The sequence below is a fragment of the Zingiber officinale genome, chromosome 1B (genome assembly GCF_018446385.1).
Source record: "Zingiber officinale cultivar Zhangliang chromosome 1B, Zo_v1.1, whole genome shotgun sequence".
NCBI lineage: Eukaryota > Viridiplantae > Streptophyta > Magnoliopsida > Zingiberales > Zingiberaceae > Zingiber > Zingiber officinale.
Genome location: NC_055986.1, coordinates 117,655,018 through 117,722,696, shown reverse-complemented (window position 1 = coordinate 117,722,696; position 67,679 = coordinate 117,655,018). Strand labels below are relative to the sequence as shown.

General features: G+C 40.6%; 4 protein-coding genes and 1 long non-coding RNA gene across 5 annotated transcripts; 3 read left to right on the top strand and 2 right to left on the bottom strand.

Moving 5' to 3' along the window:
• Positions 1 to 29,057: 29,057 nt before the first annotated feature.
• On the bottom strand, positions 29,058 to 30,507 carry LOC121975140. Its single transcript, XR_006110275.1, has 2 exons — positions 29,639 to 30,507; positions 29,058 to 29,474 (listed from the first exon to the last, which is right to left on the bottom strand). It is a non-coding gene; the product is annotated as an uncharacterized LOC121975140 (long non-coding RNA).
• A 260-nt stretch (positions 30,508 to 30,767) lies between these two features.
• On the top strand, positions 30,768 to 33,500 carry LOC121975126 (protein UXT homolog). The gene is made up of 6 exons (XM_042526553.1): positions 30,768 to 31,383; positions 31,472 to 31,501; positions 31,587 to 31,688; positions 32,336 to 32,443; positions 33,018 to 33,072; positions 33,328 to 33,500. The coding sequence occupies exons 1-6, from the start codon at positions 31,280 to 31,282 to the stop codon at positions 33,373 to 33,375; spliced, it is 447 nt and encodes a 148-aa protein (XP_042382487.1). The 5' UTR covers positions 30,768 to 31,279; the 3' UTR covers positions 33,376 to 33,500.
• A 633-nt stretch (positions 33,501 to 34,133) lies between these two features.
• On the top strand, positions 34,134 to 34,520 carry LOC122041244 (nodulin-related protein 1-like). Its single transcript, XM_042600873.1, has one exon. It carries the CDS (start codon positions 34,134 to 34,136, stop codon positions 34,518 to 34,520), a length of 387 nt encoding a protein of 128 aa, XP_042456807.1.
• A 328-nt stretch (positions 34,521 to 34,848) lies between these two features.
• LOC121975135 (protein RIK-like) lies at positions 34,849 to 49,009 on the top strand. The gene is made up of 12 exons (XM_042526561.1): positions 34,849 to 35,143; positions 44,315 to 44,549; positions 44,815 to 44,924; positions 45,006 to 45,029; positions 45,110 to 45,194; positions 45,932 to 46,058; positions 46,131 to 46,219; positions 46,483 to 46,576; positions 46,666 to 46,783; positions 46,979 to 47,480; positions 48,029 to 48,357; positions 48,438 to 49,009. The coding sequence occupies exons 1-11, from the start codon at positions 35,085 to 35,087 to the stop codon at positions 48,113 to 48,115; spliced, it is 1,530 nt and encodes a 509-aa protein (XP_042382495.1). The 5' UTR covers positions 34,849 to 35,084; the 3' UTR covers positions 48,116 to 48,357; positions 48,438 to 49,009.
• An 835-nt stretch (positions 49,010 to 49,844) lies between these two features.
• On the bottom strand, positions 49,845 to 51,165 carry LOC121975120 (GDP-mannose transporter GONST3-like). Its single transcript, XM_042526542.1, has one exon. The coding sequence runs from the start codon at positions 51,163 to 51,165 to the stop codon at positions 50,050 to 50,052; it is 1,116 nt and encodes a 371-aa protein (XP_042382476.1). The 3' UTR covers positions 49,845 to 50,049.
• Between the last annotated feature and the right edge of the window lie 16,514 nt (positions 51,166 to 67,679).

The window sequence follows — 67,679 nt, the reverse complement described above, 5'->3', positions numbered from 1 at the left end:
AGCCCCCCGCACGGACTCATCGCCCGAGCAGATTAATCGGCAATTTTCAGAGGCCATTCTAAGAGACCCCCTGCCCAAGCACTATGTGCCTCCGACGATCGGCGAGTACAATGGGACAACCAACCCGGATGATCATCTGGGTAAGTTCGATAACATAGCTACTCTCCATCAATACACAGATGGAGTAAAGTGTCGAGTTCTTCTTACCACTCTCTCGGAATCGGCTCAACGGTGGTTTCTGAGGCTGCCGGACGGATCCATCACCAGCTTCAAAGACTTCTGAACGACCTTCCTCCGCCACTTCGCCAGCAGTCGGCGCTACCAGAAAACTAGCGTTAGTCTGTTCGCCATCAAACAAGAAGCCCGTGAATCGCTTCGAGCTTACATCAAGCGGTTCAACAAAGTGGCCATGGATATTCCAACGGCCACCTCGGAGACCATGATGAATGCCTTCACACAAGGCCTAGTGGATGGGGATTTCTTCCGATCGCTCATCCGAAAGCCGCCCCGGGATTATGATCACATGCTACACCGGGCTAACGAATACATCAATGTGGATGAAGCGCAAGCGGCCAGGAAAAAAGAAACTCCAACCGAGCGGGCTCCTCCTGTCGAGCGGAAACAGCACGCCGCTCATCAGCCGCCCAGAGGATCGAGGGCCGAAACAATCCGATCCCCCCATGCCAGATCCCACGTACAAGAGGTAGCTGCCGCTCGGCTTCCACCGGACGGATACGCACAACACAAGGGATTGTCGAAGTCTTCCCTTCGTGGCTCATCCCGTGCCCCAGAATGGCGGACGACGGTCTCCCTCAGTCGACAGGCGACAGAGAACTCATGAAGCCGATCGGACTCGAACCGAGAAGCGACAGCAACAGATGCCCGATCGGCACCGCTCTCCAAGGCAGGAGAATCGCCGAAAGTCACGAGAACGTTCTCGACCATCCGCTCGGGAAGAAGAGAATAGAAGCAATACTTCACGAGGCGAGATCAACATTATTGCTGGCGGGCCGACCGGAGGAGACTCCAACCGAGCAAGAAAGGCGAGCGTCCGACAGCTCCAGATCCATGCGGTCGGCTGTAGCCGAGAGCGGGCGAGTGGACCCGAAATCAGTTTTGGGCCTGGGGACTTGGAAGGAGTTGAAGTGCCCCACGACGACGCTCTGCTCATCAAAGCGGTAATAGCCAACTACACTATTCACCACATTTTTGTTGACACAGGAAGCTCGGTCAACATAATATTCAAAAAAACGTTCGATCAACTTCAAATTGACCGTGCCGAGCTGCTGCCCATGACAACCCCCCTCTACGGGTTTACGGACAATGAAGTCCTTCCGGTCGGACAAATCCGGATGGCTATTTCATTGGGAGAAGAGCCGCTCATAAGGACGCGTACAGCAAACTTCTTGGTGGTCGACTCTCTCTCCTCATATAACATCATTCTGGGACGACCGGCGCTCAGTGAGTTCCGAGCGGCCATCTCCACCTTCCACCAGAAGATCAAGTTCCCCGTCGAAGACAAAGTGGGAGAAGTACGGGGAGACCAACTGGCGGCTCGGCGATGCTATATCGAGATGGTCCGAGCAGAAGCCAATTCCGCTCGGAAGGCGCCCCGGATCGAGGTAAACGCCATCACTGAAAAGCCACCCTCTTTAATTTATGAAGAAAAAGAGGAAGTGCAGATTCACCCAACCCGATCGGAGGCCACGACCTTTATTGCGTCCGATCTGGAGGCCAACCAGAAGGAGGAAGTGATCAAATGCCTCTAGAGGCCGGTCATATACGAGAAGTGCAGTTCCCGAGCTGGCTGGCTAACGTAGTATTAGTCTCCAAGCCGGGCAACAAGTGGAGAGTATGCATAGATTTCCGGGATCTCAAGAAAGCTTGCCCGAAAGACTTTTATCCTCTGCCCCGGATAGATCAGCTGGTGGACTCTACGGCCGGCTGCGAATTAATATGTATGCTCGACGCTTACCAAGGTTATCATCAAGTGCCGCTCGCCCGTGAAGATCAAGAAAAAGTCAGCTTTGTGACGGCCGACGACACCTATTGCTATAAGGTGATGTCGTTCGGATTGAAAAATGCGGGAGCCACATATCAGCGCTTGATGAACAAAGTGTTCAAAGAGCAGATCGGGCGGAATCTAGAAGTATACGTGGACGACATTCTCATCAAATCCGTCCGAGCGGCCGATCTCTTGGAAGACTTGGAGGAGACTTTCCGAACACTGAGGAGGTATGGCGTTAAACTAAATCCCCAGAAGTGTCTGTTCGGAGCAAAAGGAGGACGATTCTTGGGTTACATAGTGACCGAGCGGGGTATTGAAACAAATCCCAGCAAGGTGAAAGCTCTACAAGACATGCCGCCCCCAAGAAATATGAGGGAAGTGCAGCGTTTGACCGGTCGGATAACTACCCTGTCCAGGTTCATCTCCAAAACTGCCGACCGGAGCCTTCCTTTTTTCAAAATCTTGCGCAAGGCCACTAAGCGACCGGGCGTTCGAAGATTTAAAGGCATATCTGAATTCTCTTCCGGTATTAGCCAAGCCGGTTGCGGGTGAGCCACTTTGTATCTACCTATCCTCAACTGAGCAGGCAATCGGCTCGACACTAGTAAGGGCGAGCGGAGAAGAGCCGGTGTATTTCCTTAGTCATATTTTAAAAGATGCTGAATCTCGCTACACTGGGCTCGAAAAGCTGGCTTTTGCCTTGGTCCTCTCGCGACTCCATACTTCGCGCATACCATCATTGTCAAAACCAATAGCCCGCTCGGAAGAAGCGTCCGGGAGGCTCATCAAATGGACGACGGAGTTAAGTGAATTTGACATCCAATACCAGCCCGCACGACATCAAAGCACAATCCTTGGCCGATTTTGTGAAGGTCCGAGCCGGAAGCTATGTGGAGAATATATGTGCGGGTCATCCACTCGGCTCGGGCGGGATCGGAATACTCTGCTCTCCCCAAGAAGAGAAGATGCACCTATCCGTGGACTATAAAGCTACAAACAATGAGGAGTATGAGGCCCTCATAGCCGGCCAAAGACGCATGTGGAAGCCGATCGGGTAACGCTTCATTCGGATTCCCAGTTGGCCGCTCAGCAGCTCTCTGGTACCTTCGAAATCAACAGTGCTCGGCTCAAGCTCTACGCTGAAGCCTTTGAAAGGCTTAAAGCCGATTTTAGAGAAGTTATTGTCCAGAAGATACCCAGAGCAGAAAATCAAGCGGCCGATGAGTTAGCCAAACTCGCGAGCTCAATAACGACGATCGTCATTCAGCAGCCAATTGAACAAGTGTTGTTGGTGGTGCACGTCGACCGCATGAAAGGCCTTACGTTTCCGAGCGACTGGAGGGCACCCATTACGGAGTTTCTGCGCTCGGGCGCCACACCGTCTGATCAGAATGAAGCCCAGCTGCTAAGGAGGAGAGCCGGTCGGTTCACACTCATCGGCGATCAACTTTACAAGAAGGCTTTCTCACGCCCGCTGTTGAAATGCGTGAGCTCGGAGGACTCGGCTTACATCCTCCAAGAAGTACATCAAGGATCGCTGGCTAAGAAGATCCTGCTGGCCGGGTACTTCTGGCCAACCTTACAAGCAGACGCCGCTCAGACTGTGTCGACGTGCCTTTCGTGCCAGAAGTACCATAACTTCTACCACCGACCGGCAGAGGAAATGAAGGCATACACAGTCTCATGTCCGTTCGATCAATGGGGGATGGATATTGTTGGTCCATTTCCAATGGCGACCGGACAGCGGAAATTTCTGCTAGTGGCAGTCGATTATTTTTCCAAGTGGGTGGAGGCCGAGCCGCTAGCCAGGATCACCGAACAGATGGTCAAAAATTCATCTGGCAACACATCATCTGTCGGTTCGGCATCCCTCGCCGACTGGTTTCCGACAATGGGCGGCAATTCACAGGGAAGTTGCTCGAGGACTGGTGCAAAAGCTATGACATCGAGCAACACTTCATGTCCGTGGCCTATCCCCAATGCAACGGTCAAGCCGAAGTAGCCAATCAGGAGATTCTTCGTATTCTGCGCGCTTGGCTCGACCATTTGGGAGGAAGTTGGGTAGATGAAGTGTCGGGCGTCCTATGGGCCATCCGAACGACTCCAAAGGAAGGGACAGGCGTCACGCCGTTCCACCTGGTGTATGGCGGCGAGGCGGTCATTCCGGTTGAAGTGGGAGTTGAGTCCGCTCGGATCCAAAATTATGATGGGGACAACACCGAGCGGAGGAACCTGGTGCTGGATTTGGTCGAGGAAGAAAGAGCCAAGGCATCCGTCCGGCTGATGGCGTACCGGTAGCGGATGAAGCAAAACTACAACCGCCGCGTAATTCCCAGATCATTCCAGGTCGGCGACCTTGTGTGGAAGAAAGTCAAGCCGGTTGGCGACGTCGGCAAGCTGGAGGCCCCTTGGGCGGGCCCCTTCAAGGTTATTGAAAAGCTCCGCTCGGGCGCTTATTATTTGGAGGATGAAGACGGGCGCCAGTTGGACCGGCCATGGAGCGTGAATCATCTCCAGCCTTATCGAGCTGGGTGAAAGGTGCACTAATGTAACTCATTTTTGCATATATTTTGATCGCCCAATGCCCCTGTAATGCAGGAAGCAAAATTAATTCAAAGGATGGCTAATGTGTTCACCGAGCGGCTGTGTTCAAGTTTGCCTTTAAGGCCGTCGAGCTCCGACGTTAAATATCGAGAGACGAGCCGGCGTCTATAAACGTCCGAGCGGAAGACCGTCGAGCTCCGACGTTAAATATCGAGAGACGAGCCGGCGTCTATAAACGTCCGAGCGGAAGACCGTCGAGCTCCGACGTTAAATATCGAGAGCCGAGCCGTCTATAAACGCTCCGGCGGAAGACCGTTGAGCTCGAGGCGTTAAATATCGAGAGCAGGGCGTCTATAAGCGTCCGGCGGAAGACCGTCGAGCTCGACCGTTAAATATCGAGAGACCGGCGTCTATAAACGTCCGGCGGAAGACCGCCGAGCTCCGGCGTTAAATATCGAGAGACGAGCCGGAGTCTATAAACGTCCGGCGGAAGACCGTCGAGCTCGCGACGTTAAATATCGGGAGACGAGCCGGCGTCTATAAACGTCCGGCGGAAGACCGCCGAGCTCGGCCGTTAAATATCGAGCCGGCGTCTATAAACGTCCGAGCGGAAGACCGTCGAGCTCCGACGTTAAATATCGAGAGACGAGCCGGCGTCTATAAACGTCCGAGCGGAAGACCGTCGAGCTCCGACGTTAAATATCGAGAGACGAGCCGGCGTCTATAAACGTCCGAGCGGAAGACCGTCGAAAGATGACTCGGCGTTTATAAACCCACAGATCGGACAGTAGTCAAGTTCCGACGGTAAAATTCGACAGGCGACCGAAGCCTATAGGGCTGCCGGATGGATGGTTTTCTGCGTAGCCCTCGGTCGGACCCGACGTAATAGCGTAAGGCCGAGCGACTCCTTTATAAAACGTACATAGGGCACAAAAAGCTCAAGACCCAGGGCGAAAAACAAAAATCAGACGCAGGAAGAATGGGCAAATAACAAGACACAGTTCATTCACGCTGACCGGCGGATAGACAAAATTTCTAAAGTTTGCCCTGTTGGAACCCCGAGGTGTTTTGATGTGATCAAACAAGTTAAGTTAGGTCCTGCGTTGTTTAACCCTTGTGTCTAAGTGTGCAGGAACTTAGGAACACAGGAAGTCGAGCGGAAGACGCGGCTAGCGAGAAGGACGACACGGGAGAGAGCCGACGGGCTCGGTGCGTCCGAGGGACGAGGTGTCCGCGGAAGAGTACACCGGTGGACGAGAAGAACGTGCGCGGCGTTCGAGGGACGAGAAACCGGGAAGGAAGGCTGCTCGAGGAGAAGGCCGGAACATGGGTTCGGGTGAGCCCTATTCCGGATGGCCAAGATCACCCAAGCTAGTGGAGCCGGAACAGAAGATCCGGACCGAGACGAGCTGAACCGAAGCAGAGCGACCGGACGGAAAAAGTCAACCAGAGTTGACTTTTGGGGTCCGGGGCGCCCGGAACCATCCGGGGCGCCCGGAATATGGTTTTTGACCAGATCGAGTCAAACTCGATCTGAACGTTGGGGGATAAAGTTTTATCCCCCCAGGGCACTCGGAACCCTTCCAGGCGCCCCGACCAAGGCTATAAATATAGCCTTGGTCCAGAAGCAAATCAATTAATCAGAACGACGAACTTGTAATCAACTTCTGTGTGCTTTACTCTTCTTCTTGTACGTTCAACGCTGTAAGAGGCTACTCCGCCCAGAGGAGAATCAGATAGTGCGCTTTCTTTGCCTTGGATTAACAATCCTCTGATTGCAAACCAAGTAATTCCTCTGTGTCTATTTTCTGTTTTAATTAGTCTCTGCTTTTTTAATTACAAGTTCTTTTAAGTTAGTTGAATATCCGAGAAGGGTTTTTGTTTTATTTTGTAGGGCAATTCACCCCTCCCCTCTTGCCGGCCTCCAAAGGGACCTACGAGTGGTATCAGAGCCAGGACGCTTCAGGAGGACTAACCGCCGATCGAAGCAACAAAGATGGCCGGACCAAGCATCGTTCCACCAAAATTCGAGGGGAACTTCACAGACTGGAAGCGTCGTATGGAGGTATTTCTAAAAACCGAGATTGAAATTTATTTCATTATGAAATACGGTTTTGTAGCTCCAACAAATCAGAACGGTGAAGAAAAAGAAGAAAGCAATTGGACAAAAAAGAGCAGAATGAGTTCGTAGCAAACAGCCGTGCGGAACATCACCTGCTAAGCGTATTACCGCCTCAGGAAGTAAACCGCATCGGAAGCTACTCATCAGCTAAAGAACTTTGGAATAAGTTTCTAGAACTCCACGAAGGCACATCCGAAGCGAAGCTCGCTAGAAGGGACATCCTCCGAAACAAACTAATGAACATCCGCTTGGAGAAAGGTGATAAAGTAGCCGGTCTACATGCAAAGGTAAAAGAACTAGTTACTGGTCTCGAGAACCTCGGTGAAAAGGTAACAAATCGGGACGCCTTACGCTACGCACTCAACGCCTTTCCCAGAACTCCAGAGTGGACGTCAATCATCGACGCCTACTACATCTCAAAGGACCTGGAGGTAAGTACATTAGAGGAATGTTTTTCTACTCTTGAATTACACGAAACTAGATGTGCAGGAACGACAAAGGATACAACCCAGACTATAGCGCTGAACACAACTCAGAAGGATGAACTCGAGTCAGACTCCGAAGACGATCAAGAAGCGCACATGGTAAGAAATTTTAAAAAATTCTTTAGGTCTAATAAATTTAAAATGCAGAATAAAAAGAATCAAAAAGGAGGAAGAAAGGTGCGATGCTACCAGTGTCAGAAGGAGGGACACATAAGAGAAGACTGCCCAGAACTCAAAAAGGACAAAAGGAAGTCTCCCAAGAAACACAACCTAAAAGCAACTTGGGATGACACTTCTTCATCTGAATCAGAAGCTCAAGAATACGCCGGGATAGCACTGATGGCAAGCTACGATGGACAAAGTATATCAGAATCGAGCAACGATGAAGAGGGAGCGACCTCGGATGAAGGCAGCGAAGCAGGGGGAGATTCAGGCTTTAAGTCTGACATGGTAAGTGAGGTATGCCTCTTACCCCCTGATCAACTTTACTCTGGCATTAATGACTAAATCCATGTATAAATTAGAAAAAGAAAATGCCAAATTAAAAAATGAAATTTTGGAAACAAAAGGAATTTTAGCAAAATCATGTCTAATAGAGGATTTTGATAAATTGAAAATTCACAATGAAAAACTAAAAGAAGAAATAGAAAGATTGAAAAAATATAAAAGTTCAAATATTTCTACTTTTAGAAATTATAGAGTTTAAATTGGTATTATAGATTTCATCAAAGTCAAATTAGAAATATATCAAAAATCTATGTACCTAGGAAATACTTGGTTAACCCTGTAGGTAGGAACCTCTACTGGATTCCAAAAACATGTTTAATTTAACTTAGCATTTTCAGCAAGGAAATTAAACGACTAATTTCATTATGAGGCTTTGTCTAAGGAAGTGGTTGTTGCTCCAATAACCAAGAAGGCCTAGTGCCTCGCCACGACCTGGAAGCCAAGTATCGAAATGAAAAGTTTAATTGACTAACTGAAAAAGCATTAATTTAATTTACCTAATGCTTTAAAAGAGTTATTCAATTTATATATTTAAAATTAATTTATAATAATTTTTTTTGAAATTAATTTTTTTTTAATTGACTTAGAAAATTTCTGAAAATTATTGACTTAGAAATTTTCTGAAAATTGACTTAGAAATTCTTTTTGGAAATTGACTTAAATCTTTTTAAATTAACTTAGATATTTTTTTAAACTTAGGAATTTTTCTATGAATACTGTCTTAGACATTTCTCTTTGAAAATTGCCTTAGAAATCTTTTATAAAAATTCACGTTAAATTTTTTGAAACATTGCCTTAGAAATTAATATTAATTGCCTTAAAAAGTTTTATGAAAATTCACTTAAATTTTTTTTACCTTAGACTTGTTTAAAGAACCCCTATTTTTAATGTGATCAAAGGGGGAGAAGAATGTTAAGTCTAGGGGGAGGTATATAAACTTTTTTTATGAAATATCTTTGGACTTAATTACAAATAAATTGTTTTTATTGCATCTGTTTTTCCCTAGCTTAACTTGGGTTGCTCACATCAAAAGGAGATTGTTGGAACCCCGAGGTGTTTTGATGTGATCAAACAAGTTAAGTTAGGTCCTGCGTTGTTTAACCCTTGTGTCTAAGTGTGCAGGAACTTAGGAACACAGGAAGTCGAGCGGAAGACGCGGCTAGCTAGAAGGACGGCACGGGAGAGAGCCGACGGGCTCGGTGCGTCCGAGGGACGAGGTGTCCGCGGAAGAGTACACCGGTGGACGAGAAGAACGTGCGCGGCGTTCGAGGGACGAGAAACCGGGAAGGAAGGCTGCTCGAGGAGAAGGCCGGAACATGGGTTCGGGTGAGCCCTATTCCGGATGGCCGAGATCACCCAAGCTAGTGGAGCCGGAACAGAAGACCCGGACCGAGACGAGCTGAAGCAGAGCGACCAGACGGAAAAAGTCAACCAGAGTTGACTTTTGGGGTCCGGGGCGCCCGGAACCATCCGGGGCGCCAGTTTTTGACCAGATCGAGTCAAACTCGATCTGAACATTGGGGATAAACCCCAGGGCGCCCGGAACCCTTCCAGGCGCCCCGACCAAGGCTATAAATATAGCCTTGGTCCAGAAGCAAATCAATTAATCAGAACGACGAACTTGTAATCAACTTCTGTGTGCTTTACTCTTCTTCTTGTACATTCAACGCTGTAAGAGGCTACTCCGCCCAGAGGAGAATCAGATAGTGCGCTTTCTTTGCCTTGGATTAGCAATCCTCTGATTGCAAACCAAGTAATTCCTCTGTGTCTATTTTCTGTTTTAATTAGTCTCTGCTTTTTTAATTACAAGTTCTTTTAAGTTAGTTGAATATCCGAGAAGGGTTTTTGTTTTATTTTGTAGGGCAATTCACCCCTCCCCTCTTGCCGGCCTCCAAAGGGACCTACATGCCCCGACCGGCACGGATACAGAAAAATTACAAAATAGCCTCACAGATAGATTCTTAGTCATCAAAATTAAAAAGATGGTCAGGGATGGAGCCCATCATGGTCGCCAGGTCTTCGGCAGGGACGGACAGATCGGCAGGAGCATGGCCTTTGTTCTTCATGTATTCCACCGCCACTTTGATTGCCTCCTCAAAAGTCAAGGAGAGCTTGTCGGTAAATTTCTCGCCAAACTCGTCCGAGAGGACGAAGGCTTTGCGTACCTCTGCCGATCGACCGGGCTCTCCATTTTGGTAATCCTTGAGAGCGGTCTGGGAAGCATCCAGGGCAGCCTGAAGATCTTGCAAGGCTTCTTCTGCTTTGGTCCGATCGGCGGAGCGACCCTCCCGCTCGGCAGTTAGTGAGGCGTCTAGCTCCTTCACCCGTTGTTCCAGCCCCCGGTTCTCCACCTTCATCAAGTCCATATCATCAATGGCCTTGAGCTTCCGAGCGATCGCGGTCTTTACTTCTTTATCCCGCTGCTTGAATAAGGCTTCGAGGCGGGCAACCTCGCTTGTCAATCCGGAAGTCTTACCCCGCTCAGCTTCCAGCAACCTTTTGACCTTCTCCAGAGCGGTCGTCGATTGTCTGCTGTCCCCCGCAGCCTTGAGCTTCTTCAGTTCGTCCTCCAGTTCGGCCAGGCGATTGCTTATGGCAATCTGCTCCACCCAGTTCTGCGAACGAATATGAGCAGGTTAGAAGCTCGAGCCGAAATAACCAACAAAGCAAGACAACATACCCCGGTCGCCTGTTGTAGATTGCTGTCGCCGAGCTGACCAGGGGTCATCATGGCGATCTGAAGACGAGCATCCTCCCAAGCTTTGGCGAGGGGAACCGTGAGTGTGATTTGCTGCTCGAGGACGATAGGCCGATCAGCGGCTGCCATGTATTCTTCAGACGGGAGGCGCAAGACGGTCTTTATCAATTTCGGACCGCTCGGATCACCTTTAGAAGCAGTAGCCTTGCCGGACGGCTCACCGGCGGAGGAGGAAGGACGGTCGCCCAATCGCTTAATACGTCGCAGCGTTCTTGGAGGACTGGAGGGCGACACCTCAGAGGTTGCCCTTGGAGAGCCGAGCGGCGTCGGGGTACTCTCAATAGAAACCGTCCCGGACAACACTAGAGCTTCGTCGCCCCGCCCGGATTGCGGTTCATCGGATGGAATCGGTTGAGAGGTTGCCTCCGGCTGTTTGCGCTTCCGAGTTGCCAGAGTAACGTCATCTGCCGAACGGCCCTCTACCTCGGCTTGAGCCGAGGGTTCTATGTCGCCCGTGGCCTCGTCATGAGAAGCAGGGGCGTCTAAAGCTTCGGGGACAGTTGGTGTCCCCTCACCTTCTTCGCTGGCCGGACCAGCTGAAGCCGAGCCCCGCTCGACGACCTCCCTATCCTTTACCGCCTCAATATTGGCGGCCTTCAGCTTGAGCTTTTCGGTAGCCTTGGCGCGCCATATAACTTCAGCTGCAAAAGCAAAAAATAAATCAGTTAGAACAAAATAAACGGGAAGATAAGGGAACTTACTCATGCTGCAAGGCAGATCGGCTGGGGTAGAAGACAAGCCGAATATGTGCATTACTCCCGGAAGGAGCAGCTTGTCAAAATGATAACGCTGACCAACCAGCCGTTCGGCTGCATGAAGGTAGGCCACGTCACCTCTAAATTTGCCGAGCTCCGGTTGCGCTGGCATCGCCGTCTGCCACTTGGTACGGAAGGTTGGCGGCTCGGGAAAACGTACATAGAAAAAATGCTCCTTCCAATGTTTGTTGGAGCTCGGCATGTTATCAAAGAGGACGAAACCTATCCTAGACTGGAAAACAAAGGTGCCCCACTCGGCTTGCTTGGGATAAAAAAAGTAGTGGAAAATCTTAGGGTCGAGGGGGATGTCGTTCAGTTTAAAGAGAACTATCACCCCGCTCAGTAGCCTAATGGAATTAGGGACTACCTGGCCGAGCGGAATGCGAAAATAATTGCAGACTTATAAGAAGAACTTATGGGGTGGAAAGCGTAGCCCGGCCAAAAATTGGTCTCGGAAGAACAGAACAGTGTCGGGCAGTGGTTCGTGTGGCCGGTCGGTGGGGTTAGCTACTACAATGTGGTGGTCGAGCGGCAGATTATAGGTTCGAGTGAGGCGCAAAGCGTCCTCCTCGTCGAACCGACTTTCCATGGTCGAATACCAAAGACCAGGAGCATCGCCGGTCGGCTGTGAGGTACTGGTCATGGTATAGGGTCGGGAATAAACGCGGAATGGATGGAAAAAGAAATAAAACTAGGGAAGATGGCAAGATGATGAAAAAGATACCTAATAGAGAAAAAAAAAAGGAGGCAGCAAGGGAAAGGAAGGCTTACGGGCAAAGGAGATGATCGAAAGGAGTTGTGGAGTCGTCGGAGAGTTGAAACGCAAGGTCGCCGGCGAAAAGAGGAGCAGCGGGATGTCTGGAAATGAGGAGGTCGAAATGCGGCGAAGAGCAGGGGTCGGGAGCTTTATAAGGGCGGCAGCGATCAATTTCCACCGTCCGATCCAGGTCGTCGATAACGAGGTCATCATCCAGCCGTTCCTTTCAAACGGCGGCTGTCCCATCGGATGTGATGCCACCGCCATACCCTGACAAGAGAAAGGCAGCTACGTGTCAACAAGTTATGGGTTAACGCACGTGGTTAACAGAAGCTTCGGCATAAATTCCAAGGCACGGGCGAGATATCGCCGAACGGCTGAGCATCCATTAGCCACCCCGAGCGGACTAAGGTATCGGTCGTCACTCGATCAGATCGACAGTCCAGTTAGTCGGACTTCGCCTCCTTCGACTAGACTCGAGGGGAAGGCAAGTGATCCGGTGGTCAAGGCAGAGGACCCCATTGCGAGGGGTCAACGCCACGTGGAGATCAAAGGGCCGGGGGGTCCACCGGAGAAGGGTGAGCCGACCGGACTTGGGAGAAAAGGATAGACCGATCGGCCAACCGATGAGCATCCAACAGTAAAAGGTGCCCTGACAGGGGTCGGGGTTCCGACGCTCAGTTGAAACAATAGCTAAGAGCCGAGCGGAAGACCTAAGAGAAGGTGACATACTACTAACAGTCCTTACGTAGCACCCGCCCGGAAGTCTCCCCAGCATATCAATGCAAACGACAGGAGGGACGTGATGGGCGTGCCGCCCGACCGGCGCAGGGGATGAGGGCCGTCCGGACGACGCTCTTCGTCCAGCCGGCCGGACGGACGTCCCGGCCGGTGGTGGGTAAAGAAGGACAGGAACATCTTCTGATAGCCGTCAAGTCCTATGGCTAGGCCATACTCCAAGTCTGACAACGAGGTGTTCTGTTGTCCCATCGAAGACATGAGTGGACTGTAGCAGTATGGCGTCAGGTAAGCTTTCTGATAGACACATGCCGAGGTATGGGCTGCGGACACGCACGCGCCTCGGTGGACGTGTAGGAGCTCTTTCACCGCTCTATATAAAGAACCGCATACTTCGCCGGAGGTACGCGTTCAAGACCTCTGGAGCCACTTTCTTCACCGTTTGCTTGCCTGACTTGAGCGTCGGAGGGTCGCCGCCGGGAACCCCTTCCCGGCCCGGCTTCTGTGCAGGTTCGCCGGAGGTTCTTGCAATCAGTCGAAGATCCACGTCAGCAGCCGGGAGCGCCACGTGCCCAGCGTCCGTTGATTCAGCATTCGGACAGGATCAAATATCTTCTCAGTTTTTGAAAATTCGATTCTACTTAGTCTTTGAAAACTAAGCTTTTCAAATATTTTAAATCATGGTTTTGAAATTAGTACGTTAAACTTTGAAAATTTAATTTTGGAAAAAGAATTTTACAAAATTATTTTAAAAACTCCTACTACTTCATTTTGAAACATTATTTTGATTTTAATTCCAAAAATGTGATCTTACTTTACCAAAATTAGTTGTGACAAACTTTGAAAACTAAAAGTAAAGTTCAAAATCGTTTTTCATAATGTTTGAATTCGATTTAACTTCACTTCGTTTTGAAAATAACCCTGAATCAAGTTCTGAAAAATTGGTCGTACTTAATTTTGACAATTTGATTTGACAAAATTAGTTTTGAAAATTACTATCAACTTAGTTTTGAAAATTATTTTAGAAAGTGATTTTTTTTTAAAACTTATGTTTGAAAACTTGAATTTTTAACTTTGCCTTAAAAACTATACTTGAAAAATTAGCTATCTTTCAAAATTACAAAGTTATAAATCAGCTATCTTTCAAGACTTAGTTTTTTTTCAAAGACTTAAGAAATAAAAGTAAAATAATCTATGTTTTAAACTCCCCCAGATTAACTTGACATTATTTCTTACTTTGTCTGAAGTCTGTATTTATACTTACTTAATCCATGCTTACTTTTGATGAATGCCAAAGGGGGAGGGTTAGGTGGTTAAGTTAGCTAAACCAAACTGAAAATACAAACTAACTTAAAAATCACATAAATACACGTTGTTACTTGTTTCTTCTTGCATATGTTTTCACTAACTTAACCAGGTTGTCATTCCATCAAAAAGGGGGAGATTGTTGGTGCGGTTAGCACTAACGATTTAACCCAGGTTTTGATGAATGACAAATAGGTTAAGTTAGGTTTGTCGTTATCTAATGCTTTGATTGAGTATGCAGGCTAAGTCCAGACAGGTCGACGGGCTGACCGGATGTCTGGCACGAAGTCCAAGCGGGTCAACGGGCTGACCAGACGCTTGGTGAGAAGTCCAGCTAGGTCGACGGGCTGACCAGATAGCTGGCACGAAGTCCAAGTGGGTCGACGGGCTGACCGGACGCTTGGCACGAAGTCCAACTAGGTCGACGGGCTGACCGAACGTCTGGCAGGTAAGTAAAGGTAAGTCACTAGAGGAGAGTGACTGTGAGGACGCATCCCAGTTAAGGGACAGTAGACGTCGGTCCAGTTTAGGTCCATTTTGGATCCCTAAATTGAGACCCTGATTAGGTTCTGGTCTCGGGAAGACAGGACCTAACTCATAAATCTATATAAAATGTCTATACATATATTTTTCTAACTCTATTTTGTAGATACAAATGTAGAGCTTCAAATTCTGCACGCGTAGTAACTGACAGAGCTTGATTCCGAGTTCGGAGTCAAAAGTTATGACCTTCGGAAGATGACTATGTCAAACAAGTAGTTGGAGACGACTCGGATCAGCCAGATTCGAACTCTCCTCATATGATCCGAATTTTTGGGATCTGATAAACTCTGGAGACCCCTCCAAAGGGCTATAAAAGGAGGGGGTGAGCAAGCTTCAAAGACACAACTGATAGATCGATAAAGTGCGATAGAGGGGGGGGTGAATATCGCGCTCTTTTAAAAACTTTTCTTTTCGTATTTTAAAGCAATTCGAGTAAGCAGCGGAAACTATAAAGAGACAAGTTCGTTTACTTCATTCGGAGCCTAGCTCGACTCCTACTCGAAGGCTCGCAGTCCTTGACTGCACCGATGAGCAATCCACTAAGATTCTTCTTCCCAAAAACCTCGGAAAGAAGTAATGCGTACAAAATACAATAATATAAGATAGTAACAAGCCTACTATTTTATATGAGTTTAAGTGCAATACAAAAGTAAAGTATACCGACAGTATGTGAAAGTTGAAGCTCGGTCGACACTTGCTTGTGTGTAGAAGAGATGTAGAGCAGTAGCACGAACAATAGCAGCTAGCACAGAGATTGACTTCGAACCCAAACAGTCTGCCTAAGCCCTGGACCTCGAGCTCTCTTTTATAAGAACCTTCGACGTTCGGTCGACCGATCCTTGGGTTCGGTCGACCGAACCCGCTCTATTCCTGATCTTTAATGGTTCGGTCGACCGAACGGTGAATTTCCCTTCTCGCCGAGATTCGCACTTAATGCTCCATTAATGCTTTTATTGGTTCGGTCGACCGAACCTCATTTTTGGTCGACCGATCATGCTGTGATACCATGTTTGTGAACATGAACTATTTTGCCAGATTTGCCTGTTCGGTCGACCGAACCTTTTTTCGGTCGACTGATAAAATGCCTTGATCGGTCGACTGAATCTCCTGTTCAGTCGACTGAACCTCCTGTTCAGTCGACTGAACCCTTGGTAAATTGAAGGTTTTTGAGTGCTGGTCGCGTGGCCGCTGACAGAGCCTGATTCTGAGTTCTGAGTCAAAAGTTATGACCATTTGAAGTCCAAGGGGTCATATGATTCTGCAACACAAAGTTAGTTCGATATAACAATAATATTCCTGCAAAACAAAGTTAGCACAGTTATAATACATGAATAGTAATATGCATGAGTATAACAGTTAGGACTGTCTTGATTGGAAACCTTCTCAGTTTCTTCAGGAACCCGACCTCACTGTCGCTCCTCCAGTTATTTACCTCAACCTACCTGCCAAACGTTAGGTCCTCCAGACTTGTTTGGACTTTACTATCTGGCCATGACTAGGGCTTTCCTGGTTGAGTAAATAACTTGCACACTTAGCCAAATCATCAGATCATAACAAGACTTAACTTGAACCTTTGACAACATCAAAACTCAGGTTTGATTCTGGTGCACCTTGCACCAACAATCTCCCCCTTTTTGATGTTTGGCAACCAAGGTTCTTAGTTAAGTTTAAAACATGCAGAGTTAATTAAACAAACATTTAACTCTCCCCCTGAGTTCAATAACTCCTCCTAAATTTACTATCTCTCCCCCTTTGACACACATCAAAAATAAGGGTAATACCAAACAACATGTTTGAAGTAGTTTAAGAGAAAAACTAAGTTTGAGTTAGAAAACTCATTTGAAAATTTTTGAAATCAAGGTTTTCTAAATATAAGTTAGAAGTTATTCGTTTGAAAATAATAGTAAAAAAAGGTTTTTTTAAAAAAACAAATTCCGTAAAATATCTGAGATTTGAATTATTAAGTTAAAACTATTTGAAAATGTATTTTTGAAAAGTTATCGAAGAAAAACGTTGGAAGTTAGAAAATTTTTTAAGAGAAAATAGTGAACTAAGTTTTTAAATTAGTCTTTAGATTTTTTTTTTTTTTTAAAATCTAAGTCAAATTTTGAAGAAGAAATTTTGAAGCAAAAAAAATATTTTTAATCAAGAACATTTATACTTTTTAGGAAAATAAGTATATAATTTTTAAAATATTTTGGAAAGAGAATTTTGAAATATATTTTAAAATCCATAAGTCTAAAAGAAATAAGTTTTGAAAATATGAATTTTGAAAAATTCTAGGAAAGATTGGTTTTGAAATGATGTTGATGCTCCCCCTTAATTAAATAATCTAAAGTCCAAGCGAGATATGAAAAATATATGTTAGACCAACGTTTTGGAGTAATTTAGTTAATTATTTAAGTTAAACTTAATTAAGGTTAGTTTTGAATTGATTAAGATTAATTAAAATAAAATACGGTGATTAGTTTAAGTTGTTAATCAATTTTAGATTAATTAAAGTAACTTAATAATTAATTGATTAAAATTAATTAATGTTGATTTTTAATTAGATTAGATTAAGATTATTTAAATGTGAATTAATTTACGTATTAAATTAGAGAATTTATAAATTAATTGATTAAGTTGAGAATTAAATTTCGATTATTTTGAATTTTGTGTTAATTAGATTTGTAAAGTTAATTTAATTAACTTCAAATTAATGATTTAATTATTGTTTGAATTAAAATAAATTAGGTTTGAGATTAAAAATTTATTGATTTATTTAATTTATAATTTATTGTATAAATTAAAGTTTAATTTAATTAAGTCGAAAATAATTTTAATTAAGATTAAAATAATTTTAAATAAGTTTTAAAATCAATTTAATTAAGTTTTAAAATAATTTTAAATAAGTTGAAAATGATTTTAATTAAGTTTTGAAAAATATTAATTAAGTTTAAAATAATTTTAATTAAGTTTAAAATAAATTTAATTAAGTTTAAAATAATTTTAAATAAGTTAAAAAATGATTTTACTTAAGTTTAAAAATAATTTTAATTAAGTTTAAAATAATTTTAAATAAGTTTTAAAATAATTTTAATTAAGTTTTAAAATAATTTTTTAATAATTTTAAATAAGTTTTAAAATAATTTTATTTAAAAAACTCCCCCTTAATTAAATAATCTAAAGTCCAAGCGAGATATGAAAAATATATGTTAGACCAACGTTTTGGAGTAATTTAGTTAATTATTTAAGTTAAACTTAATTAAGGTTAGTTTTGAATTGATTAAGATTAATTAAAATAAAATACGGTGATTAGTTTAAGTTGTTAATCAATTTTAGATTAATTAAAGCAACTTAATAATTAATTGATTAAAATTAATTAATGTTGATTTTTAATTAGATTAGATTAAGATTATTTAAATGTGAATTAATTTACGTATTAAATTAGAGAATTTATAAATTAATTGATTAAGTTGAGAATTAAATTTCGATTATTTTGAATTTTGTGTTAATTAGATTTGTAAAGTTAATTTAATTAATTTCAAATTAATGATTTAATTATTGTTTGAATTAAAATAAATTAGGTTTGAGATTAAAAATTTATTGATTTATTTAATTTATAATTTATTGTATAAATTAAAGTTTAATTTAATTAAGTCGAAAATAATTTTAATTAAGATTAAAATAATTTTAAATAAGTTTTAAAATCAATTTAATTAAGTTTTAAAATAATTTTAAATAAGTTGAAAATGATTTTAATTAAGTTTTAAAAAATATTAATTAAGTTTAAAATAATTTTAATTAAGTTTAAAATAAATTTAATTAAGTTTAAAATAATTTTAAATAAGTTAAAAAATGATTTTACTTAAGTTTAAAAATAATTTTAATTATGTTTAAAATAATTTTAAATAAGTTTTAAAATAATTTTAATTAAGTTTTAAAATAATTTTTTAATAATTTTAAATAAGTTTTAAAATAATTTTAATTAAGTTTAAAATAAGTTTAAAATAATTTTAATTAAGTTGAAAATGATTTTACTTAAGTTTAAAAATAATTTTAATTAAGTTTAAAATAATTTTAATTAAGTTTAAAATAATTTTAAATAAGTTTTAAAATAATTTTAATTAAGTTTTAAAATAATTTTTTTAATAAGTTTAAATAAGTTTTAAAATAATTTTAATTAAGTTTTTTAATAATTTTAATTAAGTTTTAAGAAAATTTTAATTAAGTTTTTTAATAATTTTAATTAAGTTTTAAGATAATTTTAATTAAGTTTTTTTTAATAATTTTTTTTAAAATAATTTTAATTAAGTTTTTTAATAATTTTTTTTAATAATTTTAAATAAGTTTTAAAATAATTTTAATTATGTTTTTTTAATAATTTTAATTAAGTTTTAAGATAATTTTAATTAAGTTTTTTTTAATAATTTTTTTAAATAATTTTAAATAAGTTTTAAAATAATTTTAATTAAGTCTTTTAATAATTTTAATTAAGTTTTTTTAATAATTTTTTAAAATAATTTTAAATAAGTTTTAAAATAATTTTAATTAAGTTTTTTTAATAATTTTAATTAAGTTTTGAAATAATTTTAATTAAGTTTTTTAATAATTTTAATTAAGTTTTAAAATAATTTTAATTAAGTTTTTTAATAATTTTTTTTAATAATTTTAAATAAGTTTTAAAATAATTTTAATTATGTTTTAAAATAATTTTAAATAAGTTTTAAAATAATTTTAATTAAGTTTTAAAATAATTTTAATTAAGTTTTAAAATAGTTTTTTTTAATAATTTTGAATAAGTTTTAAAATAATTTTAATTATGTTTTAAAATAATTTAAAATAAGTTTTAAAATAATTTTAATTAAGTTTTAAAATAATTTTAATTAAGTTTTAAATAATTTTAATTAAGTTTTAAATAATTTTTTAATAAGTTCTAAAATAATTTTAATTAAGTTTGAAATAATTTTTTAATAAGTTTTAAAATGTTTTAAAAAGTTTAAAATAATTCTTTTAATAAGTTTTAAAAAGTTTAAAATAGTAAGGTTTGATAATTAATTTTGAATGTAAGTTTGAATTAAAGTTTGGTAATTAATTATTCGAGAAAGGTTATTGAACCCATGTTAGATTCAAACTTAGCTTTGGGTTAATCAAGCAGGCGTCATAAGGATAAGCTTTCAGTTCAGTGGCGAGGCATACGACCTACTTGGATATCATTAGACCACTTGCTGAAGGCTTTCCAAACTGTTCCCGCCCAAAAAACTTAATACTAAATTTTGGTCTAACTAGCCCATGTTTGACTGGGGTAGCTTCGGTCAGATCCACTAAGTCTAGTGCACCAGGTAGAATTCCATATTCATCCTAGACATGCCATCGACAAAGCTTCCTTGACGTACTATCATCCCAATCCATTCCGAGGCTATGTTATAGGGTTTGGTAAACCTTTTTATCTAACCGTTCTAAGCAGAAATAAACCTAGTCCTAAGTATTGAGTTTGATTAATCAAGTTGGTTGTATTATTTTTCTACTTGCTCCCCCTGAGTCATAGCTTAGATAAGGTCTATCTAAGTAATAGATTTGACTCTTAGGGACCAAGTATAGATTTGGTTCAATTTGTTTGATTAAAAATTTTGTTTGGACCCATGCTTGGACTTGACTTCTATCTTTTTGACTAATTAAAGACAAATATGATTTGTTTGTTTGTTTAGGGTTGTAGCCAAGTCCTGATTTATTGTACACGGCTCGTTGCGACCCAAGTACCATATTTAGACACTTGGATCCCAGTTCGAACTTTTCCAACATTTCCTTGAGTTGCTCGACTTGTCTTTTCAAGTTGGAATTTTCTTCCTCAAGTTTTGTAACTTGAGTCGAAGTTCCAACTTGAACTTGATTAGTCGAGTTACTCAAGTTAACTTGTTCCTTAAGGTGGTATATTTCCTTAAGTAGCAAGTTATTTTGTTTTTCGGATTTTGTTAATTTTTTAAACAAGCATTTAATTACTTTCAACATTTCAGACTTCGAATTAAAAGTTACCTTATCGTGTCCTTTTGAAACTGATGCAAATCCATGGCTTATCTCAGACTCGTCGTCAGACTTTGATTCATACTCATATTCAGACTCGGATTCGGACTCTTCAGTCTTTGCCATAAATGCTATATGACTCAAGTGCTTTGGTTCTGGTTTTGTTCGAGGCTTAGCTTCCTTGTTTGGCCCTGCATACAAAGCTAACCCTTTCTTGGCTTGACTCAAGTTAGTCTGCTCATGTAATGTTAATTCACAAAATAGTTCGTCTAATTTAATAATGGAAAGATCCTTCGCAACTTTATAGGCATCTATAATAGATGTCCATAAGGAGTTTCGAGGGAATGAGTTAAGTGTATACCTGATGATATCACGATTCTCGAGTTGATGGCTGAAGATATGTAGTCCATTAAGGATGTCCTTAATCCTCATGTGTAGTTGACTTGCTGACTCATCATCTTCCATTTTAATATTTAGTAATGAATTTAATAAAAGATCACGCTTTATTACCTTTGTCTCATTTGTCCCTTCATGTAGTTTGACTAAGTTATCCCACAACTCTTTTGCATTCTCGAAGGAGCCGACTCGTTTTAATTCTTCTTTTGATAATCCACATTGTAAAGTGTTGAGTGCCTTTGAATCAATTTGTACTTTCTTCTTTATTTCTTCTGCCCATTCCTCTGGATTGTTGACTGGTGATGTATAGCCGCATTGGATAATGAGACATTGATCAATGTCTGTTTTGAGAAAAACTTCCATCCTCTTTTTCCAGTATGGGAAATCGCTTCCATCGAATAGCGGAGGACGCACGATCGAATACCCCTCGGATTGTGTCATTTGTTCTTGCACCAAAAGTTGAGAAACAAAAAGAATTTCCAAGACTCTCGTCTTGGGATTAGTAGTGCGGGAAAAAGATATAAGAAAAAAATAATTCTAAAAGAAAAAGAAAAGGAATAAGTGAAAAGAAAAAGTTTTAAAAGTGCTATGAAAAATGGTTAAGTAATTTCAGAGCTAACGAGGCTCTGATACCAATTGATAGATCGATAAAGTGCGATAGAGGGGGGGGGGGGTTGAATATCGCGCTCTTTTAAAAACTTTTCTTTTCGTATTTTAAAGCAATTCGAGTAAGCAGCGGAAAATATAAAGAGACAAGTTCGTTTACTTCGTTCGGAGCCTAGCTCGACTCCTACTCGAAGGCTCGCAGTCCTTGACTGCACCGATGAGCAATCCACTAAGATTCTTCTTCCCGAAAACCTTGGAAAGAAGTAATGCGTACAAAATACAATAATATAAGATAGTAACAAGCCTACTATCTTATATGAGTTTAAGTGTAATACAAAAGTAAAGTATACCGACAGTATGTGAAAGTTGAAGCTCGGTCGACACTTGCTTGTGTGTAGAAGAGATGTAGAGCAGTAGCACGAACAATAGCAGCTAGCACAGAGATTGACTTCGAACCCAAACAGTCTGCCTAAGCCCTGGACCTCGAGCTCTCTTTTACAAGAACCTTCGACGTTAGATCGATCGATCCTTGGGTTCGGTCGACCGAACCCGCTCCATTCCTTCTGTGCTGAGATTAACTGATCTTTAATGGTTCAGTCGACCGATAACCTTGTTCGGTCGACCGAACGGTGAATTTCCCTTCTCGCCGAGATTCGCACTTAATGCTCCATTAATGCTTTTATTGGTTCGGTCGACCGAACCTCATTTTTGGTCGACCGATCATGCTGTGATACCATGTTTGCGATCCTGGACTATTTTGCCAAATTTGCCTGTTCGGTCGACCGAACCTTTTTTCGGTCGCCCGATAAAATGCCTTGATCGGTCGACTGAACCTCCTATTCAGTAGACTGAACCCTTGGTAAATTGAAGGTTTTTGAGTGCTGGTCACGTGGCCGCTGACAAAGCCTGATTCTGAGTTCTGAGTCAAAAGTTATGACCATTTGAAGTCCAAGGGGTCATATGATTCTACAACACAAAGTTAGTTCGATATAACAATAATATTCCTGCAAAACAAAGTTAGCACAGTTATAATACATGAATAGTAATATACATGAGTATAACAATTAGGACTGTCTTGATCTCAACTTGGAAACTGTTGAGACCTTGACGTCCGCTAGAGGGGGGGTGAATAGCGTCTCACCCAAATCGTCGCTTCCTACAATGGTTAGTGTGCACAGCGGAAATACAAGATAAATACTAACAATAGAAAGCAAACCTAACATGTTGATTTAACGTGGTTCGGAGATAAAGCTTCTACTCCACGGCTGTCTGTAAGGTGGACGATCCCGATCTGCCTACCAGTCGACTGTCCTTCGTGGAAATTCGACCGTTGTAGCCCAACGGCTTGATACCAACCCTCTATTCGCTACCAGTAGACTGCACCAGTCGACTGATGAAACCACCAGTCGACTGCTACAGTACTGCTACAGTAACCCTTGATTTTGGGATTTTACCCCGAGTACATTCACTCAGCACTCGTTCTCGCCCGACCAACCTAGACCTAGCCTTCTAGCCTCCTCTATCAGCCTTGCGTCCCTCGGATGCCTTCCCATCCTTCACGTCTTGCCTTCTGGAGCTTCCATCGGCCTTGTAATTGTTGTCGGGTCTTCCTTTGCCAAGAGGTCGCACCTCCGGGACTTTATCCATTGTCAAGTCACACTTGGACTTACGTTGCCAAGACTACATGCTTGGACTTACACCGCTAAGACTCATCCTTGGACTTTCCTCCTTTGCCAAGATCACACTTGGACTTACGTTGCAAAGACTACATGCTTGGACTTACACCGCCAAGACTCACCCTTGGACTTTCCTTGTTGTACCTGTATCCTGCACACTCACAATGCATATCAAATACAACAATAAACCTAACTTAAACCTTTGCCCAAACATCAAAACCTAGGATACCCAGATTGCTCCAACAATCTCCCCCTTTTTGATGTTTGGCAACCCGTTTAAGTTAGGGAAACAATATAGCAATACATATGCAAATAAATATATGTAATCTACACATGCATAAATCATGGAACCTAATCCTAGGCTCCCCCTTCACCTAAGCTCCCCCTTGAGCTAGGATTTCTTGCAAAGGTAAACTTCTCCCCTTTTGCTAATAAATGAGCAATCGCTCCCCCTTCACCTAAGCTCCCACTTGAGCTAGGATTTCTTGCAAAGGTATGTAAGTTTCTCACTTAAACTTAAACTTTTCCCCCTTTGCCATACATCAAAAAGAGCTCCAACAATATCCCAATTATTGGACTATTTGACCTCTAATGACCATAAACATCATGTATTAATCCCCCATAAGATTACATACATGTTCACCACTCTTTTGGTCATTTTCTAATGCTTGAAAAATATTTTCAGACCGTATCAGTCGACTGCTATAAGTATCAGTCGACTGCCATCGTCAAAATGAGCTTACAGAGACATTCTGTGCTCATGAACAGTGTTACCAGTCGACTGGTAAAACCAGCAGTCGACTGACCTTGTCAAAATGAGCTTACAGAGGTCCTCTGTGCTGAAAATTACTGTTCGACCGGTAACTGTACCAGTCGACTGTTACTCTTTTTGGGCAAAAATTAGTCTTTTTTTACCCATTTTCAGAAATGCGCCAAAAATTCCACAGACCTCCAAAAAATCCTAAATTTTGTGGAGAGGTCTATTTTATCCATGTCTACTTGGGAAAAATATATATATAAATATATTTATCACAGATCCCAAGATTGACATAAAATTTAAAACTAGCTAAATGGTTCAATTGAACCTTAACCTAAAGTCCTAGTTTTGGCTTCCTCTTGATGTATCTGCCCATGCTAAACCATAATGCATCCCTAGCATTAGTTTATATGACATATATACATCAAAAACTAATTTTCATGCAATATGAACCCAATTCATATTTCCATGCACGAAACATATCCCAATTGTGCCAACCCACTAGGTTAGAGGCTTAAGTCTGTCTCCTAACCACTTGGCACATTTGACAACCCATCTACCATGGGTCCCAAAGGCTCTTCCTAACCTTAGGAATCTTAACCTTAGTCACCTCCTTTGGTGACTCATCCACTATGGCTAGGCCACTTCGGTGCACCTCGGGTGACACTTGTCCTACAAAACTCACATTCTTAACCTTAGACACATTGTCTTTGGTTAATTTCTTCTTGTCCTTAACCTTGGACATCCCATCCTTGCCATAATTATATGCCACCCTAGCATATTCCTTCTTATTGACCTTGGATGACTCTCCCTTGTCCTTGGTCACACCTCCCTTACCAATGTCATGTGCTACTTTAGCACTTGACCTCCTTTTGGTCTTGGAGGGACCTAATTTGACATTTTTAGGTCTTTGACTACCCAAATACATGTCAAGTCCTTTAGGTCCAGTAATGAACCTCTCTAGGACTTTCTCCATTTCCTCAAGCTTTGCCTTCAAGACGTGATTTTCTAATTCTAGGATTCTAACCCTAAAGTCAACATGTCCACCTTGGACATGCCTAGACCTACCCACCTTCCTAGGAATATGTCTCCCTTTTTTGGGATTAATGCTTAGGTTTTCACCCACTTTTCTTCCCTTAGGCAAAGTGGGTTGGGTCTTAATAGGTCTACCCTTAGTGTATGATTTCTTAGGGTTATCTACCGTGTTAACCCTATTCCTATCATTATACCTAAATCCATGATTATGCTTGGGTAAATAATCTATATTATTTCTAACAAGCATATAAGAATTAGAGCTTGGATCAAGCTTCAAAATAGGGATTACCTTCCCTTTTACCTTTGAAGCTCCCCCTTGACTTGTGCTCCTCTTCTTTTCCCATTTCTTCAAGTACGTCAATTTCTTGAGCTCTCCTCTCCTTGGGCACTTTGTGTGGTAGTGACCCCACTCACCACATGTAAAGCACCTAATGTGCTTCTTCTCCTTCTTCTTCCTATAACTCACATTAGTTTCCAAATTAACTTTAGTGAGTTTAGGGTTTACCTCCTTTACCTTCTTGAGCGAAGACACCTACTCTTGTAGTGCCCCATCTTACTACACTCAAAGCATTTGATGTGATCCTTTGTGCTCTTCTTGGTAGTTGAGGTGGAGGGTTGAGCTTCCAAGATCTCCTCTTCCTTGGATTGCTCTTCTTCCTCTTCACTTGAAGATGTGGACGGTTCCACTTCTTCCTCCCTTGAAGATGTGGATGATACCTCCTCATCTTCCTTCTCCTCCTCGGATGTTGAGCTCGTGTCAACATTCGATTGGTCCTTCTCTTCTTGGACCAATGAGTCCTTCCCCTTGGGTTCCTCCTGTTCTTGGATTTGTGTAGGACCCTCATGAAGCGCAATTACCTTTTTCCAAAGGTCACTTGCATTCTCGTATTCACCTACATTCAATATCGCATTAGGAGGTAATAAATTAATTAAAATTCTAGTTACCTCCTTGTCCGTCTCCGATTGCTCCCTTTGCTCATCGGTCCAATATCTACGTCGAAGACGCTTTCCCTTCTTGTCCGTTGGAGCTTTAAACGGTTCCTCCAACGCAATCCATTGGTTCCAATTCATTTGGAACCATATCTCCATGCGCTTCCTCCAATAGTCGAAGTCCTCGCGCTCGTATGGAGGTGGGATTCGGATGTCCCATCCGAGAGGTCCCTCTGACTCCATCTTCTTCCTCTAGTCGCTCTCTTGGCAATTAGTCCAACAAGAGCTCACCTTGCTCTGATACCACTTGTTGGGACCTTGACGTCCGCTAGAGGGGGGTGAATAGCTTCTCACCCAAATCTTCGCTTCCTACAATGGTTAGTGTGCACAGCGGAAATATAACATAAACACTAACAATAGAAAGCAAACCTAACACGTTGATTTAACGTGGTTCGGAGATAAAGCTTCTACTCCACGGCTGTCCTTAAGGTGGACGATCCCGATCCGTCGGTGGATGATTCCCCGGAGAACTTCCAGCTAGCTCGCGTAGCTCCTTGTGGGTGGAGAAACCTCGCCACAACCTCGTACAAGCACGCTAGATCACTAGGGCAATTGGAGACTCTAATTAGGGTTAACCACCACTAATTTCGTCAACTTCAACCAAGCTTCCAATGCTTGGTTATATAGGCCACGGGTTAGAAAACCCCGCCTACCAGTCGACTGCCAAAACATGCAGTCGACTGCCCTTCGTGGAAATTCGACCGTTGCAGCCCAACGGCTTGATACCAACCCTCTGTTCGCTACCAGTCGACTGCACCAGTCGACTGATGAAACCACCAGTCGACTGCTACAGTAACGCTACAGTACTGCTACAGTACCCCTGATTTTGGAATTTTACCCCGAGTACATTCACTCAGCACTCGTTCTAGCCCGACCAACCTAGACCTAGCCTTCTAGCCTCCTCTATCAGCCTTACGTCCCTCGGATGTCTTCCCATCCTTCACGTCTTGCCTTCTGGAGCTTCCATCGGCCTTGTCATTGTTGTCGGGTCTTCCTTTGCCAAGAGGTCGCACCTCCGGGACTTCATCCATTGCCAAGTCACACTTGGACTTACGTTGCCAAGACTACATGCTTGGACTTACACCGCCAAGACTCATCCTTGGACTTTCCTCCTTTGCCAAGATCACACTTAGACTTACGTTGCCAAGATTACATGCTTGGACTTACACCGCCAAGACTCACCCTTGGACTTTCCTTGTTGTACCTGTATCCTGCACACTCACAATGCATATCAAATACAACAATAAACATAACTTAAACCTTTGCCCAAACATCAAAACCTAGGATACCCAGATTGCTCCAACAGAAACCTTCCCGGTTTCTTCAGTTGGATCATCGACCTTAGGTTGTTCCCTTCAGGAACCCGACTTCACTATCGCTCCTCAGTTATTTACCTCAACCTACCTGCCAACGTTAGGTCCTCCAGACCTGTTTGGACTTTACTGTCTGGCCATGACTAGGGCTTTCCTGATTGAGTAAATAACCTGCACGCTTAGCCAAATCATCAAATCATAACAAGACTTAACTTGAACCTTTGACAACATCAAAACTCAGGTTTGATTCTGGTGCACCTTGCACCAACAACAACTCTCAGAACGAAGAATCTGCTTCCTTGTGCTCCTGCTGCGCTGCGATCACCGACAAGCTTTTCCTTTCTGTTCTAAGTCTTTTTATTGTCGGTAACTTTTCCTTATTAGCAATATTGTACTTAACTTGTAATCTATATTTCGAATTGCTAGTGAATTGCCCAACGAAAGTATTCACGGAGTACGGGCCTTCGAGTAGGAGTCGTCACAGGCTCCGAACGAAGTAAATCCACTGTATTCAATTTTCTTATTCCGCTGCGTTTATACTCGTTGTTTTTTGAATCGATATTCACCCCCCCTCTATCGACGTTTCACGATCCAACAGGTTTTAGTTTTGTTTGATATATACCAGCCGTGTTGCTTGATGAGTGTGAGCTCTGAGGGCTATGTATATAAGTCTCAGATTGTCATCCGTACAGGGGAGATGCTGTCGAAATTTCTTCTGGTAGGGATTACCTGAGGCGTGACAGTGATACTTATATGCATGGTTTGTGTCATGATAACTGTCACGATTCTATCGTTTCATCTTTAATATCATTTTACGAAACGGTCGTGGTGAGGATATATTAAAAAATTAATAATTATTATTCAATAATAATATTTAGAAGTTTGACTTAATGAAAATTTTAAAATTTAAATTTATATTTAGAGTATGGGTAATTTAAGAATTATGAAAATAATCTATAATCCGGTAATGATGAGGGGTCCCGTAAAAAAAAAGGTTAAAATAAGAAGATCGACTGACGTGGAAGACAAAGTCAATCGGGGTATCTAAGCCGGTCGATTGGACTAAGAATGGCCGAGCGGAACGGGTACTACTAAGTGGATGGTACTAGCTTAGGAGACAAGTAAGTCGTCTCTCTCTGGCTGGGCAAAATTGCCCTCCAACAACAAAGAAAGCTATGCAGCATTTGGTCTCACTGACCGGGCTCCGTGCCCAGTCAAAGCGGGATAATCGACGACGATAAGAAAGCAAGGGAAAAAAAGAGTCGGCAGACCCTAAGGACACTACCAAGCGGGCTTCGGTCGATTACGCGTGCCCCCATCAAATATCTTATCATATCCTTTTGGGAGTTTATGTCGCTGACAGTAGGGCATATCTAATAGATGTATAGTACTTTAGAAGCTTCCAAGCTTTACATCAAAGGATGACTGCTTAAGGAATGATGTCAGAGATATTTTTTTGACTTGTCTTTTCTTAGGATACCTGAGAAAATGTGTCTATGATTTGAGATGCGGTCATGGATTCTATAGTGACACTATAAAAGGGGTTTCCACCTACAAGGGGAGGTATGCGTAACTTCGTCTTCTACATCCTGTAGCTACAATTTTCTATTTTTTAAGCTCGTCGGAGATTGACTTGAGCGTCGGAGGGCCAACACCGATAACTCCTTTCCGACTCGACACTGATAATTTTGTATTACAAGGCTACATGGAGTTCTCACTGCGTCAACTTTAAAGTCACATTCCCATCCTACCATCTTCATTGTTTTTTAATAGCATCAATCCATATTAAATATTTAATCATGTACTAGCCCATGAAGATATGTCTAAAATACTAAATAACATAATAATAAATGATCCTGTCGGGAAGCTGAGAAGATGGACCTATCGGCGTGACGTGTCTGGAAGGTTGACCGCGTTCTCATGACTCGGCTGATGAGCTGTCTCTTGTGTTGACCAAATCGTCCAATGTCTTCTGGTCAACCACACCTGCAACCAGTGACCGAGTTGCCCTGATCCCTAGTACCTCGATGCTCGAGGTGGGTCCCGCGCACAGATAAGCATTCACATAATAATAGGACAATAAAATAAATGCAAAATAAATACGACGACGTACCCTGGCCCCGGGGGGGGGGGGCGCCCTCGGATGGATGGATGCGAGTCAGCTGAGGAGCTGGATCTGCGAGCGACGACATGGAATCTAATGCAGTCGGAGTCCAAAGAGACGGCACGTAGACCGGATGCGATAGCGGCTCGTAGGCCGTCGCACGGCACACAAGCCGTATAATGTCACTAACTAAATGGCTCGATGGCCGGAACACACACGCAGAGTATAATACAAACCTTGGAGGGCGGCGGTGAAGGTGGCATCATAAGGCGGTAACGGCCACTAGAAGCGAGGCCGCTGAATTGGGCAGCAGTGGCTTGAAGTGGCGCCAAGGATGGCGACAGCGACTGGCAAGGGCGACAACGCTCACAGGGATGCCAACGCCCGCTGGATTAACACACGGATGAGAGCCCTCGTGCATGAGGGCGAGGGGCTGCTAGTAATGGGCATGGCAAGCATCGGAGGCAGCGCAGGTACCGTCTGTGTACGCTTCTGCCGTGATGGTCGGGCACAAGGAAACCCCTACCGGAGGGGGCTTCCGGCGAGAGGATAAGAGGCGAGGCAGCTAGGTCCACGATGAGGCTTCTGGCGAGGGAAGAAGAGAGGCGTCACTGTAGCGACAGTGAGAGGAGGTAGCGCGACCGCGTGTCCTCTGCTGGTGTCGGCAGCGTGAATGAAGAGCAGCCCTAGTCCAGAGGAGATGATGAGCAAGAGGCGTCGGCACTGGTGGATCGACGGCGTCGACCACGTTGGCGCTGAGAAGGCGGAGCAGCGAGTGCAAGGAAAGGATATGGCCCGGAGGCGAGCACCGCCGACGGAACTTTCCAGCGGCGGCAGCGAGAGCAGAAGCCCCTCGGTGTCGACGGCGGACCACCAAAGCACGAACCGGCGTCGACGCTGGCCAGCAAACCTGCGTGCGAGGGCTGGCGGCGAAGAAACCAGCGCCCCTTCATCGGGTGAACAGTGCCCACTTTTTCAATACAAACCCTTAACCTCCCAAAAGATAAAACTACCCCTCTCCCTTCTCCTAATCATTCATTTGCCATTAGCTATATCCGCATCAATAAAAATAAGTAATAAATCTATTATATATATATATATATATATATATATATATAGAGAGAGAGAGAGAGAGAGAAGAGAGAGAGAGGGGCTGATAATAATGCTAAATAATTAAAATTTAATTTAGTTTAATTTATTTAGGAAATTAATAATAATATAGTTAATAGTTAATAAAAAATAAATTTATATGATTATATAGATTTTTTAAAAAGTTAACATGATTTTATGTTATATTATATTTTAAAATATTTATATTTTTTAGAAAATGAATTTTATTTATTAAAATCTAAGTTCTGAGTTCTAAATTTCTATTAGCGTCCGTATTCTCTCACGTCTCACGCGCCTAAACCCTAAACCGCCACAGCCGCCTTCTTCTTCTTCTTCTCCTCGCGATCTCGTGCCCGCCCCGTGAGTTGCCCGATCAGGCCACGCCGGAGCTCCTCCGACGTCGTTGTCAAATTCATCCGGAGGTAATCATTTCCAATCCGTTTCGTTCCGGATGTTCCGATCTGTTCTTTTGCCGTTATAACGTCCGAGAACGGCGTTTTAAAGCAAGACACGTTTACTGGAATTTTGGATACGCCCCCGGGCTGTGCACCGATGGGTGCTATACTAATCCGAGTTAGTATTTGAATGGTGGACTAGTAGAGATCTAATTGTTAGAGAATAATTCGTTGAGGAATAAAATTTTTAAAGGGGCGGTTCAGCTATCATATTACTTCCTTCATCCTGCCTGATTTCCTTCTCGGCCGGCCGGCCGGCCAAAATTTCTAAACTTTGAACACGAGAGAGCCAGAAGAACCCGTTACGTCGACATGGACGAGATGAACATGCGTGTGCGGCAAGAGAAGGTGCAGAAGTTCGAGGAGTTTGTTGATCGGCGCCTCAAGCCCAACCTCGTTGATGCCATCACTCTACGGTATTTTCTTTTTCTTTCTTTCTCAATTAAATTTCTAGCGTTGATTCCTGTTGATCCCTGTATTGGTTGTTATGCCCTTTTTTTTCAGCGACAAGGTGATCGAAAAGCAGAAAGTTTTGTATCCTTTGCCATTCTATGTTATTTATTCAGGATAGTGGTTTGCGCTTATTATTATTGGTTTTACTTGACTATGATCACAATAGCTCGGATTTGAAGAGGAATATTGTAAGCTTACAGAAGAATAATGTGACATCTCTTCGTTCGATGGTTAATCTGGGTTCTGAAGTTTACGCCCAAGCAGAAGTGTAAATTTTTTACATTCTTGTTTTTACCTAAGTTACATTTCTTATAGGGTCCAGCTTGCAGTGTACTTGTCCTGTTTAGTTCATAACAGTTGCAAACTACTTCAACACTAAATATTTTAGCTCTTCAACTTGACGAAGATTAGTTTGACAATCAGAATCTCACAAAGGAGTAGTTTCTAAAACTTCATCATAAAATCCTTTTTTTTTTATCGAAGGAAATTCAAATTTGTTGGAATTTAACTCACCCGAGCCATCCGGCACAAGGGACACTAATTATTGATAGAATCTGGCTATAAATTGAGTTACTCAATATCACAAGCATTTTCCACTATTTTGAGGAGCATTGGCCGTTCAGAAGTCTATCTTGTCCTACACAAAAATAGTATCGGGGTTAGTTCAGTTATGGGATTATTGAGTAAGCTCAGTGTATTGTGTAAAATAGAATGGGAAACTGGCTATGTTTCCATCAAAAACGGATTGATGAAATGAATACTTATTATATAGCTTATTAATGATATGAAGATCCAGACTAGTTATCATGTTTTATTGAATTTTAAATAATTAAGGAGCTGTGATAAATCCAAATATTTCCCTGGACGATATGTTTTCAAAGTTTACATTTTTTTTTTCTTCTGTTCGTTTTGCAGACCTGAAACTAGCCACATATTTTTAGATATCGGGTTGGGTTTTCATGTGGAGTTCACTTTGCCAGAAGCACTAGAATTCATATCAGTGAGGGAGGCTAGGTTAGCCAAGTAAGTTACCTTTATCACTCAATTTGTTTCTCTTTTGCTTGCTATTTCTAATAATTCAAAAAACTTATGAACTAGGAGGAATTGAAAAAAAAAAGAAGCAAAAACAAAACATGTTCATCTTATATATTTTTTTCAACCTCAAAGGCCAACCTTTTGTTTTTCTTTCATTTGGTTCACATTGACCATACTTTGTTCCAGGCCAAATATTTCATCTTGAAAGCTTGATGAAGGGTATCTATAAGTCAACATTCTATTTCTCTGAATGGCAGTTGACACTGTCATCAAACCTGAATGTCACCTGTTTTGGTGCATTACTATCTGCCTCCTGAAGCTTATTTCGATGGATGATGTAGTTCATCCTTATATTGCATCAGGATGCAACTTGCTTTTCTCATCTTGACAAAACCTGATTCTGACACGTTGAAAAATTTTCATGAACAAGTTTATACAACTAGATCGACAAAAGAAAACAAGGCCTTGGTCTTTCCGTATAGGTTGACTTTATTTTTACTTCTATACGTTGACGTTATTTTTAACTGATAAGCATATCTTTGTTGTGTCTGAATTTGCTCAGGCAGATAGAGGAGCACACACACCTTATTGCAAACATCAAAGCACAAATTAAGTTGGTACGTATCTTTTATATCATGGTTTACCTTGTCATGTATTTAGTAATTTGATCTTCTTAAACTCTTCACCTAAGAGTTTGCTACTCTCGATTTGTGCTTGCATCTTCATTGGAAAGCATTTAAACCCATTTTTTAAAAAGTATTACAATATTGTTCGGTAATTGTGTTATTTTTTGTTGATATGATCCAGGTTTTAGTAAATATGCTCAGTTCAGTTGTGTATATATTCATGATAGTAATGAAGTTGAATTTTAGGTATGCGAAGGTATTCGAGAGCTGCTTCAGCTTCCACCCGCAGAATGATGTAAAATTTTTTAGTGAGAGTTGTAACTTGTTTCTACTGTTGTGCTACTATATCCGTGGGATATGCTAGGAAATGGAGACAATTCTTATGAAGAAAAGGAAAAATTGTTGGATTTCTTCCTTCATTTGGTCGTTTTTCATCAGCTTGGAGTTTGCCCTCTTGTTTCCTAAGGATTTTAGTTTATAAAGTGTTTAAAAATAAAAATTGTGCATCGAGTCAAATGAGCTGAATTGAACGAGTGAAAGTCAAAATGATCAAATTATTATTATTTGATAAACTGAATGAATTTAGCAGGTAAATTAATATATTCATAAATTTAGAAGTTTAAGGATAAAAAGAGATAAATAATAAGGGATTTGTTTTTACAAATTTGAACACGAAAGCACCCTCCTGTCAATAAGCAATATCAAGACTTTATTGAGTCTTCAAGAAATAAAAATTTACTAGCAATTTATAAACGAGGGCATCTAGATTCTAGAACATGAAAGAACATGAAATTTATATATCAATTTGTTTGATTTCTAAACCATGCTTAGTTGTGGAAATCCAAGTCCATTTTGGCAACTTGGAAGTCCACGTTAACTTATGACTTCCACAATATGCTTCTATCGTGTTAGATTAAACGATAAATAATTCTATCAGCAAATGCAAAGAGAATAGCTTGCTTGTCCTTCCACCTAATTCCCAAGTTCTTGTACCTCTAATTCGATCTAAAGTGACAATTTGAGTCCTAAATCAATCCTGAGGAAGAAGACACATGGATCCCCATGATCACACCACCAGCAAGCCAGACAAACCCAACACATCCCAACTAGTCTCCAGCGCAAAGGTGATGTCTGAAGCCGCCAAGTCCGCCCTCCACCGCCGCGATATTGAAGAGATAGACAAGGCTAAAGTGGCCGGAGCAGCCGCCGACTTGCTCGGTGCTGCTTCTCAATATGCAAAGCTCGAAGAGAAGGGCTTGGGTAAGTACGTTGGGCAAGCTCAAGATTATCTCCATAAATATCAACCAGCATCAGACGATGGACGTGGATCCACTGATCAAGAAGAAGAGCAGTCGTCAAGTTCTCAAGCTCAAAATCGCTCGAAGGGAGGGTTTGGGAAGTACTTGAAGCTAGCTCAAGGCTTCTTGAAGAAGCTTTGAGTTCGAACTTGTACCTCTTTGTTTTCAGTTTAAATTTGAATGGGGGTTGTGGTGCGAATTCTCGTGTTGATTAGAAGAGCTACATTAATGCTCTGTTTATTTAGAAAGATGAAACGAGAAGGGACATCTGATTTTTTTTTTTTTATAAATAAAATGTTCTCTTTATGTAACAAAAAATAAGGGAAGTTTTTTTTAAAAAATAATACAGATTTGGAGATTATAAATAAAATAAGATTTTTTTTTTTTTTTATAGAAGTGCTTTTAAATTATTCTCCAGGAACGGACGATGGGTATACAAACTATTTAATATTTATGCGACGACGGATGGATAAATGACAGATTCGAGGGCGTTCCCACAATCTCCAAAAGAGCCCCTCGTCCTGCTTCGGCACCGAGCACGTTTAACCTCTCCGTCGCCGAGAAGCGAAGCCCTAAGCGGAGTTGCCAATTCCGCCGCTGACGCTTTCCTCCTGCTGTTCTGGTTTCAGTTCGCTCCGCGCTCGGGCTCCCCGACCGATCTATTTCTGAATTTATCCCGATCGGCTTATCTTCGGCAGCCTAGAGATGACGGAAGATACGAGTTCGAAAGATACCGAGGCGTCCACTGTTCTCGGCAGGCAAAGGTGCCCTTTCTCAATTCCGTACCACTGTTTCGACTTTCCGTTTCTTATGCACTGCGTCGTGACTAAATGGCGGTTAAGGGTCATGTAGCTTCTTTGATTTTAGATAGATGTATAGTTTTGTGTCACAGTATTAGGTTAGCGGTGTTCTCGCTGATGCATTGGATCTAAATTGCGAATATGGATTTCCGTCTAATCGAGCTCAAATGCCCCGTTGTCAGAGGTGATGCGTCTGGAGGGCCCTTTTTTCTGTTATTTTCTTCGTGTAAGTTATCTACTTTATTTTCTTTCAAATATGTTGCTCTCTGTATTTCTATTTTCTAGAATTAGTTAATATTTTCTTATAGGCAAGGGGTCTCTTTGTGTTGAAAAAGACCAAATAAGTTTCTGATTCAGGAAACAACGCAGTGGAATAAATAAATTCTTTCTTCCTCTTTTATGCAATTAAATAAGCAAAGCAAACCAACCAAATAACTCAGCAGTCGATCCTCATACGGCAGAAAAATTTTTACACAGATTTTTAGAGTGGAAAGCACCAAAGTAGAAGAAGATTTACCGATTAAGTATACGAATTTATTTCTCCCGTGTTCTCCCCTATTTATGCTTGTACTATATATAACTAGTCACTTGCCCCCACCGGGCTTAGCTGAATTGGTAAGTCATTGTTGGCTTGCCACATGAGGTCCAGGGGTTGAACCTTGGCGCTGGTGGGGCGTAAATTTCTCCAACCCGTATATATCCCCACCCCCCCTTGCCGTTCAGTTATCATGATTTACCTCCTTCGTGTTGGTCTTGGGATGGGCTGGTGGGGGCGCTGGGGACGAGCGTAATCACCTTTTGCCCTATATATATATATACTAGTGATCGTGCATGTTAGCTAGAGCCTTAGAGCCAATCATTTGATGATTGTATTATGGATTTGTCGTATCATATTCTATATAAATAAAGGCATTTGGTTTTTGGTTATTATACTTACTTGTATTGGTGCCAAATAAACTAAATATAATAACGTCCTTGAGTAGAAGGTTCTTACCTATATCAATCGGTTAGCTGAACCGATAGTGAGATGATATAGGGAACACTACTCTTAATCATTTCTAGTCGAGTATTAACATTCAGGGACAATGTTAATGCAATAAGACTAGCATGTAGGTCAACTCGATGACTTGATCTCACAAGTCATGAATATAGAGATATCAAGTTGACACATGGGTATGCATTAGAGAATATATACTGAATGATCCGCCATGAAAAAGTATCATGGATCGTTATATGAGTGTCATATACTTTCTCATGTGGCTATTAGTATGACTACTAGTCCTTGGACCTGAAGTCACCATGGATTCCTACATAAGGAGTTATGTACTTTGGTTTCGTCAAACGTCACCCGTAACTGGGTGGACTATAAAGGCGATTACTGGGTATGTAACGAATTATGCAGAGGGATGTGAGTGATGTAGATGGGATCTATCCCTCCTATATGACGGGAGAGACATCGGTATTCGTGATAGAGTGAGACCACGAAGTGCATGACCATGCCCAAATGAGTCAATATGAGATATTGAGCTCATTTGTTTTAGTGAGTCTACTTGGAGTTCAAGATTTAGATTGATAGGATGACACGGTCTATGCCTCACATTGATCAATCTAGATGTCTAGGATAGAAGGACACTTGTCATATATTGTGAGGAGTCATAATTAGTAGTCACAAGGTGATGTTGGATCTCAACATTCTTGTAATGATGTATTGCTAGATGCCGCTCATTGCTTATGTTTCTAAAGGAGTTTAGAAACATTGCCAACGTTACAAGAACCTATTGGGTCACACACAAAGAACAAGTGGATGAAGATTAGGTTCATATGATGAACCAATTGGATTAGGTTCATATGATGCACCAAAGATTGGATTCGGATTAATTCAAATTAGACTTATTGAGTTAGACTCAATTAAATTCAATTGTTGAATGAGTCTAATTTAAATTTGATTCATTGAGTCAATTTATATTAATGAATTGAGATTCATTAAATTAAAAATTGACTTGATTCAAAGGTTGGATTTAACTCAACAAGGAAGAAAATTGGTCAATTTTGACTTGACCAAATGGAAGTTGAAACATCAAGTTTGACTTGATGTATTGCCACATCATGAAGGTTGACTCATCCTACATGGCATGACTAATCTTGCCACATCATCTCCACCTTATTATGGTGTGCCACCTCATGGAGGTTACACATCCCATTCACTTAATGTGGCCGACCACATTAAATGAGGGGGTTACAAGATGTGTCCGGCCACACTAATGCTTGTGGAGAGGTTTTGTTTTGTGGCATTGATGTGTGTTTATGGTTGCATCTTCTTCCTTGGGTTCTTCCTCCTCCTTTGCTATTGTTGCCGTGGGTTTCAAGCAAGGAAGAAGAAAGGTGAGTGAATCTAATCCAAGAAGAAAGGTTAGTGAAAGTCACATAGAGTTTTTAGATGAGTGTGTTCTCTTCTTTTCCTTTCTTCATCTTCCAATCCTATCCGAGAGCATCAAGAAGTTCTAGTACACTTGTGGTGTTCTCTTCTCCATCCTTGAGTGTTAGAGAACACTTCTTGTTCGTGTGGATACTACTAGAGGTGTGTACGTTTGAACACACTCGAGATCCGGCGCACCTTGGACGAGCGGGATTCGCAAAAGGGCACGCAACAAGGGTAACCTTCTAAACATGTAGATCTAAGTGTAGATCTAGTTAGTAAACTCGTACATGTAAAATTTTGTTCTATACTCTTCGCACGGATCCGTTGGCTAGGGAGTTTCGGGGTTTCCGCGAAGCGAAAAAGCGGTTTTCGCGACGCGAAAAAGTGGTTTTCGCGGCCCGAAAAACCCAACAGTGCACACGCGTCGCGTGTGTAATATAATACATTGAAATCACATTGACTCTTTATAATGAAATTATATTAATTAAAGCATTTTAGCATTAAAATACTAAAGTAGAGTCATTAGCGTAAAGTACCTGACTTTTGAAAATCTGAATTATTTGAATCTTTGAAAATCCGAATTGTTTGGCCTAAAATATTATACTTATCTTAGTAAAAAAACTAAGAAAAGTATATTTTTTAACATTGTCGGCCTAAAATATTTATAGAAATTTTTTTGATCATAGTGTTGTCAATTATAAGATGTGGGACTAAAGAGAACTATATTTTTTTATATAAAACAACCAGAGAAAATTAATGATGAGGAAAATTCATAATAATACGCCGCAGCTGAGTGTCGAACTCTAGATCACTGATTGTTTTGCTTGTGGAATTACTAATAAATCTTGGAATTATTTTTAGTATGAATAGAAAAAAAGGATATTAATGTAAATTCATTTTAGGCTTCACCAAAGTTAATTAGTAAAGGGGGGGAGATTTTTAATAAAATAGTAAGATAACTGGCGACTTACATCAAAACCTAGTTAATTTTATCACAAATGGGATTTGGATTAAATGGCTTAAAAAAACCATCATCCCTCACTAATGTGAGAGGGACCCACAACAAGATCTCCCCCTCCTGATCACGTGGAGTGTACCTCCATACCTGCAACACCTCAGCACACCACAAGCTTTTCTTTAGGTAATACCTTAGTCATCATATCTGAACCATTCACATCGGTATGAATCTTTTCAAGTTGTAGCATTCTTGATTCCAACACATCACCTATCCAATGATATCTCATGCCATTATGTTTTGATTGTGAGTGGAAAGTGGAATTCTTACTTAGATGAATTGTACTTTGACTGTCACAGTATAATGTAAAATTTTCTTACTCATGGGCCAACTCCTGTAGGAACTTCTTCATCCACAAGACTTATTTGCAAGCTTCTGTAATTGCAATATACTCAGCGTCTGTGGTTGACAAAGCAACACATTTCTGCCGTTTAGATTGCCATGAAACTGCTCCCTGCAAAAGTAATCAAGTATCTGATGTAGACTTTCTTGAGTCCAAGTCGCCAACCATATCTGCATCTGTAAAACCATTCAACACAGGTTTATCATCTCCAAAACACAAGCACACTCTGGAAGTATCTCTGAGATACCTGAAAATCCATTTAGATGCAGTCCAATGTTCTTTTCCTGGATTAGAAAGAAACCAACTAACAACACTAACTACATGAGCGATATCTCGGCTCATACACACTATGGCATACATCAAGCTACCCATTGCAGATGCATAAGGCATAGTCTCCATCTCCTATTTCACTTTCTCAATTGTAGGATTTTGTTTGGAGCTAAGTTTAAAGTGTCCTGCAAGTGGAGAAAAATAGGCTTGGCATTGCTCATATCAAATCTCTCAAGAACTTTTCGCATGTACCTCTCTTGAGATAACCACAATTTGTTTAACTTCCCGTCATGAATAATTTTCATGCCAAGGATTTGTCTAGCCGGACCCAAATCCCTTCATAGCAAAAGATTTGCTAAGCTCTCATTTGAGTTTCTCAATTGCAATATGATGGGCAACAATTAACATATCATCAGCATATAGCAAGAGAATTACAAAATTGCTGTCAGAGAATTTCTTTACGAAAACACAGTGGTCAGAAGTAGTTTTACCATACCCATTTGTTTCCATAAAAGTATTGAATTTTTTGTACCACTGTCTTGGCGCTTGCTTAATCCGGCTCAAACTTTTTCTCAGCAAACGAGATCTTCTTTCCCTTTAACTCTAAAGCCTTTGGGCTTCTCCATGTAAATTTCTTCCTCCAAATCACCATGGAGGAAAGCTGTCTTCACATCAAGTTGTTTCACCTCCGAATTCAAACTAGCTGCTAATTCCAAAGCAACTCTGATTGAACTCATTTTCACAACAGGTGAGAAAATCTCATCAAAGTTGACACTCTTAGTTTGACTAAATCCTTTCACCTTGTATCTTGGTTGTAAGTTATTCTCCTCTAACTTTAATCTGAAAACCCATTTCTTTTTCAAAGCTCTCTTACCCTTTGGTAACCTCACAAGATCATAAGTGTTGTTCTTATGCAAGGATTTTATTTCATCTTGCATGACACTCAACCACTCATTTTTTTTCTCATGTAACAATACTTCTTGATAATTTTCTGGCTCTCCCCCATCAGTGAGCATCACATACTAACTAACTGGATATCTGGTAAAAGGTTGTTTCACTCTGGTGGATTTTCTCAAATTAGACTCAATTGGTAAATCTGTTGGATTCTCATCAATTGGCCCATCATCATCAAAAGGAGGATCAACATACCCGAATCAATTAATTCTTCATTGCTAGAACTTGGTCTCTTAGGTTTCTCAAAATCTGCAATGGTCTGATTTTCTAGAAACACTGCATCTCTACTTCTGATAACTTTCTTGTCGGATTCCAAATTCTGTACCAGACTCCTCATGATTGTACCCAATAAAAATACATTGCTTTGTTTTACTATCAAGTTTAGACCTCTCATCTCTAGGAACATGCACAAATGCCTGCAGCCAAAAACTCTCAAGTGCTGATATGAAACATCTTTCCCTGTCCATATATCATGATCCAAAGGAACTAACGGTGAAAAATTTATCAAGTCAACCTCTAATCTCATTGCCTCCCCCAGAAAAAACTTTGGCAATTTTGAATGAGAGGCATGCACCGAATTCTATGGTTAATAGTGCGGTTCATTCTCGCTGCAGCTCCATTGTGCTGAGGTTTGTCTTCTTAAACTTGATCCCATGAGTTCGGCAGTAATCCTCAAACAGTCCCTATACTCACCACTATTATCTGAGCAAACACATTTCAATTTCTTACTAGTTTCCCTCTCAGCTGATGCTTGAAAAATCTTAAAATAACTCAGAGAATGATCTTTAGTTTCAAAGCATAAGTCCACACTTTTATGGAATGATCATCAATAAATGTAATATAATAATGAGCACCACCAAGACTCATGGCATCCATAGAACAAATATCAATGTGCACTAAATCTAATACATTAGCTTTTCTAGATGGAGGAAAAGTTTTAAAAGCCACTCTATGTTGTTTATCGGCCAAACAATGAGTGCATACCTCTAAATTTGCAGATTTGAGGCCAGGAATAATCTGTTTCTAAGAGAGTTTCTGCATTCCATTCGGGCTCATGTGCCCAAGCCGCATATGGCATAGTTGAGTGGACTAATCATCAACTGCATTCAATTCACCCCCATAAGACTTTGCCTCCAGCAAATAACCAAAGACCCATTAGTGAGCTTCCACTTTCCTTCACCAAAGTGGTTATGGACTTATGGTATCCCTCATCATCAAATATACCAGTGGAAATTAAATTCAGACGAATTTCAAGAACATGTCTCACATTTTTCAGACACAATCTACGTCCAACATCAGTATTTATATGGACATCACCCATACCTGCAATTCTGCATTCTGTATTATTTCCCATTTTCACATTACCAAACTCAGCATTACTATAGGCAGAAAACGCATCACATCGAGAAGTAACATGATATGAAGCACCATAATCAACCACTTCTGGCATGTGAGATTAACACTACTACCATCGCAAATAATAGTAACATCTCCATCTGCTGTCGCTGCAGTATTGGCATCATCTTTCTATGCTTACATCTATGTTTTTTGCTTTTGTTCTCTAATACATTTTCTACACTGAGATTGTTTGTGTCCTGGTGCATCACAATAATAACATTTGAAAACATTCCTCAGCTGAACTTTCCTCGTGATCTGACATTATTATCATGACTCCTTGGGTTTCTACACTTACTCCTACCTTGTTTCTCTAAGACTAGCACTTGATTCTATGTAGTCAGTCCTCGCTCCTTTCTCCTATTTTCTTTATTCAACATGCTCTCCTTCACCATCTTCAAAGTAAGAGTACCATGTGGAGCGGAATTACTTAGAGAAACAACAAGATTCTCCCAACTATCAGGTAAGGAACTCATTAAGCATAAAGCATAAATCTCATTGTCAAACTTGATGTCCAGCACTGTTAAATGATTCACTATCCCCTAAAAAATATTCAAATGATTGGAAATTGGAGTTCCATCTGTATACCGCAGATGCATCAACTTTCTGAAAAGAAAAGCTTTATTCTGTGCAATTTTCTTTTCATATAATTCTTTCAGAGGTTTCCAAACCACACTAGCTTGTTTCATTTGCAATATGCTGATAGACACTGTTGTCAACCCACTGCTGAATCTTACCAACTGCCTTTCTGTTCAACTTGGCCCAATCTTTATCAGACATCTCTTTAGGTTTGCTTTTATCACCCAGAAGAATGTCTTCATAATCAAAACAACAAAATAAATCTTCCATTCACGACTTCCAAATTGAATAATTGGTAGCTGCGAGTTTAATCATAGTACTACTTTTGTTACCAGATTCCTCCATTTAATTAGCACAAAAATAAGTGGGACTTAACTTGGCTTTCATACCACTTGTTGAGAAAGATCAAATAAGTTTCTAATTTAGGAAACCATGCAGTGGAATAAATAAATTCTTTCTTCCTTTTATGCAATTAAATAAGCAAAGCAAACCAACCAAATGACTTCAAAAAAATTGACACAATTTTTTAGCGTGGAAAACTCTCCTGAGAAAAACCACAGGACCCTTAGGCCACTTAAATCTTCCACTAATAAAATTAATGGGGTACACCAAGTTCTTCTCAAGAGAACAACAACTAGAGGGAAATACAAGCAAATCATAAAAGAAACCACAATTCAAACCGCTAATCTTGGTACCTAGGTAATCACAAACAATATACCAGAACTCCACCAAAGTAGAAGAAGATTCGTCCAAATTTCTTTCTCCAACGTTCTCCCCTGTTTCTCTCTTGTACTATATATAACTGGCCACTTACATCTAAACCTATTTAATTTTATCATAAATAGGCTTTGGATTAAATAGCTTAAAAAAACCATCATCCCTCACTAATGTGAGAGGGACCCACAACAAGACTTTGGATGTCCACATATAATCACCCTATATTTCTTTTTTTTTAATCAAGAAAATTAGTGAAATATTAGACCTTCAAATATGGAGATCGATTTGTACAAAATGACACCTTATATCTTCTCTCTACCTAGTTTCTTAGGTTGAATATACGTTTCTATCAGCTTGGTATTGCTGCCGTAGGTCATTAGCACTATTGTTGGTATCCTTCCGCCAACAGTATTCAAGCAGGTAGCTTTAAAAACAAGGATGCCTTCTTTACCTTCATATTCTTCTTCTGCCATCTAAATTCTATACTTTTCTAACCTTTTCTGATTCTTCAACAGTGTCTTTCACATAGGAGAGTACTCCAGCCTGTTCATTTCTAGTATTCAAGATCATTGATGCCTCTCACACCATAATCTTAAAGTTCAGATTTACCTTATTTATTTTCTACCAAAATTGGTTTTGAGAAAAATATGCATGTCTTAATGTCAAAAGAAGAAATTTGATTCTAACACAATGCGAGGAGGATATCAATTAAATGCAAATTGGGTGGTATAACCTGAAGTCAAGATTGATGCTAAATTTGAGAATTTAGAGACCAAATTTGAGGAATTTAAAATGGAAATGGTAAAACTTGTTTTCAGAAAATTGTGCACGTCCTTAAAGTGATCATCCTTTTATCTCTTTCCTTACTCTATTTCTTCCAATATTAGGAGCTGGGTTTCAAGAGTAAGCACGAATGATATTGGCTGGTAAGTGATACTGCATTGTCAGCTCTTCATCCATCAAAAGGAAGAGAGACAAAAAATTAAAATTCACCCAGAGAGCATGTAATACAAGATGCCAGGATGCTGAAGCTTTAGCCTTCATGCATTTTGATATCTATGGATTTGGAATGCTACCTAGGTGCTTCAATGTATTTTGGATGTTATTTTTAAAGGATTTTGTAAATGTTGAATGCTTCATATCTTTGATTCTTCATCTACTCCTCACCAGTGACACCTAACACCCTTATCAATTACTTGCAAGATTTTCAAAGTTATTTTTACCCAAGTTTGATCAACACAGGTTCATATTGTCTTCATGAGAATTGGGCTTTAGGGATATAGTACAGGCGCTTTGCTTGTATACCTGTTTGTGATTTTTAGGGTACAAGTGAGAAGTTATCTCTGAACAATTTACTGCTGGAGCTAAAACCTTTTTGTTTTCGGTAGGATATTAACAAATTTTGTTTTAGGCATTGCTGAAACAAGTTTTACTTCTTGTCAGGAAAAAGAGAAAGTGGGACCAGCCTGCTGAGCCACTGGTAGCTGCTGGAGTTTTAGTCCCAGGGGCACCATGTACTTCAAATGCTATTCTGGGATCCACTCTTCCTGGAGCTTTTCCATTGTCTGCATCTCTTTTTACAATTCCAATTCTCATGTCTTCTGTTAATCCCCTTGAAACGGTACAATCACCTTTAGCAACACAAAATGCTGCTACCATTATTCAAAACTTAAGTCAGGCGAGGGCCTTTTTGTGTGTGGAAAGGTTCCTTTTCATTAAATGAATAACCGAATGCTAATTTGTTAGGAAGCTACTGCTTCCATTTGCTTCGTTCTTAAAGATTTTGGTGCTACCTTTCTTCTTATTGTCTTATGATGTATAATAAAGGTTCAAAGTATTGTATGTTTTCCTTGTTCATATATATTGAATAAACTCTCTACTCTTGTCATATCATTAGTGCATATTATGTAAATAGAGATTCTTGACTTTGTCTGCACTTCCAGACAAAGATTCAAGATGAGGTAATAGCAAGGGAAATTGTGATAAATGATGCAGAACCAAGTATAAGATACAAGCTCACGAAACGTCAAACCCAAGACGAGGTGAACCTTTGGTCTAATTTGATTTACTTTTCATTATTAGTCCATGCTTACAGATTTTTTTGCATTCTATGTTGGAATTGCAGTTTAACGAGTTCTTGTGCAATTGTCATAACTAGGTATATTTTCTAAGTATTGCTTTTAGAAGATTTCCTGCTATGAATTCAACATTTTGATCCATATGTGTTAATGCTTGTAGGGGCAAGTACCATCCTCCAAATGGATTGGCAGGATTGCCAGACAATGAGAAACCATTATATCTCCATATCTCTTCTGGGGCTAATGTATGTGTTATTTATTGATCCATAGTACCATTTTATAGCAATTTTTGGAAATGAGAAAGGTTTGCTAGTTTTTCAGAATACTTTTTTTATCGTATTAATCACTGATGAGTTGCCAGCATATTCACGGCCCTTAACATTTTTGTTCTGATCATTTTAGGAAAGTTATCATCTCCTTTTCTTTAGTTTCTTGTGTTTAAGTTCTTTTTCCACATCATTGAGGTTCCACACCAATAGCAAAAGAACCGATAAGGGAGTCTTCAGATGATTGTGAGTTACACCTTTGATATTGTTGTATGGAATTGGTTGCCTTGCATCTTTTGTTGATACTCTATTTATAATCTTAGATTCAAATTGTTTAAACACAGTAAGATATGTACGGTATTTGTCATGAAGATATTTCTTTTCATTCAGAATAAATTTATCACTAGTAAAATATGTATGCTTTCATTTAGTCATAATCACTTTTTATTTTAAATGACACTAAATGGTCAAAGCAAGTTTGATCTTGGGCCAAGATTTGGTTCATGATAATCTTAGAATTAAATGGAGGTGGCATTGCTGATCACCCATCTTCTATTATTCCCATATATTCCCATAATTCATTTTAATATACTGTTATTTTAATTATATTTTCATTATTCATATTCTAGCCAGCTTATGCGCTAAATTCTCTTCTTTTTATTTCCTTTCAAACTGGCATCTGTATGTTGTTAATCAATCTGTGATTGCATTTTTAGATAAAAGACATTGCTGAAAGTATTAGAGCAGTTGATCATGCAGCGGTAATGGTTGAGGAGATCATGCAACGTGGCCAAATTCCTTTGGTATCTTCTAATCCTCTCCACTCAGTTTTGCTTAATGGAGATTTTTATGATTTTTAGTAACAAATGGCATGGACAAGCTTATCATATGAACAAATTTGTGACTTTGGGTGGCAGGGTACTCAAATACTTAGTACATCTCTGTTTCTGGGCTTTGATGCTGAACCTTCATTGCACATTTCTGCTCGAATACGTGGTCCAAATGTATGTTTTCTTTTTCTGTAAAAACCTTTTTTCTTTGTAGCTTTCAAAACATTATGAATGCCCATGACATTGCCAATGGCATAACTTTCACACTTTGTAATGCTTCTGACTTGTTTTCTCGATGTATTGTATTTGCTCAAGTTGAAGGTTTTGTTTGTTTGTTTTTCCATTCTTACATAATCTAATATTTTAAGCTCTCCCTTACATCTCCATGTTGGAGAGATTGTTTTTTTGTTCTGCTGGTGGTTCGGATGTGTATGCAGGACCTCTATATCAATCACATTATGAATGAAACAGGAGCTACCGTCCTACTTAGAGGTCAAGGATCTGAACATCTTGATAGTTCTCACACTGAAGGTGCCTAGTTACTAATTTACTGGTAGTATTTTTAACCTTTTGGATTACATTGCTTTCTACTGTTAATAAATTATTGGTTTAACATATAGAAGCTTTGCAACCCCTGCATTTATATCTGTCAAGTTCTAATGCAAAACGTCTTGAAGCTGCAAAGATCTTAGCAGAAAACCTTTTGGATACAGTTGCCAGGGAATGTGGCACCTCAAGGTTTGTTGACTATATAGATATTGATACTTCATTCCGTAGTCATTGAGTCTAGAATTCATCCATTTTATAGAGTCTATCTTGTCTAGTGGTCATCAGCATTGCTATATAGTGCATTAGATTGTACTAGTATGATTGGATTTACTTATATATTTAAAATTTATTAATCTAAGAGCTAACCTATTACCTTTGGTTTAGAATTTCTTCAACTAAAGTTTATGGTGTTGTTCCCCCACCACAGCAATTGTTGGCGGGAACAGAAAGCTCATTAAGAGTTGTATCTGCTGGAAATTATAATCAAATACCTGTTATTTCATCCACTGCCACTGGAATTGTGGCAGCAACACAATCGTTTGTTGCTGGTGGAGTTGCAACTGCTTCAGGCACTGTTTTTCAATCTGTAGAGCAGTTAAAATATGGAAATTCCCGAAGCTTGGTTAGCTATGCTCTTCCAGGGGTCACTAGTGTAACATGCTATAATGGCTATGAAGGAATATACCCCCAAGCCACACCATCGCAGCAAGTTGCCTTAGCACTTAGACAAGCATCATCTTCATCTACTGCTATTTCATCTACAAGTTCTTTGGTAAGCACAACTGAGAGGAAATCAAGTTCAGTTGCTGAAGCAGATACACATCCTCTACAGAAACGTAAATTTAAGGAATTACCAGTTACTTCAAAAGGGTCAACTCCCCTTCAGGTATAGTTTCATCTGGTATCGTTAAAGCTATGTTTGGCATGTGCGGTCTGTTATTGTATTTGACATACCTGCAAAGTTTTTCCCATGGCATTAGAAAATCTTCAAACGAGGAAGAAAAAGACCAAAAAAGATTTATTAGTAATAATAAAATAAGATAAAATTTATCTAAGTATAGATGATGATATAGTAGGAGATAGAGCTCAATGGTGTAAAATTATTCATATAGCCGATGGGATAAGGCTTGGTTGTTGTTGTATTAGAAAGTTTTCATTGTGAAACCTTAGAAGGCTAAGTTAGGCTTAATCAGCAATTTAGAATGTCACTAACTTGCTGTGCAAGGCAACTCATCAGATAAGGTTTATCGGTTGCTGGGAGACCATGCTAACTCTTATTTATATGAAATTATTGATAATTGCAGTTAGTGATAGTAGGTAGTGGCCATTGGACGAATTAACATCCCTTTGTACTCCCTGATTTTTTTTTTTAAATAGTTAGTACTCCTTTGATGCACCACAACTATTTTAATTTCTCTAAATCTCAATTGTCAGTGTCTTATTCTAAGACATGCCAGTTTTCATCATCCCAATCGCGGATACAATGGGATGATGGCGCCCATCAAAGAAAAACTTAGATAGCGGATGCAATGGGATGCCCCCTCCCCCTCCAAGGACCATGCCGCCTCTGCCTCTGAAGTTTTCATCATCTCAATCGCTACCCAAGACTGACAATGCAAAGGAGGTTTTGACAGAACCAAGTGCTGTGCAAGAAGCTTCAAAAAATATGCCTCGACCTCAGAAGTTTTTGAAAGCTTTGCTGCCCACAAAAGTTGACGGTGGGAATGTGGATACTAAGAAACCTGCGGTGCAGCATCTATCAGGTATAGACATTTGATCTCTGAAAATTCGATGCCCTGCTTGTTAACTTGAACACCTATTCTCCTGTCATGTTTGTTTCCAGATACGCTACTCAAGCTTGCAGAATATGGGGATGATGATGATGATGAGGTTTCAGATCCAAGTGTAGGGTTGCTAAAGAGCTCTCCAGTTGGGAATTCAATGGCAAAACCATTTTGGGCTGTATGATTTTAAGGTGTACCTTGTGTGTTCTTGAAATTTGCCGGTCCTCATTGCCCGAGATACAAAATTATCAGTGTGCATGACAGCAGTGGATGCTACCACCACAGCTACCTGCAATGAACAAGACTGCTACTAAAGGATGTCTTGCCACTTAGAGACCTCGAAGTAATAAGCTGGAATGAGCTTGCATGCTTTGATTAGCTTTGGTTGACCTCTTTGTTTTACCCCATTTTAATTTCTCTTTTCTTTTTCTTGCTTGGAAGAAGGGAAATTTACTTCATTGCCCTTTTTCTTTCTATTTCGTTGCCTTTCCCCCCTTGAATTCCTTTGCAGAAATTGCCTATAAGATAGGCTTATTATTTCTCTGCCGTTGTTTGTTTGCCTTTGTGACAAACTCGGATATGGAAGTTTTTCTCTCAGGTACATTGAATGTTAATTCAATGTTTCTTAACATTTTTCTGTAGTTTGTTGTCATGACTCGGGTCAAGATTGAGATGGGATGCTCAACTCACCTCATACAGCTCGCTAGGAACCCTAAGAGAATTACAATCTTCTTTGCGCAGTCTTGCAGACCTGACTTTAGTAGATTCGGACGGGGTAATTACATGCTTAATTAGATAGTTCAAGATCTTAACTTTGATTAGTAGCTCAAGTTTAATACTTTAGATGAGTGATATGGTGATTATGAAGGCAGTAAAGCTAATGAAACTATGCCGTGGTGTTTGATTTATTTCACTTGGTAGGATTTCACTATATAGATGAATTGATGAATGATTCATGAGGGGCATATACATTGCCTATTTGCCTTGAAATACCCAGTAACATAGTACACATGAAAACATTGAATGTGAGACCTGCTACTAATTAATATTCGAGTGGTATGATCTCCCACGTTTGGAAAGCAATTTTTATCGACCGACTGTGAATGGATGACTCATGACTTCATCACGTGGAATTATGCAGGTCTGAAGGCGAGAATGAGGACACCACCATCCTAAAGCTGTAAAATAGAGAGAAAGACACGGAAACAACGTGCAGACCAGATGCTCTTGCTGGACCAGATCGGATATATTCTAAGAAAGAAAAGAACAGATTTCTTTTTTGTGCTTGCTATTTCATGCAATTGGCGGCAGCTGGCTTATCTCGATTTGTGCAACGCTTTTGATTGGCCTGCTCGCATGTTTTCTCCTTTCCCTACCGACCATGAATGCTGATTTAATGTCTGCAACGATCAAATCAAACCCGCAGTTTTCACTAATCTGTTTACCCAGGTAAGATGAACGATTGATTACCTTTGCAAATTTACCAACGATTGATCAGAATCATTTATAATCTTGGAAAAAAATCTAGAAATACAGAACGATCTTCTCGTGATCATTAATCGAACAACAACTAGTTTAAAATCTTGCTACTTCTGCAGATTTGTATCCGATAGATCACGATCGAAGAGCAGATCACGAATCAGGTCATCATGTATCATTTTTCTTCGACGATCAAGCATTTTGCGCACTGACAGTACTGGTGTTCCCTTCCAGCAGACGCCGCTGCTCTTCATCGTCGTCGTCGGCGACCGCTGCCGGCTGCTCGGCGGCCTCTGCTTTCTTAGGTTTGGTGGTGGACTGCTGGTACAGCACGCCCCCGAACATGCACAGGAGCAGTCCGAGCGTGCCGACGAAGGTGGAGTGTTTGTCCCACACCACCAAATTGATCGCCACGGTGAGGAGCTTGTTGACGATCCCCAGCACCGTGAAGCCCGTCGCCGAGATCGCCCTTCGGCATGAGAACCCGAAGAAGGAGATGGAGAGGCCGAACAGGCACGAAAGCGCCACCGGAAGCACCACCCCCACAGAGAACCACTCGGCCGTTTGAGCGCCGGTGGCGGCGGCCTTCTTCATGTCGCGTAGCTCCCCCATCACCAAAAACTCCAAGGGAAACAGCAGCAGCGCCTCGAGGTTGTTGTAGAGGACGAGGCCCCAAGTGTTGAGGCCGATGGTCATCACGACGTGCTTGATGTAGACGAAGTCGACGGACATGCTGATGAGGTAGGCGGCGGCCCAGGCATAGGCCGTCACCGTGAACTGGTAGTCGGTCGCCACGTAGACCACGCTGCCGCCGAAGATGACGCCGAGGGAAGCCCAGGTTTTGAGCGAAGGCCAAGGCTGGTGGAGGAAGAGCGTCTCGCCGACGGCCACGAAGAGGGGCACGGCGGAGCGGAAGACGATGAAGGTGTCGACGTTGGCGTGGAGGAGGAGCTCGCTGTTGGTGAAGATGGAGACGTAGAACATGAAGGCGGCGGGGAGGAAGCGCCACATGGTGCGGAGGTGAAGGGGGTCGTGGTCGATGAGGCGCAGGCGGCCGCAGAGGAGGACGCCGGCGACGCTGGTGAGGTACTGGAGGGCGGTGAGGGCGCCGGGGTAGGGGAACTTCATCACCGCCCACTTGTTGATGATGGAGAGCAGGGAACCGGAGATGCAGTATCCGGCGGCGATGCCGTAAACGGATGCTTGCTGCGCCAGGATTTGGAGAAATCCACGTTTCGGCTGTGGTTGGGCGTCGATTTGCATGGCGGCGACGGCGGCGGCCTTGGATGTCTGGGTGGCGGTGGACATCTTGGAAGAGTTATTCACCGTGGAATTGAAGACCGGGGACACAGCGATTAAGCCTCTTCTCGCCTCACGGGATTAAAGAAATATCGCAAGGGTTGGAGAAGACTTTTCTAAGCCAGGCATTGACGGCGGCGGTGGGTTTCTCATTAATTCAAAAGATTGATTGGTACAAGTTCAATTATAATAGTAAGGATTTGGTATAATAAAAGTCTCCTTCCGAATATTATTAATTCGAATTTAATTCAAACAAAAAATTATGGAAGAGGTACAAGTTCAATTTGAATTTATTAATTTCGAATATAAAATAATTTATGAATCGACTCAGCAATTAGTAATAAGGATTTGGTTTGTCGCCTCTGATAGAAATTTGTCTAGTGCAGGGTTTAAGGTTTGCTGATTCATTATGATTGTATCAATAATAATTATATATATTTTTAGAAAAATATTTTATAAAATCTATTTTATTTTAAAGCAAAATCACCTACTTTTATTCATGAGAAGACAGCAAGGATATCGTTACAACTTGCAAAGGTCAGTTAGAGAAAGACACATTTAGCCATTCAAATTTAGAGGAATCATCAAAGGCCAGTCATTTCAGGTACATTGAATACTACTTAGTCTGATTAATTATTTTAGAGGAATCATCAAAAACTTTTCGAGTCGATGAATGCTCAGCATGATTCGTAGTTCTTCTCATATGTTCCAGGGATGTAAGCTCGAAACTAATGAGTAAAGCATGAATTTCCATTGCTAGCTGCAGGCTGAGTTACTACTCGAACCCTCTAAAGGGAATTTGAGTATATGCTAACATTATGAATACTCAATAACATATACAGATATATTCTGTAGTGAATGACCATCAACTCCGCACCCTTCACCAACCCCGGACTTCAAATGATTTCCACCTTCGAGCCCAAAACCTGTCCAAGAGAATCTCGGGCAATCGCTCCAATACTAAATCAATGTATGGTCTTGTCGTACCCCACGTCCACATCCAATCAGACCTGATTGTTATTCGGTGTGTTTCTCCTTAATTTGAAAGATTGGAAATAATAAAAGTCTGCTTCCAAATATTATTAATTCGAATTTAATTTTAAAAAAATTTTATCGAAGAGGTACAAGTTCAATTTTTATTAAAAAAATTGTGGAAGATCTAACAAAAATCAATCTCTCTCGTCCTCCGATAGAGGCGCTATCCTGTGAGGTTTTCTTTTCTAGAACGTAGGTCTAGAACTAGGATTTGTTACGGATTTAGAGGAACTTATAAGATGTGTTAATTTGTTAAAGGCCTTTTCCATCGATAAGGAAGTTATTCTATCGGTAGATATGGTAAATTTAAAACAGGCGAATAGAGAAATCTTTAGAACTCAAATGCCCAGGCGAAAAAGTAGATTAATATTAAAATTATTGGTGACAACCTTTTCCTTTTAGAATTCTCCTTACTCACTATTTTACGACATGCTCTGTTTGATTGATGGGCCTTAGTCTTTCTTCTCGTCTTCAAGGCACTCATGGATTGGTAGTAACCATCAGATATGATTTTCGATGAAATTCCCATCTAGATTCAATGTTATAATGTTTCTCTTGTATTTATGGACTCGATTATCCTCCATCAAGTAGGCTCACATATTAGGAAGGTGATTGCAATTGACTCAGGTGGCAAAAGATGATTCGCTCACCCCCTTCTAGTGCTTCCGTCAACTAGTCTTCAGGTCAACACGGAAAAAGTAAATCATGGGTGACAACTAGCCTTGGGTATTTGAATAGCACACGAGGGTGATTGCAATTAAATCAGGAGAAGATGGGAGGTGTGTAGGGAAATATGCTAGCATTCGGGTGACACTATATATCTCTCAACTGATGAGATAGGGGTTATGGGTTATGCCAGAAGATTCACCGGAAGTAGTGTCTAGCATTCTGCTTTATGAACACTAATCCTGTCTAAAATCGGTGAAGACGGTGAGCTGAGGACGTGGCTCTACTGTTGACTCAATGAAGACTCCGCGTTGTCCTGTAACACAAAGAGCATTAATGTCGAGCCAGGGAAGAGGTTCCCAACATTGACCCTCCGACGCTCAAGTCAGTGATCAATTTCGGAGCAAAAAGTAGTATGTAATAGTCAACTGTAGCAAAGATTGTGTGCAAATAATAAGCATCGCATACCTCCGCCTATAGAAATGAGACTCCTTTTATAGTGTCCCTGTTGCATTGTGCACGCATCTCAAAGTATTAACACATTTTTCAAAGCTTTTCTAAGAAAGGACAAGTCATAAAGTGCTCCTGACACCTTTCCTTAAACGAGCACGCAAATCTCTATGATTTGATAAGCTGAAAGCTTCTAAAGGACGATTTACCAGTGGGGCATTCTTTGTCCTTTTTGGCACAAACTTTCAAAAGAATATGATATGAAAGATATTTGGATCCTACCGTAGGCCAACTGGTAGCTACTCGGTCAGTCGATCACTAGCTCAGCCTTACAGAATGTAGCCAACAACTTGTTCTTCACTCGACCCTTTGTTTTGCCAAGGATGCTTGCTATGTCCAATCAGCCCTTAGATCTGATCTGACGGAATGGTGGGACGGGTACATAGCCTCAAACCTCTTCTACAAATTGTGAAGGACGGTCGTTCTGGAGATTTGGTCGACACTTCATGTTCGACTAGCAATGCGAGTCCGCTCGGCCAACATAGCTTGGTCAGCGATTCTGGGTCTGTCCGTCCATGTAGCTTTGACCGCTTGACTTTGACCTCCACTGTTATGATCGATATGTAGCTAGGAGGGAGTGAATAACTCGTTGTGCTTCATTTGCTTGCTTTGGTGTTGTTGATATGCAGCGGAAAGACTCGAAACAAGACTCACAACACTAACACTAGGATTTACTTAGTATCCACCTTAAGAAGAGGTGACTAATCCAAGGATCCGGCCATCACTCACTCATCCACTATGAAAACACTCCTTCTCTGTAACTACCAAAGGCGGAGAAGCCTTGTACAACCTCTCAATACAAGAAGAAAGAAAAAAAACAAACTTATACAATAACAAATCTTACAAGATTTACAATGAGGAAACCCTAGCTTGCTTCTCTTTTTTGTGTGGAACGCCTCTTGACCTTAGAAGTGCAACAACACCTTGCTCCAAGAAACTTCAAGAACTAGCGTAAAGCTGTGAGAGATAATCGCAAGAGATGGAGAGGAAGAAGTGCCAAATCACTGCGAAAAAGACGACTTTAAACTCGACGCTTCCTTCGCAACGGTCACATCCCAATCGATTAACCAGTCGATTGGGGAGGCTTGAATCGATCGATCGATCAATTCAGAGCGCATCTGTGCTCTGCTAGAGAAGGCATGAATCAATCAGCTGATCAATTCAGCATTTATCATGACGCACACGATTTACAGCCCTCCAATCGATCGACTGACTGATTGGGGAAGCTTCTATGCCCGCGATTCAGGCTCTCAATCAATCGGCTGATCGATTGAACCACAGTTCAATCAATCGACTGATCGATTGAACCGCAGTTCAATCGATCGGTTGATCGATTGACTTCCCTTTAACTTGCTTAACTCAAGTCCAAGGTTTCCAAGCCCAACATCCGATCAACCTTGACCTGTTGGGACTACTCGTGCCTAGCATCCGATCAATTTTGATCTGCTGGGACTTCTTCACTAAGTGTCCGGTCAATTCTTTGCCCCACTTGGACTTTTCTCCACATGCCAAGTGTCCGAACAACCTTGACCCACTTGGGCTTACCATCTCGTGCCGAGTGTTCGGTCCTCCATGACCCACTTGGACTTCCACCAGATGTCCGATCACTCTTGACTCATCTTGATTTCCTTATGCCAAGTATTCAGTCAATCCTTTTACATACTTGGACTTCCCAACACCAGGTGTCTGGTCAACCTTGACCCACCTGGATTTCCACGTGTCTGCCTTCACTCACTAGGTCTTTTCATCTGCCTAGCTTCACTCACTAGGACTTTCCATCTGCCTGGTCACTCATCAGGACTTTCCATCTACCTGACTTCACTCACCAAGATTTTCACCTAGCTTCACTCACTAGGGTTTTCACCTAGCTTCACTCACCAGGATTTTCTCACTGCCTGGCTTCACTCACCAGGACTTTCCATCTGCCTAGCTTCACTCACTAGGTCTTTCACCTGGCTTCACTCACTAGGATTTCTCAACTGCCTAGTTTCACTCACTAGGTCTTTCACCTGACTTCACTCACCAAGATTTCCCAACTGTCTGGCTTCACTCACCATCACTTTCACATGTCTAATCTCCAGTTAAGACTTTCCCAGTCAAGTATCAGGTCAACTCTTTGACTTACTTAACTCTTATTCACATTTAACTGGTCAGTCCTTGACCAGAGGAGAATTGCTCCAACAATCTTTCCAATCGGATGATTGCATTTGCAATCTCCATGTATTGTTAAACATCGAAACCCAAACATTAAGACTCAAGCTTGAGCCAACTCAAACTTAGTCAACCAGGTCAACCTTAACCTAGGGATATTACACCGACAATCTCTCTCTTTTTGATGTTTGACAATACCTTTAAGTTAGGATAATCTCATAGCCTCAACTTTTCTTCATGTCAATGCATGAATGAAGGTTTTCTTCATTCTCTCTCTTTCTTAGAGCATTTTCCCCCAAACTTTCCTAGAGGGACAATGAAGGCCTAACTTAAATCCTACATTCTCCCTCTATTGGCACACATAAAAAACTCTTTCCATGAAGAGTTACCCAACATTGTTCACAACCTCATATGTTGTTCACAACACCACAATAAAGGTCCCATGCCCGTCATTGTTTTCAATTCTCACCCTGGAGCATTAACCACTTCACAATGCTTATTCTAGAGCATTCATCGTTCCAACAACGAAGGTCCTATACCCTTCATTGTATCTAATACTCGACCTTGAGCATTTACTCTAAAGAAGGTTAACCACCTTCCAAAGTGTTTGAAAAATAATTTTCATGTCCTTAAAGAGTAACTCCCATTAAAGATATGCTTCAAAACTTCTGTTATTGTACCAACAATGACTTAGAATCCCTAAACCTTTAGGAAACCCAAAAACTTAAAGTTTTAAGGTTTAATAGATTCAATATTGAAACCAACCTCATCCTAAACTTTAATCTAGTGTTCCTTAACCATTTCTCCTTGTTTTCATCATGAAAACTACCCTTAAATGTATATAAATATATTCCAAGGGGTTAGAAGTAGTTAAAGGGACTAAAATGGCTTAAAGCACTGAAATCAGACTTTTCCAGCCAAATCATCCTTTTCAATTGATTGGGTTAGGACTTAATCGATTGACACTTGCTCAATCGATCCACTGATCGATTCAGCAAGGTTCTGTTCACAGAAAAACTATGTGAATCGATCCACTGATCGATCCAGCCGGGGTTAAATCGATCGGATGATAGATTCAATGAGCTTTTGCTCACGATAATACCTTTCTCAATCGATCACCCGATCAATTGAGATACTCCAATCGATCGGGTAATCGATTGAAGCTCTAATTTCCTGAAAGTGAATTTTAGAAAAATTCAGAAATGCTCTAAAAATTCTATAAAATTCTAAAAATCATAAAAACTCTTATAGACATTATTTAGGATATATACTATCAAGGAAAAATAATTTTCTAAGAAAATAATTCCTATTTTCAAAGATGGACACAAACTTGAAAACTTACAAAAGCTTTAATGTTCTCTTCTAATTTGTGTTTAACTTTTCAATGATGATTACTATCAAAAGATAGTCTTCACCAAAGTTTTCCAAAGTATATTTAAAATATTTTTTAAAACCAATTTTCAGCCATGTTATTTGGGCTCAATGCACATGACTTGTACATTAGCTTTCCCAATGACTGGAGTACACATAACTATGTGTTTTGATGAAATCAAAACTCAAATAGATGCATTAGATCAACATCTTGAGTCTTGTTCATCATCCTAACATGTCACTTGTATTTAATATGCATTAAAACACATACAAGTCACCTTATAGTCTTTGTGAGATGTAGATTTTGGTTTTACCTTAAACTAGGGATCATGCATATCTATCTAGACATTTTCAAAATTATGAACATCCTGTTGGGACTAAATAGTAGCTAGAGGGGGGGGGGGGGGGGAATAGCTCGGCGCGATGTCGTGCTCGTCGTTGCTTGCTTCTTGTGATGAAATACAACAGAAAATACAAAGAAACAAATACACGACGTTAACACTAGGGATTTACTTGGTATCCACCTCAAGAAGAGGTGACTAATCCAAGGATCCACACACTCACGCATCCTCCACTATGAAAACTCTCCTTTACGGTAACTACCGAAGGCAGAGAAGCCCTACAATACTCTCAATACAACAAGAACCAAAGAGAAGCAAATACAAGGGAAAGCTTACACGGTTTACACAAGAAACCCTAACCCTAGCTTCTTCTTCTTGCTGTAGATCCGCCTCTTGACTTGGAAATGCCTCCAAGAACCTTCAAGATCTGGCGGTGAGAACTCTGTGGAGCGGCTCTGGAATCGCTGTGAAGATCGGAGCTGAACAGTGTAAGCATTGGCGGAGAAAGAGCCCGACAACGACTTTAATCGACGCCAACGGTCGAATCCATATCGATCGGATTGCTCCCAATCGATTGGGGAGGCTTTGGATCGATCGACCGATTGATCCAGAGCGCCTCTGTGCTCCTGGGAATTGCCTGGATCGATCGGCTGATCGATCCAACCCTTATCGCGTGAAAACATAACCTCCCAATCGATCACCCGATCGATTGGAGGCTCTGGATCGATCACCCGATCGATCCAGAGCTATTCTGTGTGATCGCGCGATTCTCCCAATCGATCCACTGATCGATTGGGAGGGAGCTTGTCGCAAAGACTCACCCAATCGATCAGCTGATCGATCAAGCTCATGATTTCGCCCCAAAATCAAGTCCAAAGCCCCCTAGACCAACATTAGGTCATCCAGGACTTGTTGGTCCATCATGCCTAGCATCCGGTCACTCTTGACCTGCTAAGTCTTCCTCACCAAGTGTCCGGTCAATCCCTTTGACCCACTTGGACTTTTCTCCTCGTGCCTAGTGTCCGGTCATCCTTGACCCACTTGGACTTATCTTCACTAGGTGTCCGATCAACCTTGATCCACCTGGATTTCCCGTGCCAAGTATCCGGTCAATCTCTTTGACCTACTTGGGCTTCCCAACACCAGATGTTTGATCAAACTTGATCCATCTAGATTTCCTGTGTCTGACTTCACTCACCAGGACTTTCACCTAGATTCACTCACTAGGATTTTCCTTCTGCCTAGCTTCACTCACTAGAACTTCTCATTTGCATGGCTTCACTCACCAGGACTTTCCATACTGCCTAGCTTCACTCACTAGGTCTTTCACCTGGCTTCACTCACCAGGATTTTCCAGCCGCCTAGCTTCACTCACTAGGTCTTTCACCTGGCTTCACTCACCAGGATTTCCCTTTTGCCTAGCTTTACTCACTAGGACTTCTCATTTGCCTGGCTTCACTCACCAGGACTTTCCATACCGCCTAGCTTCACTCACTAGGTCTTTCACCTGGCTTCACTCACCAGGATTTTCCAATCAACCTTGACCTACTTGACTCTTCTTTACAATCTCCCACATGAACAATTGCACCTGCAATCTCCATGTCTTGTCTCCATGTATTGTCAAACATCGAAACCCAAACATCAAGACTCGAGTTTGAACCAATTCAAGCTCAGTCAACCAGGTCAACCTTGACCTAGGGAATATTGCACCAACACATCCACCTAGGATGTCACTTGTCAGTAAATGTCATTGTTCTTAATTACAAGGAAATTAAAATGATGCATGATGAGTTATGACATACATAAAAAAGAAATGATTTTCAAAAGAAAATACACTATTGTTACATGATATATGTATGACATAATATAATATTTTTGTTTGTTTTTTATAATAAACATGAATGCAACATATGATGTCATGGCATATGATGAGTAAACAATCATAACAAATTAGCATAAATAAAATATACCTAGATAACCTATCTAAGTATCCTTAATTCCTTAGCTAAATTAAAATCTAATCCTAGATTGCCCATATTTTCACAAGAAAATGTTAAAACCCAACTTGACATTTCTTTTACTCTTAGTTAGTTGTGCCAATTTAAATTCAATCTAATTTTTCAAATTTTGGCACCTTTACTCTTCCAAAGAGTAACTACTTAAATTTACTCTCAACTCCTTAAGAAAAATACCAAAATCCCAACTTGGCATTTCTTATGCTTTTATGAAGTGTGCCAATTTAAATTAAGTTCAATTCCTCAAATTTTGACACATTTTACTCTTCCAAAGAGTAAGCAATAATCCATTTCATTTTCAAAGATTAACAAAAACCTTGAAAATGCTCTCCAAGTGTCAACTTTATCAAGGTTGGGTTAACTACCTTTCCAATTTGAGTTGACACTCTCTAAACACATCTAGGGTGTAGAGAATATAATCATTGGAACCCAAAACCTATTGGTACTCCTTGGATGCTCAAGGTACTCACTAGGGATAACTTCCCTAGATACCTTTCTAATGACCTTTCTAGGTTTACTAGAAGCCTTGGTCACTTTTTCTAGGTCAAATCTAGGTATAGCTTCCCTTGTGACCTTCTTGGTAACTTTCTTAGACTTCTTAGAAGTCTTAGTCACATTGGTCTTGACAAAAATATTTCTAGGGATAACTTCCCTTGTATCTTTGACTTGACCCCTAGACCTAGGATTGGCTCCATAGCTAGGTATATGAAACTCTATGATATGAAGCTACATCCTTCTTAGTTTTAGATTTGTATCCCAAACCTCTATGACTATTGGATGACCCTTATTGTCCTAAACCTAAGTTATGCTCTTTTTGCCCTTTAAGGATACTTTCCATCCTTTTTAGGGTCTTTTCAATTTTGTCAAGCCTTGACCTCAAAACTTGATTTTCTTTCCATAAATCCCTAGATTTTGATTTATCATTAAATCCTTGAGCATTTCTATTTTTAGGCTTATAACTAAAATCCTTAGAGTTATTGTCTAATTTGTCTACCTTCCTAGTCTTAGGCGTGGTAGTCTTAGCATGATAGGCCACATGATTTTCCTTAATTCTATCATGCTTCCTATTTTCATGATAAATAACATTAAAATGATATAAATTACTCCTAGCATGCTTTTTTTATCATGGGTCAAAAGAATGAGTTCAATGAATGATATCTTGGGTTTTACCTTGGAAGCTCCTCCTTGACTTGTCCTTCCTCCTTTGACTTTGGTCGGCTTCTTCCCTTTAGGACATTGACTCCTATAATGCCCTCTTTGATTGCAAGAGAAGCACACAATGGGCTCCTTGCGTTTGAGTTCCACGGGACCGACTCTCTTGGGCTTCCCTTTGCCCTTGGGTGCCACTTGGCCATTCTTCTTGGCCAATTTGGGACGCTTACTCTTATAGTGCCCATGTTCCCTACACTCAAAGAAAATGATATAATTTTTATTATTAACAATTGAAATTGTTATACCTTTGCTTGTAGGGGTGACACATGATCCTCCATTTGATTTTTCTTGACTTGTGGAGGTTGCCCCATCTTCTTCTTCTTCATTTGACCTGGAGGTGGAAGCCTCTTCTTGCTCTAGTGTCAATGATCTACACTCCCCCTTAATCCTAGAGGTGGAGGCTTCACCATCATCATCCTCATGTACATGAAACAAGGAGCATGCTCCCTCCTTGCCTTTTTTCCTTACACTTTGTGGAGGATGAAGCTTCTTGTTCTTCTTCTTCCGATGTTGAGCATCTCTCAACCTCGGAGTCCTCTTCTTCTTGGTCTTGATCCAATGAGTTGACCTATTTGGATTTCTCTTGATTTGGTACAGTGGAGGGAATCTCATGAATCTTCACCAATTTACTCCAAAGCTCCTTGGCATCCTCGTATTCTCCAATTTGAGTTAAAATATTGCTTGACAATAAATTAACCAATAGCTTGATCACCTTGTGATTTGCCTCCCTCCTTTGAATTTTCTCTTGACTCCATTTGTTCTTCTTGAGGAGCTTGCCCTTTGAATTTGTTGGAGATTCAAAACATTCCATTAGAGCAAATCATTGCTCTATCTCCATCATGAAGAAGTTTTCGATTCTCGATTTCCAAGAATCAAAGCTCATTGATATGAATGGTGGAGGCACCCTTGTGTCGAATCCAAGTCTATCTCGGAATTCCATCTTGAAGTTGAGCCTTTGATGAAGTCTTTGAATTACGAACTTGCTTCAACTTCTTCTCCCTCTAGCTTGTTGCCCTTTCCAACGATGATTTCGGTGAAGAGCGACCTCGCTCTGATACCACTTGTTAGAATCGATTTGTAGCTAGATAGGGGGAGGGGTGAATAGCTCGTCGCTCTTCATTTGCTTGCTTCGGTGTTGTTGATATGCAGTGGAAAGACTTGAAACAAGACTCGCAACACTAACACGAGGATTTACTTGGTATCCACCTCAAGAAGAGGTGACTAATCCAAGGATCTGATCCTCACTCACTCATCCGCTATGAAAACACTCCTTTTTGATAACTATCGAAGGTGGAAAAGCCTTGTAAAATCTCTCAATACAAGACGAAATAAAAAAAATAAGCTTATACAATAACAAATCTTACAAGATTTACAATGAGGAAACCCTAGCTTGCTTCTCCTTCTTGTGTGGAATGCCTTTTGACCTTGGAAGTGTAGCAACACCTTGCTCCCAGAAGCTTCAAGAACTGGCGTAAAGTTGTGAGAGATAATCGCAAGAGATGGAGAGAAAGAAGTGTCGAATCGCTGCGAAGAAGACGACTTTAAACTCGACGCTTCCTTCGCAACGATCACATCCGAATCGATTGATCAATTCATTGGGGAGTCTTGAATCGATCGGTCGATCAATTCAGAGTGCCTCTGTACTCTGCTAGAGAATGCTTGAATCGATCAGCTGATCGATTTAGCCTTTATCGCGACGCGTGCGATTTCCAGCCCCCCAATCAATCGGTTGATCGATTGGCGGTGCCCAATCGATCAAATGATCGATTGGGGAAGCTTCTGTGCCCGTGATTTAGGCTCTCAATCGATCGACTGATCGATTGAGTCAGCCTTCACTCATGACACACCTTCAATCGATCGGCTGATCGATTGAATGATAGTTCAATTGATCGGTTGATCGATTGACTTTCCTTTGACTTGCTTAACTCAAGTCCAAGGTTCCCAAGCCTAACATCTGATCAACCTTGACATGTTGGGACTACTCATGCCTAGTATCTGATCAACCTTGATCTGCTGGGACTTCTTCACCAAGTGTCCGGTCAATCCTTTAACTCACTTGGACTTCTCTCCTCGTGCCAAGTGTTCGATCAACCTTGACCCACTTGGACTTACCGTTTCGTGCCGAGTATCTGGTCCTCCATAACCTACTTGGACTTCCACCAGATGTCAGGTCATCCTTGACCCATCTGGATTTCCTCATGTCAAGTATCTGAACAATCCTTTGACTTACTGGGGCTTCCCAATACTAGGTGTTCGGTTAACCTTGACCCACCTGGATTTCCATGTGTCTGGCTTTAATCACCAGGTCTTTCCATTTGCTTAGCTTCACTCACTGAGACTTTTCATCTGCCTGACTTCACTTACCAGGACTTTTAATCTGTCTGGCTTCAATCACCAGGACTTTCACCTAGCTTCACTCACCAGGGTTTTCACCTAGCTTCACTCACAAGGATTTTCCCATTGTCTGGCTTCACTCACTAGGACTTTCCATCTTCCTACCTTCACTCACTAGGTCTTTCACTTAGCTTCACTCACCAGGATTTTCCAACTACCTAGCTTCACTCACTAGGTATTTCAGCTGGCTTAACTCACCAGGATTTTCCAACTGTCTGGCTTCACTCACCAGCACTTTCACCTGCCTAACTTCCAATTAGGACTTCCTAGTCAAGTATCCGGTCAATCCTTTGATCTACTTGACTCTTCTTCACATTTAACTGGTCATTCTTTGACCAGAGAGGAATTGCTCCAACAATTTCTTCAATCAGATGATTGCATTTGTAATTTCCATGTATTGTCAAATATCGAAATTCAAACATCAAGACTCAAGTTTAGTTAACCAGGTCAATCTTGACCTAGGGATATTACACCAACTAGGGGGAGGGGGGAGGGGAGGGCCATCTTTATCACCATATTAAACGCCTTTTAATTTTTACCACTCGTGTGGGAGGTTAGGCCATGCACTAAAAGATTGTGGGGACACAAAAGATTCGAGGTATAAACAACACCTTGGGAATTAGATTAGTGCTTCACTGATGGGTGGAGATTGGAAAAACCCCCTCCTTCAAAGACAGTAGATCGAATCAAAGTGGCTCACCTAAACATTAGTCTTAAGAGGACACCATGAGAATAGTTGAGTCGTTGGCTTTAATACTGCCTCTAGTTTCTAGGACTGAGTCCGCATTTTCCCAAGCTAATAGTGTGATGGATGAGAACTTTATGTTAAATGTGGATAATTATAAGTCGAACCTATCAATCCTAGAATTATCGCATGCTGGTTAGATGAAGGAGCCTCTTAATGATAGTGTGTTTCCTAGTAGTTCAATTCCAAGCAATCAAAACATTACTCAAGCAAGCACAAGAAATAGAAGAGGCAGGCATGAAGCTCATCAGTTGTTGATTCAATGGAACTCATAGACTCTTAGCCTTTGCGCATTATTAAACGACTAATGTCGGAGCAGGGTAATTTCTCAAAGAGGGTGCAATGGTTTGCTTGGTGGCTATTTTTGATATTAATATTGATTTATTCGGTGGAGGATGGGAAGTAGCCCCACCGAACACAATGAGTTGCTTAATCTAGAATGCACAGGAGCTTGAGAACTAACGTGCAATCCATGACCTACGACATCTCATTGCTGAAAGAAACTTATCCTTGCTTTTCCTATGTGAAATCAAAGTAACAACTCCGCAATGTCAGGTGTGGATCAATAGTCTGACTTTAAGGGATCCTTTATGGTGGATAATGGCAGATGTAGTGGGGGACTCATTTTGTTATGGATAGATCCATTTGATGTCAACATTCAATCATACTCGTCATGTCATATAGATTGTATTGTCAGCCATAACTCTTTTCAATGAAGATTTTCTAGTTTTTATGGCAATCTTGCTGTAGCTCTTCAAATTTACTTATGGTAGCTTATTAGGCAGCTTGCGGGTATCCATGAATCAAAACTCTACCTTTGGGGGTGATTTTAATTTGATATTGTTTGAATATGAAAAAAGCGAGGGAGCTTTAAGATCTATGGTACAGATGAAGGTGTTTATTTGAAGCCCTGGATGATCTTGGACTTCAGGACTTAATGTATAAAGAGAATTCTTATACTTGGTGTAGCAAATGGAAAGGGAATGATATTGTCTTTGCTCGGCTTGACATATTTGTCTTCAACTTTGATTGGAGTATTCTTTTTTCGACAACGAAGGTTGCAAACTTGAATTTTTGGGGTCCGATCATCGGTCAATTTTAATAACCGTCAAACCAAACTCGATCGCTAACTTGAGTATACTGCAGAGCAGGTTCATCTTCAAACATAAATGGTTGCTGGAAGATACTTTCATGGTTTTCTTTTAATAAATGTGAGAAGATCTCAATGGGAATGAGGGTCTCCCAACCAAGCTCAAGCTACGCAGGTGTTTTTCGAAAGTGGGTTGGTTCTCACTTTGATGATTTGGATCAACAAATTCTCATGCTGTGAAAGGAGCTAAATCACATTATCAGATTGCATGGAGCAAAGGAAAACTATTCACACATTCCAGAGGTAGATAAGGAATTGGAAAATTTGTTGGCTCAGGAAGAAATCCACTGGAATTAGAGATCTAGAGTTAACTAGTTGAAAAATGAGGATCAGAACACTAAATTCTTCCACTTTATTACTTCATCTCATTGCCACACTAATTTCATTAGAGGACTTCTAAATTCAAGGGGTGAATGGTGCACTGATCTCCCAAGTATGACAAAAATCACTACGGATTATTTTGCCTCATTATTTGCTTCCTCTAATCCATCTCAATAGGACATTGATTTAACGGTTGACTTTACTGAACCGATAGTTAGAAAAATATAAATAATATACTATATGCCCCTTTTACAATTGAGGAGATATGTAGAGTTGTCTTCGATATGCATCCATCAAAGGCCCCGCGACATGATAGATTTATAGCCTTATTTTCTCAGAAATTATAGTCAACTATTCATTCAGATATTATCGTTGTAGCTCTCTCAATTCTTAATGATCAGAGTGATATATCATATTGGAATTATATTATAATCACACTTATTCCTAAAGTTCAAGAGTTGATGTCTGTAAAGGATTTTCGATTGCTCAGTTTGTGCAACACTTATTACAAAATTGTGTTGTGCCATTACCAATAGATTCAGGTTCATTATGAATAAAGTTGGGGATTCTTTTTAGAGTATCTTTATTCTTGAGAGATCAATTCTGGATAATGTAATTGGTGGATTTGAATATATGCACTGGATAATAAATAATAGAATGACTAAGACAGGTTATGTTGCTCTCAAACTTGATATGAGTCAGACTTATGATCGAGTTGGGTGAGGCTTTTTGTAGTCATTGTTGCTAAAATGGGTTTTATTGAGAAATGCGTGAACTTAATCATGAAATGTGTCAAATATATTTCATACTCTTTTAGACTTAATAGTTCTATTATCGGAGTTTTTCACTAGGGTGATCCTCTTTCTCTTTACTTGTTTGTCCTTTGTGTTCAAGAATTGTCTACTATTTTATTTAAGACAGTGGACCGTCATTTTTAAGGGAGTTAAGGTTGCAACATCTAGCCTAATGATATCATATTTATTTTTTTATAAATGACAGTTATGTATTTTTTGGGGGCAAAAAAGGAGGATTGTGTTCAAATATGGAAATGCTTACATATTTATGAACAAGCCTCCAGACTACTGATCAACTATGAAAAATCAACTCTTACATTCAGTCTGAGTACTTTGGATGATGTAATTATAGAAATCAAAGTCGTACTCTCAATGGCAGTAATGAAAGGTCACGATATGTATTTTGGTTTTCCTACTTTCTCATTGCGACACACAAGACTCAAGTTCACTTACTCATGTGAGAGAATTTGTAAAAAATTGTAGGGATGACTTCAAGGTTCTTTTTAAATGGGGGGACATGAAGTGCTGATCAAATATGTGTTACAAGTAATACATTCTCATGTTAGGTCGTGTTTTAGACTCCCAGTCTCTACCTGCCAAGGAATCGAGCAAACTTATGCTAAATTATGGTGGAATGATAAAGGTAACAAAAAGATAGTTCATTGGTCATCTTGGGCTTCCTTGTGTAAATGGAAGAGTGATAGAGGTATGAGTTTTCATAATCTTTTATTTGTAAACAAAGCTCTTTTGGTTAAACATGTTTAACGGATCATTCAATCTCTTTATTCGATGGTGGCACTGTGCTAAAGGGTAGGTACTTTACTAATATTATGATAGCAAATCTTGGGTCAAATTTATCTCATGTCTAAAGATCCTTGATGTGGGGTAGATATCTTATTCAAAGAGGTTTGTGCTGGAGAGTAGAGAATGGACAGAGCATCTTAGCAAATTCAGATCCATGGATTCCATGCCTTCCAACTTTTAAAAGTTATTCAACTCTTGTTGGACCCATTGATTAGAGTAATCAACTTTATCACAGACATGAGAATGTGAGATGAACAGGTTGTGCACATAAATTTTACCATACATGAAGCCGAAACCATTCTTAATATATCATTGAACCACAAGAAAGGTGAGAACATTCGATTTTGACAAGGAAACCCTATTGGTCAATATACAGTCAAATCTGGGTATCTCTTGGAGACGAACACCTCGAATCCCTTTCCTTTTCAATCTTCTCATGCCTATCAATCATGGTAAAAATTTATTTGGCGACTTCAAACTCCTCCTAAGGTTTAGATATTTTTGTGGTGGACATTCAAACATATTATTCCTAAACAAAGTATATTTTGATTGAGGGTTTTTACCTTTTATGTAAGTCTCACGATAGATCCTCTAGTCACTGCATTTTGTTTTGTCTAGTGGTATGAAATGTATGGAAACACACCCAATTCTGGAGCTATCTTAGCACAACCAATATGACTTCTTTCATGGATTGTGGCCTCTACCTAGCTATGATTGCTTCAAAGGATGAGTTCAAACCGTTTGCAATAATGTGTTATGCAATGTGGGGAGAGATTGTAAACAGAATCATAATTTAGATAGAATTTTGATAGAGATTAGGGTAGATTGGGTGCTTACAATGTTGGAGATATTTCGGGAGTCTAACTCGATAGGAGAGGAATTATACCCTTTGATGAAGGTAAACTCAAAACAGATTTGAAAACCTCCAGATCCTAACCAAGTCTGTCTGGATGTGGATGTTGGTTGATACTCGGAATATCGTATCGGTTCCTCTGTACAAAAATTTTGTATAAG

Bases quoted from the DNA above. Each gene is read 5' to 3' on its own strand.
- LOC121975126 (XM_042526553.1), top strand. From the start codon at position 31,280: ATGGACGAGATGAACATGCGTGTGCGGCAAGAGAAGGTGCAGAAGTTC. The intron at 31,502-31,586 runs GTATCCTTTGCC...TGATCACAATAG, and splicing joins ATCGAAAAGCAGAAAGTTTT to CTCGGATTTGAAGAGGAATA. The intron at 32,444-33,017 runs GTAAGTTACCTT...GAATTTGCTCAG, and splicing joins AGGGAGGCTAGGTTAGCCAA to GCAGATAGAGGAGCACACAC.
- LOC122041244 (XM_042600873.1), top strand. From the start codon at position 34,134: ATGGATCCCCATGATCACACCACCAGCAAGCCAGACAAACCCAACACA.
- LOC121975135 (XM_042526561.1), top strand. From the start codon at position 35,085: ATGACGGAAGATACGAGTTCGAAAGATACCGAGGCGTCCACTGTTCTC. The intron at 44,550-44,814 runs GCGAGGGCCTTT...CTGCACTTCCAG, and splicing joins TTATTCAAAACTTAAGTCAG to ACAAAGATTCAAGATGAGGT. The intron at 47,481-48,028 runs GTATAGTTTCAT...CTCAATTGTCAG, and splicing joins AAGGGTCAACTCCCCTTCAG to TGTCTTATTCTAAGACATGC.
- LOC121975120 (XM_042526542.1), bottom strand. From the start codon at position 51,165: ATGTCCACCGCCACCCAGACATCCAAGGCCGCCGCCGTCGCCGCCATG.